The sequence below is a fragment of the Humulus lupulus genome, chromosome X, assembly GCF_963169125.1.
Source record: "Humulus lupulus chromosome X, drHumLupu1.1, whole genome shotgun sequence".
Taxonomy (NCBI): Eukaryota; Viridiplantae; Streptophyta; class Magnoliopsida; order Rosales; family Cannabaceae; genus Humulus; species Humulus lupulus.
The window spans coordinates 261,335,575-261,407,663 of NC_084802.1; the positions used below are offsets into that span (position 1 = coordinate 261,335,575).

Below are 72,089 nucleotides of genomic sequence, written 5' to 3' on the forward strand. Positions count from 1 at the left end.
AAGATTTTGTTCATAAACAGGTCGTTTTCATTAAAATGAATGTTTAGTACATGGGATCCCAAATCAGGGTTTAAAAGACATATTTACAAAATCTCCAACAGTTATAAATAATCAAGGCCACTCTAATGGCAAAATTCACATTTTAGGTTTCCGTCCCTGTACAAATTCCCTTGGCCGTGGCGGCCGAGCAGCTAACAATGTACACCTCGCCCCTAGAGCTCTCCAACCCATGGTCGATTCATCTTACCCTTGCCTTTACCTGCATCACATAGCACCCGTGATCCGAGGCCCAGTAAGAAAACTATGACATCATAGCACAATCAATATCAATAACCAAATAATTCACAAAGCATAACTAGATATTCGACAGTCCACAGTATTCACATAATCAGCGATAGTAATTGACAAATCACCAGTCTTTTAACCAAGTATTTAACATGCCATAATCATCATATTAACACAGTAAACATATCATGCAATAACTAGGGTCGATGCCCTTAGGCCGCACCCTCTGTTTATCCCACTAAATCCGGCTCGCATAGGCCGAGCTCATTAATTATATATTTAACCTCAGCTACTAGTGGCCGAGCTGCGTCCTTGTGCGCCAATATTAACTTCGGCACTCTTAAGCTGTTTATTTCATGTCCACATGGCATAATACCACCATATGACATTACATACAAGTATAGGGAACTCTTACTCCCAACATAACCACTATTTATCCATAAATTAGCTGTTGAAGATGTGGCAAGGATTTTCGACACGTAGCAGAGATACAGCTCGCCTATCGACCAGCATTATTTCTACACGAAGAGATCAAGTTTTATATATGACCAAATTGGTCGTATATTTCGTTTATTTATGTAAAGATCTGTACAGCTGTGATGATATCTGAGAATATCTCTTCATTATGACCTGCAGATCTGATCATTAAGGATAGATATTATTTCCTAATTCATGTAACTCTTCCTGAACCTATAAATACACAAGAAATAGCTCAAGGAAGGGGATCGGTCTTTTTCTTTCAGAATTATACTACTATTATCCATCGTTGTATTACTTTCTTCTTCTAAGGTCTGTGAAACTCAGGAACCCTAGTTCTTTGATCACATCTTTGGAGCTCAATATTATTAATAGTATCAAGTGGATGTAGGTCATTCCCAATCACTGGGGCCGAACCACTATAAATCTCTGTGTTCTTTATCTTTCCATTAGATTATTTTCAAGCTCTATATCATTTTCCTGTCGTTTTCTAGACTCTATGTCGTTGACCAAAATCAGGGTCAACATTCTGGTGCTTTCATTGAGAGACTTGAATCAGAGAAAATCTAATGGCAAAGACTACCAAGAAAACTGGACAGGCTGCTGCCGCACCATCCCAGCCTCCTCCCCCAAATATGGCTGAAGATGAACCTCATTTGGAGTTCGATGAGGAGGAAGTGGACTTTGAGGCCCTGAAGACAACACTGGGGGTGTTGCAAGATGAGTTGGCCGCTCTAAGGGCCAATCAAAAGAGTGCCACTGAGATAATGGCGTCACAGCAGAGGGAGATAAAGCGCCAGCGCCAAGAACTGAGCGAGAGACATGTGGAGATGGACCGTCGTCAGAGGGATGCCATGGCAGCCCTGGAAGCAGCCCTCCAGTTGGCTAGGAATCAGGCTGCACCTGCCTCGTAGCTTGATCAACTCCCAAGTGGGCCACCTCAAAGAGGCCCCAATCCTAGCCCTCCGCTCCAGCCAACAAGCCCTCAAAGGTCGGAGCAGCCACCGATGCCTCAGGATTATGTCCCACCTAGGGACCCTGAGACGCAGCCTCTATCCCAGGCTGTTTGAGGCAATCAACCACGCCCAAGGCATAATAGGGTCGGGCAACAGCCCCACAGCCCTAGACACCCAGGGGGTGAAGAGCCGCACCCACCGAGCAGGGGGCTGCGTCCTTCTGCCAACAGAAGGAACTCAGAGACAGGCTCTGCGGTCAGGGGCCCTCCATGGCATGACAATGCACGGGGACCCACCGACCAGCGCAGGCCTCCCCCTAACGCTCAAGAAGTTCCCGCCCAAGGAGGCAACAGAGGAAACAGTCGGTCCCACCATAGCTAGTCAAGGTTCAGAGATGGCCACGGCTACAATGAGGCCGACTCGAGCAGAGGGAACGCTAGTCGAAGAAACGAGGAGAGAGGTGGAGGCAAAAGCCCCCCCACCTAGAGAAGACCGACAAGCAGGAAATAATGCTGGGGGGCAACCCAGACAAAATAACGTCTTTAGCCGGCTCGGAGCCAGCGAACAGCGACGAAGAGACGATGACTTGAGGGATGTACTCAACGACCGCCGAGAAAGGCACAATGAGTACATCCCCCCAGTGCCATAGGCCCCAGCAATTCCTAAAGCTATTCAGGCTCAAATCGATGCCCTGAACCAAGCTGTACAGCAGCTGGTCGAGAGGCAGACGCCGCATATCGAGTACGATCGGAGGAGAGGCACCCCTTTCGTACAAAGAATTACTATGGCAGAAACCCCCAGCAAGTTCAAGATGCCGACTCTGCCAAACTTCGACAGGTATGGAGACCTGGTATCTCATGTAAACAAATTTGAGATACAAATGGACATTCAGAAAGTCTCTGAAGACGCTCACTGCAGGATCTTCCCAGCGACCCTTTCTGATGCCGCTCAGGAGTGGTTCTTTAAGTTCCCTCCTGCAAGTATAGTATCCTGGGAAATGTTCGTGAAGGAGTTTTACAGACAGTTCTATGCGGGTCGAGTGCACCCCACCGAGGCAAACCAACTGGTCGAGATATGCCAGAAAGAAGGGGAGCCTTTGAAGAAGTATGTTCAGCGCTTCATGCGAGCTGCAGCAAGAGCCAAGACTATGGGCGATGAAGGCAAGATGATGGCCCTAACCGCTGGGGTTAGGCACCATTCTCCTCTCTGGAGTAGCCTCAGGAAGCATGGGGTTAACACTACCCAGGAGTTTTTAGATCGAGTTGATTGGTACATCAAGCTCAAAGATGCGATTGCCAACGAAGGCAAATCGCTAGCAAAGGACAAGGGGCCCAAAGAAGAACCCGCCAAAGCCGCCAACGGCTCTAAGCCCAATGGCAACGGCAAAGGCAACGGGAATGACAACGGTAAGAATGGTGGAAAGCGGGAGAATGGTGAACCCTCGACCTCCGAGAGTAAGCGCCCCAAAAATAATCGGTATGAACCGAAATTCACCAATTACACCGCCCTTGTCGAAAGCCGATCCGAGGTTTTCCAAGCGACCAGCTAGAGTGTGCCATACAGACGACCCGCGCCTATAAGAAAAGATATCTCCAAGAGAGATTCAACAAAGTTCTGTCGTTATCATAACGACTACGGGCACGACACCAATGAGTGTAACCATCTGAAGGACGAGATTGAGTTCATGATAAGACAGGCACACTTAAGATGATATGTACGAGCTGCGGGAGGATCTCAGCGAGAGGCTCAAGGTGGCAATGAGTCGGCGCCTACATGCCAGTGCTCGCCACCTTTACAGCCAGCTCCCGTGGCAGGTACCCTACTCACCATCTGCGGAGGCCCGCATCTTGCAGGGGATAGTGGAAAAGTGAGGGAACAATACGCTCGAACCCTACGCCATGACCAGGACATCGAGATGATGAGTGTCGAGGATCGTGCACCCAAAAAGGCTCAAACAGAGGAGGAACCGATCACCTTCTTTGACGACGACGCCCAGCATGTGCGATTCCCACACTCCGATCCGCTGGTCATGGATGTCCAAATCGCAAATATGATGGTGAAGAGGGTGTTGGTCGATACAGGAAGTTCGATCAACATCCTATATAAGTCCTCACTGGAAAGGATGAAACTGTCCATCAAGGACCTAGAGCCATGCAACCAAACCATTTATGGTCTTTCCGGAGAAGGGCTCACCCCAGTAGGGTCAATTAGACTCCCAGTCACAGCAGGTACTGCGCCTGCTAACAGGACATTACTCACTACTTTTATAATAGTTGACCTTCGGCGTATAATGCTGTGATAGGGAGACCAATTCTGGTTGACCTTCGAGCCGTCACTTCTGTATGGCACCTCGCCATGAAATTCCCAACAGACGCAGGAGTAGGATGTGTGCAGGGAAACCAGCGGGAGGCGAGAGAATGCTACAATGCCTCGATCACCAAGGCAAAAAAGGGTGTATCGAAGGATGCCTCCAAAAAAGAGTTACAAATGGCATCTGATGTTCAAGCCTGCTCAGGTGATAATCTCACCAAATAGGGCATTGCCCAAAGTGAGGATAGAGACTTAGATCCTTGCTTTGGGGATTTTGAAGAAGAAGTAGGCCCCATCGAGGAACTTGAAGAAGTCCAAATCGATGAGGGAAATCCGACCAAAGTTGTGAAAGTCGGTGAAAACTTAGAGACAACAACAAAACAAGCACTGGTGGAGTTCTTAAAGAGGAACCAGGACGTCTTTGCCTGGTCACATAAAGACATGGTTGGGATAGATCCTGCAATCATCAGCCATGTCCTGAACATTGACAAAAGCTTTCCACCTGTGCAGCAGAAAAGAAGGTTGCTCGAAAAAGATTGATCGAAAGCTTTGAAGGAAGAAGTCAAGAAGCTGAAGGAAAATGGGTTCATCAGGGTGGCGTTTTATCCATCGTGGGTCTCCAATCCCGTACTCGTGCCCAAGCCAAATGGCAAGTGGCGTACGTGCGTAAATTTTACAGACCTCAATAAAGCCTGCCCCAAAGACTGTTTCCCACTCCCGAGGATCGACCAGCTGGTCGATGCCACTGCAGGAAATGAGATCCTCTCATTCATGGATGCATACTCTGGGTATAATCAGATTAGTATGCATCCCCCTGATGAGGATCACACTAGCTTTTGAACCGATACTGGGCTCTACTGTTACAAGGTGATGCCCTTTGGTTTGAAAAACGTTGGTGCGACTTACCAGAGACTCGTCAACCACATGTTTAAGGAGCTAAACCACTATAAATCTCTGTGTTCTTTATCTTTCCATTAGATTATTTTCAAGCTCTATATCATTTTCCTGTCGTTTTCTAGACTCCGTGTCGTTGACCAAAATCAGGGTCAACAACCACATAACCGGGTGAAGTTTTCTTACCTTTGATTTCGACCCGAATTTGCTAATCGGGCTTAGGGCCTTTGTAACGCCTTACTTCCTTAGAGCCGTTACTAAGTGACTTTTAAAACGAAAAATGTGCAATGAACTCGCTAACCGAGGTTTTTAAAACAAAAGTGTGACTAAGCAAAAGTTAAGGCTGTAATCTTTAAAAATGCGTTGTTTCATTGAAAACTTCTAGTATTTAACATTTGGAATCCCAAAATAAGGTTTGAAAACTATTTACAATTTAAAATAAGTTTACAGTCGATTAATTATTAAAATCACAGATTATTACAGCCATTTCTCAAATAAACCCCCAACCAAAGCAGTCGGGCAAGCCAAACATGTACGCGTCGCTTCACGCTCTCCGTACTCATGGCTGGTTGACTCAATCTTTGCCCTTACCTGCAACACAGAGCACCCGTGAGCCGAAGCCCAGCAAGAAAACTCATACAGTATATAACATATGCGGATTATATGGTTAACATATTAGATTATCCACAGATAAATGAGTATTCCATCAAACTAAACAAACACGACCATGCCATCCCAGAGGCATTACCTAAGCCTGGGGTCTCGGTCCTCACCGTAAGGATATCCCCTGTATCCATTGGGGTCCCACCCTGTCTACAAGCACTTCGCGTGCTAAGTGTTACTTTCGGCCCCACTGCCGTTCTCGGCCTTTCGCCGTTCTTGGCTCCCTTGCTGTTCTCGGCTCCTTGCCGTTTCGGCTCTTTTGCCGTTCCCGGCTCCGTTGCCGTTCGCGGCTCCTTTGCCATTCATTCTTACTATAATCACAAATAGCATAACTCAAATAACATTCAAACATATATCAATTCAATTAAGTCTGCACCCTAACATGTAATGCAATATAGGGTCGTGCCCTGATATCAATTCAATTAAGTATGCACCCTAACATGTAATGCAATATAGGGTCGTGCCCTGCAATCACACTATGGGCCCATGCCCTGTCCTACGGGTGCTATAGTTTTCTTACCTGTCAATTTGATAGCTTTCACCACTTGACTCCTTGAGCACGATCCCACTCGAGCCCTAGTGCACACCTAAAAACAGCCATAGGTCAAAGTCATCACCGAATCTCAAGTCCGAAAACCTAGCCTCGGGACCAATCCCAAGCCCCCCGGGAAGTCCTAGATCCACAAAACAAGATGGTGGAATCGAACCCCGAACCCTAGGTCAAAATCCCTCAAAATAACCCAAAAACCCCTTTCTGGGAACAGGGTAGCGCTACAGCGCTCAAAAGAGGGCGCTATAGCGCTACAAGCAGAACCGCACCACCCAGAAACAGGGTCTAGCGCTACAGCGCCCAAAGACTAGCGTTGTAGCGCTAGTTGCAGGCAGGCAACTCCCAAACTCTTTTTCTGTGATTTCTTTGAGCCAATCTCAACCCAAACTTCCCCAAATCTTTACCAAACTCAAAATCAAGCTCATAAACACTCTCCACTCATCCCAAGCATCCCAAATCCTCAAAACCCAAGCACATTCATCCCAAATCTCAAAATTTACCATGATTAACCCTAAACCCAGAAATTCAGTCAAACATCAAAGTTAAAGGCTTAGAATTCATACCGTTGATGCAATTTCGACCTTGATTCAATTCCTAGACCTCCTTTGCTTGCTCTTCCTCAAAGCTTGCCCAGAAATTCCCCTAAAGTTCCCATCATTCAGCTTAATTACACAACTTAAACCAGCCAAACCCAAAAATTGAAAACTCTAAAAACTTACCTCAAAAGTTGATGTGTTCTTGCTAATCCCTTGCCAAATCTTCAAGTCTAACTTAGGATCCTTGATGCTCAGCCTATCCTAGCTCTCCACTGAGCTTTGCTCCAAGAAATTTGAAGAGAAATGGTGCTAGAATCCACAAACCACCCCTTTTGGAAAAACCCCTTTGTTTTCTCTCTTTTTCTTTTTCTTCCTTTTTCTTTCTTTTCCACAACCATCTTACTCTCTCTATCAATCCCACTAAGTATATAAAGCCTTAATAAACTTATCTCTAAGAAGCCAATTGATCAAAATGCCCTCCCTATTAATTCTAAACCCTTTTGTCCATGTAGGGCCATTTTAGTCATTTTACCCAATTCCCGCTAATTCCTCAAGTGTCTCTAATATTTTCCCATTGCTTCCCAATACCTGATAAATCACCAAATAATATTCCTCGATATCAAAATTAATCTCAATATATTCTCTAAATTCCTGTTTATACCCCCAGGCCCGCCCCAGGCCAGGTATAAATTCTCGCCTGGACTTTTCCGCTAATCTGCTCTCTCTCTCTGGGATCGTCTCGAGTCACAAATCACAGATACATCCACATCACAATGTGGTCTCAACAATCATCACATAACAATACAGTTATGCCCAAAATGGCCAAAATTACAATTATGCCCTTCTAACACAATCAGGGCCTACATGCATACTAATACACATAGTCATGCATCTCAAATATTCAAATAGTCGTATAACATGCTTTAAATCATAACCATGCATTTTACTCATTAAATTCACACATAAATCCCAATATGCCCTCCAGGCACACTAATCAAGGCCCTTAAGCCTTATTAGCGAATTTGGGTCGTTACAGCCTTGATTAGTGTGCCTGGAGGGCAATAAATGATTTTATATGCTTTAATATGTTAATGGGTGAATTAATGTGAATATATGATAGTGATGCATGTTTAGTGAGTTAAATGTGCATGTGGGCCCCGACTGGATATTAGGGGCATGAATGTGTTTTATGTTATATATATGTGATATGTCTGTGCAGCACGATCCGAGACAGTCCTAGGGGGCGGTTAGCCAGAGAGTCACAACAGGGTTGAGATTCCGACTCGGGGCAAGTCGAGGGGTAATTTGGGTACTAGGTGTGTTATGGGAATATCGGGACATGAAAATAAATATTTGGAGATATATTTGAGGATAGAATGTCTAGGCGGGAATATTGGGGAAATTTACCATTTTGCCTTCAGGGATGTTCTGGTACCCCAAGCCTTGAGGTAACCCTTTAGATTTAAGTCAATAAAACAAAAAGATGAATTATTTAGAAACCTAGGAACCGACTTTTACTTCTCTTCTCAGCCAAGGCTAGTTTTATTTCTTCCCTTCTCTTTCTCTCTCTAGGATAAATACAAGGAAAACTATGGGAATCAACTTGAAGGTCTAAGGAGTTCAGCTGGGTTTTAAGGAGCTAGGAGCTTGGGGGAATTAAGGTTCAACCTTAGGGGTTTAATTCAGCAAGAGGTAAGCTTTTTCATGGAAGTTATGCTTAAGTTTCAGCTGTGTTTTCAAGTTTTTCATGTGGGTAGAATCTAATTTGTTCTTGAGATTTTAGTTGGATTTTGGAACAGATTTTTGTTGAGGTTTTAGTGTTGATAATGAGCTGGTATGTATGTGTTAAATATATGGGTTTGATAGGTGAGTTTTGGGTGAATTAGCTTGAGGAAAGGTGTGGAAAAATGGTGGAAAATCAGGGTTCGGTGGGGAGCGCCGCGGCCCTAGGAGGGGTGCGCCGCGGCCCGTGTGCGCGCGCGGCCATGGAAGGGCGAGAAGGTTCATGCGCGCCGCGGCCCGTGTGGGGGTCAGTGAGGTGCTAGCCTTTGTTTCGAGGCTAGCCGCGACTCTTGTGGGTGGGGTCGCGGCCCTTTGTGCCAGTTTGAGTTTTAAGGGTATTTTAGGCTTGGGAACTCAAGGGGTAAGGCTCGGGATGGATTTTATCACCCGAATTAATAGAATTCAAGGACCCGGAGGTTAGGGTTATGGCTCTAAGTTATTTATTGGATTAGAATTTTATGGATGAACATTGTTAATGTGTTGTGACTAGGGTTTTGGCGAGGCTCACGTTAGAGGACTGTGCTCGGGGCATCGATGCTCAGAAAGCTCGGAACTCAGGTAAGAGAACCCTTGTTCCCATGGAGATTGTGTACAGGGCTGAGCCCAGTGTGTTTGAATGGATTGATATGTAGGGCTGAGCCCAATGTGTTTGCATGAATTGATATGCAGAGCTGAGCCCAGTGCGTTCGAATGGTTTGATATGCAGGGCCGAGCCCAATATGTTAGAACTGTGGGGCGTAGCCCTTTATCTAATTATGCTAGAATTCTGTACTTGCTTGTTATGCTATGTATGTTATGATGTGAATGGTCGGCTTGAGCCGGGAGCGGTGTGGACCGAGAACGGCAAGGGGCCGGGAGCAGCGTTGAGCACGTGGAGTGCGAGTTGCCAGGGCGAGTCCCTAGAAGGATACCTGGGATATTCTCACGGCGTGGGCCACGAACCCAGGGCTTGGTAAACGCCTGGGGCGGCTAGGCCGTATGTGTTTAGCCATTGGTGGCCTTTTTATATGCTTGTTATACGTGTTGCATATGTTATCTGTTTGTGGGTTCTCTTGCTGGGCTTCGGCTCACAGATGCTCTATGGTGCAGGTAAGGGTAAAGAGAGAGAAGATCAACCAACCATGAGTATAGAAGATGTGGGGCGGCGTGTACATGTTTGGCCAGCATGGCTGCCTCGGCCAGAGAATTTTGGGAGATGCTTGTAAATAAACTCTGATTTTGTCGTTTAGTCGACTTGGTTTAAGTAATATGTTGTAAACATTTCTAAACTATATTTTGGGATCCCAAGTGTAAACTTTTTTTGATTTTCTATGGAAATTATTATTTCTAAGGTTTTTCCTCTGTTTATATCTTAATTACACTGTTTGATCTAAAACCTCGATTAGCGAGATGAAAGCACGTTTTTAAACTCACTTAGTAACGGCTCTAAGGAAGTAGGGCGTTACATTTACGCCATTATAGAATCTGGGGGTGTCCTGCCCACATCCTGAGGAAAAAGGAGCTAGAACTGCGAATCGAATTTTGCATGTTTGTTTGCTATCTTAAAGGTACTCGGGGTAGAATTTTCTATAGTCATTCAGAAAAGAAAGTGTTTACTTCTACAAATGCTACTTTTCTGTAAATGACTATGTCCAAAACTTCAAACTGCGCAGAAAAGTAGTTTTGGAGGAGATGGTTGAATAATTGACTCCAACCAATGTTCCATCGTCATCAATGCGAGTTGATGATGAAATTCCTACTCTTCATGTCCAACCGACGCAAGTCGATTTAAATGAAGAAAGTACCATTGTTCCTGAACAAACAGTCACAGAGCCTCGTCGTAGTGGGAGAGTTTCTAGGAACCTAGTTCGCTATGGTTTGGATGGTGAAACCAATATGGTTGTTGGTGACACTAGTGACGATGATCCATTTCCTTTCAAATAGGCAATGGCTAGCCTTGAAAAGGAACTATGGCTCGAATCCATGAAACAGGAAATGGAGTCCATGTACTCAAATTCCGTCTAGGATCTTGTGGACATAGTGACTTTAGGGTCATTGGGTGGAAGTGCATCTACAAGAAGAAACGAGGTGTTGATGGAAATATCGAAACTTATAAAGCTGGATTAGTGGCAAAACGTTATACTCAAAGAAAAGGTGTGGATTATGAGGAAACTTTTAGTTTGTTAGCCATGCTCAAGTCCATTCACATCCTCATATCCATAGCAGCCGCTCTCGACTACGAGATCTGGCAAATGGATGTCAAGACAACTTTTCTTAATGGGAAGTTTGACGAAGTCATTTATATGGATCAGCTAGAAGGATTTAAAGTTGTTGGACAAGAAGGAAAAATTTGCAAGTTAAATAGGTCAATTTATGGACTTAACCAAACTTCTCGTTCCTGGAATCTTAGGTGTGATGAAATAATCAAAACGTATGGCTTTGAACAAAATATTGATGAGCCTTGTGCTTACCAACTGAAGGCAAATCAAATATTGGTATTCCTGCTACTTTATGTAGATGATATCTTACCCATTGGAAACAATGTTAAGAAATTATCAGATGTGAAGAATTAGCTAAGCACTCAATTCCAGATGAAGGATTTGGGTGAAGCAAGTTATGTTTTAGGTATCCAGATCATTAGGGATAGAAAGAACAAACTCTTAGCTCTATCTCAAGTAGCTTACATAGATAAAGTGCTTGAACGTTTCTCAATGACAAATTCCAAGAGAGGACATCTACTGTCTCGCCATGGAATTCATCTTTCAAAGAATCACTCTCCCCAGACTTCTGAAGAGGAAGATGCAATGAGAAAATTTCCTTACGCATCTGTAGTTGGAAGTCTGATGTATGCTATGTTGTGTACTAGACCAGATATCTACTATGCAGTAGGAGTAGTGAGCAGCTATCAGTCAAACCTAGGACCAGAACATTGGATAGCAGTTAAGCATATCCTGAAGTACTTAAGGCGAACTAGGGATTATATGTTAGTCTACAAGGGTGGTGTTCTGAACCTTGTAGGCTACACTGATTCAGATTTTCAGACTGATGTCGATGACAGGAAGTCTACTTCTGGAATTGTGTTTACTCTTTGGGGTAGAGCTGTGATATGGAGAAGCGTAAAGTAATCTACGATCTTAGATTCCACCATGGATGTTGAATACATAGTAGCTTCAGAAGCAGCTAAGGAAATAGTCTGGCTAAAGAAGTTCTATTCAGATCTTGGAGTTATTCCATAAATGGATAAACCGCTTGTGTTGTTTTGTGACAACACAGGAGCAATAACCAACTCGAAAGAACCTCGAAGTCACAAGAGGAGTAAGCATATAGAAATGAAGTATCACATAATTCGAGAATATGTGGCTAGAGGAGATGTGAAGGTTATGAAGATTGCATCTGAAGACAATCTTGCAGATCTGTTTACGAAGACATTGCCAGAAGCAACATTTGATAAGCATATCAATGAAATGGGATTAGTAGAATTAAGGCATTAGTTTCAATTAGTGCAAGTGGGAGTTTGTTAGGATTTTATGCCCTAATTAAAACTCAATTTCTTTGTAATCTCATTTATTATCAATAAAAGAATAGTAATCATTTTTTGACTTGGTCAATCACTTTGTTCACATGTTTTATTTTCATGATTATTTGTATAATATAAACTTCTATTAATCCCAAGCATATAGCTAATCGTATTTATAGTGACATAATCAAAGTGGAATATACATATGATTATATGTTCAAATATAAGTTAGTCATAAGATTAGTCAGTGCACAAGATCTACGCTAACTTGTCAATCTATGATATGATCTACTTACACATTGTAGTGTTGTGTTCTTTCCAGAACATTAGCTAAGTAGATAAGATCAGATGTATTTGTACATCGGACTGGATTGATATTAACAATAGATAAGATAAGTAAACATACAGTTATTATCTATACTAGTCATATCATATAGTTGACTATAGGTCAATTCAATCTCAATTCTGAGTGGTTAGTTTTCTAACTGATTATATTATTTGAGTTCTTTGACTTGTTCGTTACCAGCCTACCCTACGGACTAGCCCATACTTACATCTTGGGAACTCGGTAGTATAATTGAGTTGGAGTGTTAACCATGGATAAGAACATCTATAGCTTCTGATGAATAAGTGAAACGATGATTTCCTTTTAGTTTGGTTCAAGGTGCTAAATGATAGAGATCTCAATTCAGTAATTAATATTAGTTTACTGAAATATCATTTACAAGGATTTAAGTATTTTAAGGATAAAATACAATGAGGGGTGAAACGATATTTTAGTCTCATCTCATTGTAGACCGTCTATAGAGGATTGAGTGACAATTATGGTTGTAACAATGGACAATTAATAACGCATTTATATTGTTTATAGAGCATTCTATGAATTCAAGAGTGCAATTCTGAGTCTTTAGTGGAGTCACAAGAAATTAATAAGTTAATAAATTTATTTGTTAAATTTATGATAATTTATTGGAGCTTGATTTCATAGGCCCATGGTCCCCACTGTACCTTGGATAAAATCATCTAGATAGTCTCAATTAATTGATTTAATTATCAAAGTTGACCAGGTCAATTTTGGATAGTTTCAGAGAGTTACACAATTTAGAAAAAAAAGAGAAATTATGGCAGTTTTATTAATTAAGATAAATTGGTATCTAAATTAATAAATAAGTTTAAATCAATGTTCAAATTATAAATAATTAATTTGATATATGATTTAATTAATTAAATCAATAAAAAATAATACAAGCATTTATTTTAAGTCCAATTGGCTTATAATTAAATGGAAAATTTTACCGGCTTAAAGCCTATGATAATTTCAACCATTAGGCTGATATTATCTATTATTTTATTGATTTTTTTAATTAAAATAAAGGACCTAATTGAGCCTATAAAATGAATGCCGAGTGAGAGTTGAAATCAGATTTTTGAGAGACAAGTTTTTGAGAAGATCTAGTCTTGATGCTCTAGGTTTTAGATTCTCTCTACAGCACAGGTCCTTTTCTAAGCCTCAATTTTTCTCTTCTATTCTTCTTCTCTTTGTATCTATCTCATGTGTTAAGAATTGTCCACTCTAGTCTAGGTGATTCTAAGGATACTTTAGAAGACTGTGAAGAAAATTGAAGAACGGTTCTAGGCTGAAATTTGATGAAAGTTTTTGTGATGCATAACTTTTCACTCGGATGTTAATTTGAAGTGTTTTTTTTTTCTCAATTTTGGTATTTTTTTCGAGATCTACATGCTTGGAATGTTTAAAAATCCAACTTTGGGATGTATAGAACACAAAAGTTTAATTATTATAGAACACAATAATTAAACTTTGGTCAACCGTAATAATTAAACTTTTGTGTTCCATACATTCAAAATTTGGATTTTTAAATATTCCAATCATGTAGATCTCGAAAAAAAAAATACCTCAAACTGACATACGAGTGAAAAGTTATGCATCACCAGAGTTTTTATCAAATTTCAGCCCAAATTAATGTAGTGTTAATGCATCGTTAGGCATCGTTTTTTGACCTAAAACTATGTTTTTAAGCCACCATCGTTAATGCATCGTTTTTTGGCCTAAAACCATGTTTTCAAGCCACCATCGCATATGCATCGTTAAATATTATTTTTCTATAATTTTTTAAGTTTTAGATCTAAAAAAAATGCAAACAAAACCAAAAAATCCTATACACACGTGTTCAAAATCCATAAATTAATGTCTTGGGTCAATCTTTCATTCGATTTAAGTTTTGGAATTTATTTTTCATCATTAAAATAAAAAAAAAATAGCTTCAATGGTGGTAGAAGATGACGGCTTCAATGATGGTGGGAGGTGGGGGCATCAATGGCGTTGGTAGCATGGAAAGGCGGTGGTGGTAGTGCCGTAGTGATAGAGAACGAGAGAGGGATTGAGAGAGAAAAATGGATTGTTAATGAAATTGATATTTTTGTCAAAAAAATGACTGATGACATATAAATGTAATAATTATTAAAGTTGACATACTAAAAATTATCACCCATGTTAATAAGCATAATTAGTAAGTTCAAAAAAAGTTCGCCAAGATTGCAGTAAGCACGTCTTTTTAAATTTTCTTGTGAAACAGATATGCAACGAAGTCCTACTTAATCCACATCTTATTTTTAATTAACCCTAAAAAAATTTTATATTTTAAAATCAATTAAAATTAAGTTTAAAATATTTACACCTGGACCAATGAAAGTGACACATGGCAGCCCAATAATCATATCCTTTAACCTCTGTACCCGCAGAGACTTCAGCCTCTTAAATTTTATTTTTTTATAAGCATTTCTTATCAATTTTGTGAATTAAAAATTTTCTTAAAATTAAACAAAATAACATCCAAACCTCAGACCCCTTCTAAAGAGTTAAGACCTCTGTAATCATGAAGTCAGAAAAGGACCTTTAAAAATTTTGAATTTTGGTTTATTTTTCAAATGCTACTCTGATTATTTAACCGACTGTTAAAAGAAAAATCTGATTATTTAACCCTCCTCTGAACCTCTGACGCAAGGGAAGGGAACTATATGAATTTAGAAATGTATCCTCCTGCAGGTGCTAGATACTTAAAATTTCATTTTGTTATGCCAAACAAGAAGAAAGTGTAGCTTAAAATTAAGCAGCATACATATAATAAATCACAATACAATAGTTCTTTCAGAGCTGAGATGAAATTTATGTTCTAGTTCGAAGGATACAAAGTCTCGCACAAGACGCAAACAGTAATTGATAGCTAGATCATCATTGTATGTTCATTGGGTCTGGACTGGATGTGTTCAATATGTCTAGTAATGAATTATGGGGCTCCAGCTCCTCGTGCCAGAGTGGAAGTTTGTCTCCAGGGTAGAAGTTCCTTGTCACTCCCTCAGAATTAATCTGCAAAAGCACTAAATTTGTAAGCTTACAAGAATAACTTTCCTTGGTCACAATCAGTGTTTTGAGGAAACTCTTACAATGACAGTACGAACAACACCTCCACTTGCACCGTCACGAGCAATGGCAAGGGAAACTGCCTTCACCACCAGTTCCTGTAGCAGATCATCAAATAAATATTAGTAAAAAAAAAACGGTTCTATTGATTACCATTTGGCAATCAAGATCTCTATGCTATCATGCTTGTTATTGAATGCATTAATTCTAGCATGGACAAGTGTCGTGAAAATCAGGAGACAAATTAACACCAAAATCCATTCAAAGGAGTTGTTGCTTCTAGCACTTGCATACTGATAGAAATACATACCTCAGCCTCCTCTTTGGTCATTCCTTCTTTCCACGCTTGGTCAAAGAATCCATACAAATAACTAGAGCCAGATCCTGCAACAACACAATTGTCAAACAGGTAATCTTTGGAGACACAATCAGACAGTAGAGCTACGCATTTATGCAAAAAGGTTTCTATTTTAAATAACTCTTAACAGAAGTGTGGTGAACAACCCTCACAAAGAAGAGTTTGACGGGTCCTAAATCAGACCACAAGATGCTAAATCCTGCTATTTTTGAACTCAAGAATGAAATGATCCAAACATAGTTGAGGTACATTCAGTCTCAACCAATTAAGAATGAAAGCCAAACGCAATGCAAAGATACCAGTAGAGTAGAGGTTCAAATGATTTGTAGCTAAGAAAGAAATGCAAAATACTGTAAAGCTTGACAACCAAAATTGAGAGGGAAATTATACAAGAAGATAACATACCACCAATAGAGAATGGCTGCTCTACTATGGTTCCACCGAGAGGAACTCCATAGATTTTACCACCTTCGTACTTGTCCCATCCACCAACAATCATACCAGTTTGCAACATATCCTGCGATCTCCAAAAGATTATGGTAAACTATATACACATAAACACGAAAAACTTTGTTCTAAACAATAAAAATTAAACCATTGAACATAATAACTACCTACCCATTATTTAAAGAACAGGGGGAAGCACTAACAACTCTTTTATTACATTTGTAAGTCGAAGAATGTTTAATGAAGTACAAAAAATTGAAGCAATCTCCAAATGAAATAAAAGTGTTGCAATGCATGAATGAACTAACTGATCCCCCTGATACATTATGACTAAACAATTAATGCCAATATATGTGAGACAGTGCAAAAAGGAATAACAAAACTAAGACATGAAATATAAAAGAATCCTGCCAAGTAGGAAATTCTAAAAAGGTAAACATGCTTAATCGGTTACTCTCCACAATCTCTATCAACAAAACATTTGGCTAAGCAAAAGCATTGATCAATGATTCTTTATTCAGTCAGTGAGAATAATAAAAACTGTTTTACCAACCAAAAGAATAGATAGATAAATAATTTGGCATCAATCAGTGATCTCTATCTATTCAATCAGTGAGAATAATAAAAACTGTTTTACCAACCAAAAGAAAAGATAAAGAATTCAGCAGCTGAGAATACTAATAACATCAGTGGCGTTTAAACTGGTATCTCCTACATTCATTTAAAAATTAGAAATAATATAAGCTCCACAACGATAAATATTGAATACCCCTCTCAAAATACGAAAAAAAATGTTTGCACTTCATGTTTGTATATATCTTAGTACTTGGGAAATGAAATTCTTCAGAAGCGCATACAATTAGAGAAGACTATTGAACATTCTTTTGACCTTTTGATGACTATTTACGCTAGAAAATTCAATACCCTCATATAGGACGAACGAAAAATAATAAAACCAAGAAAGAAAAAAAGCACCAGTGAACTGGCCATGCAACATGAAAAATGTAATACAGAGAATACAAAAATAATGAAGGGGCAATTTCATTTTAGTTAAGCAAAAGAAGGTTATTTGGACAAGGAAAAGGTTAAAAATCCTAACCTTGTTATTATAAGACAAAAGCCTGATGAGATTCGCAGCAACTTTGACGGTTGCAGGTTGCCCTAGCTGTATCCTGTTGATCATAAACATTACATAATGATAAAAGCATCAACATATATACTTGTAAGTTGTAACCATGGGTAACACGGCTTCATATCAACAAGGTTTAAACAACTAAGGCCGTGTATCATCAATCTGTACGTGTAAATGATCTAAAGACAAAACAAGTATATAATTAACTCACGTGTGCTGATGAAGAAAATAACGCACATAGTCCGAAACAATCTGAGAATCAGCAGCCTGCATAATGCAGATAGCCTCGAAGGTGTAAGCCGAAAAATATTATATCTCTACAAGACTACAACAGTATCTTCAGGACTAATATGGCTATGTATGTATAAGAAAAGCTGGTAAAGAACAAAGATTTTAGGATAAAGAAAAAATTTTAAATCATAAAAATTGGAATTTGAGTCTGTATTGGAATAAATCAAGCTAAATCGGTTTCAGGGTATGATTACTTCAATAAACACACTAATAAAAGAAAAGAAAGAAAAAAAATTATTACCGATCCGGAGCGACAAACGTAGACATTATCAGTGAGCTGAGTAATCTTGTCCGATGCACGGTTAGCAACATAAACACCTATACATATAAATAAAACAGCATATAATGCATTAATTAGACACACACACACACCCAAAAAAGGACAATTACTTAAAACACAATTTAATATCATCCTGGTAAAGTACCACCAAATAAACCCCTTTAGGTGCAAGAACCATACAAACCCCCAACACAATACGATGAATCACAAAAAAATTTCGCTCGCACTGTGTTTTGATTCGAATAAACAAGAACAAAAATGTAGAAAAAAGATCATGATTAGGGTTAGGGTTAGGGTTAGGGTTAGGGTTCGGAAAGGGCGAGTACCAGTGCTAGTTCGTGAATCGGCTCCGAGAACAACGCCGCCGTTATAAGTAACACCGATGATGGTGGTACCCATGGAGTGTGGAGAATCGAGATCCACCTTCAAATCCATTTTCGATTCTATTTTGGGGGCAAAAGAGAAAAACTCAAGCTCAGAGTAACTGTGAGACGAACTGATATACGAATGAAAGAAAAATTTGCAGTATTTGAGCCGATTGAAAACGAAATGGGGTTTTCTTTTCGTTTAGGCCCTGACTTGAGCAACAAGTTCTTTTCTCTTTTTCTTTTTCTTTTTCTTTTATGAATTTGGGCTCCTCATTATAATCTGAAGCCGGCCAACCTTATGTTGTATATGGACCTAAGCTACACATAAAGCCCATAGTTGACTCTTGGCCTTTTTCAAAGGGATTTTTTCATGCGGAAATTATGTGGGATATGGAATTCTTTCCTTTCTTTTCATAAATATGGTCATTTTAAAATTATTCTTAATCTGTGCTTTTTTCTAACTTAAACTTAAGTTAATTATGTCCATATTTTTAAGTTTTTTTTAAATAAAGCCATATTTTCTTCATTAGTTTAGTTTATAGAAATTTGTATTATTATTATTTTTTTACATATTTTTATACTTACCTTATATTTTTTTAAGTTTTTTTTTGTGATTGTGTAATTATATTTTTAAGTATCATGCTTGTTTTTTCTTTTTATTATTATAAGAAAATATTGCTTTCATTGTAAAAAAAACTTGACGCAAAAGTCATACAACCAATAACTCTATCCAAAAAGAAAAGATCTCCAACAACTATTATCAAGCTGAGAGTCCAAATATGGGCAACTTTATTATTGTAATTCATAAATATCATCTCTAATAATAAATAAATATTATATATATGTATACATTTTCTTGTGGTTAGATTTTATTTGCACTTTTCACGAATTGTTATATAATTATATTTAATTACTTGATAATACTTTGACAAAAGTGAATATCATTTTTGTTACTTATTTGGTGATAAGTCCTGATTTTCCCACTAGTCAACAACACTTGGATCATTATATATTTATATATAGAGAGAGAGACAAAAGAGTCTAAACCAAAATGGTTAATTATATGTGTATAAGCATAATGAGAAAAAGGGTTTTGAGTTATGAATTTATAGAATTAAGTGCATATGCCTAATAAGAATAAGGGCTAACATGGTTATGACTTGTTTAAGGGTTATTTTTATAGTGTCCAAAAGTATCACGTTATTTTTTCTTCTTATCTTTACTATTCTTATAGATTGTCAAGATCAGGTTATTTTTTATTATTGTCATTGTTGCATTTCTAATTGTTTCATATTACTCTTTTTTTTTATAGGGTTAAAAAAATATTATGTTGTTGTCATTCTTATACTTATAATTATTCTAAGTTATTTTTATGGTATCCAAAAAGTATCGGATTATTTTTTGTTGTTATGTTCGTTACTTTTATAGATTGCAAAGTACCAAGTTAATTTTTGTTTTAATATTTTATGCTTGTAATTATTCCATATTAGTTTTATGGTGTTGAAAAAGCATCAGGTTATTTTTTTATTGTTGCCTTTATTATGTTTGTAGTTGTTATATGTCATTTTTACGATGTCAAAAAGTACGATGTTATATTTTGTTGTTGTGTTTATTACTTTTATAAATTGTAAAGTATCATATTATATTTTATTGTTGTCTTTGTTACTGTTGACGCGGTTCTTCGCCAACAGGAAATTTAGAAAAGAAGAGAAAGGGATTAGTGCTAAAGGTGAACCGAAACAGATATATGATCTTAGGAAAAGAAATAGCTACTCGAGACACGTTTTTTAAGTGGTTCGAAGGTTAAAATCCTTCTACTCCACTAGTCGATATTATTGCTATATTAAGGGGATACAATTATAGGGTGTTTGTTACAAGAGAGAATCCAACCCTTATCAACTCCCAAGGTCTCCATATTTATAGGAGAAGGCACCTGGGAGTTGGTAAGAAGGTCATCCCGTGACCTTCTTACCCATCATGTTGACTCTGTGATATTCATGATTAATTCCTAAACCTGACACATAAGTGTGGTCAAATCCATAGGTAAGGGGATAATGGGCCGCACGGCCCAACCTAGTTGAGGATGTCTGAATACGCACGTTCCTGCTGCGTGTCCGAGAAGTCAGGGATATATCAGACACGTGATATCTGATATATGCACGTTTACCTTACGTGGCTGACTTTATAAAGGGTCACAGCCTTCAACCCCAGCTCGTACTCCGGGCTGGATGCTTGACCCGACCTTCAGTCGTCGTAGCCCGGACTCTGTCTTTAAGTTATCAGAGGCAAACCCCCAACCATCCTCGAGCTAAGGAGGTATGACCTTATGACGCAACTCTGGTTGCGAGGGATGTCCACAAGATAATCAAGGTTAGGCCGCAGCTCAGCTTGCTAATCAGCCCGTGGGAAAATCAGGTCGTACATCTGCCCCCCAAGCCCCTGCTCGTGGCACACGATGTCGGATAAGGCCACAGTAGGGGCTTTTAGGCTTCCCCGCGAACTCTTCGCCTTCCGCTCTTCACGCAGGCATTTGACACGTGGAACATCGTGGTTGGCGACGGTACGTCTTCCGAGAACCGCATTTAATGGCCTAGCCTACGCCCAGCCGTCGTTTCATATTTTGAGTGGAGGGCCTTGGATCCCACATCAGGGCCATCCAACGGCCCTTCTAACGTGGCCCTTCGCGTATATATAAAAGGGGTGGCCACCCTATGCATGGGCCACCCTTTTACTCGAAATTTCTCAGAAACTCTCTCCTTCTTCTCTCTTCATCTCAGAAGAAAAACCCTCTTCTCTGTGGCCGCCATTTTCTGCATCCAAGAAGCTCAGGCGTGAGGACTCCTCCAAAGCTTTGGACAAGTATTCCGGTGAAGCCCCCACCTAGGCGACACCTTCATCCATCTTCCAATCAAATATCCTGTAAGTTCCCTGACCATGCGTGTTTTGAAAATATTTTTCACTGTAGCTTAGGTAAATATTTACTATAGTCACATGCATGAGTTTACTGGTTTTCGTGGGAATGAAGGGTGAAAGCCTTTTAGGTTAGGGTATTTTGGCCGTAGGAAATTACTTAAGAGTATGGTTTGCAGGATGCCTTTTCTGGGGACAATTTCTGGGTAGGAATTTTGACATATTTTGGGGGCAAAACCGGGTAGCTTAAGGGATACGCTTCACAGGCAGTTTTGCCTTTCATCCCTACTGGAACTTTCCCTCCAAGGCAAAATTTTAATCTGACCCTCCTGACACACGAATTCCGAGTAATCAGGGATCTGTTGGGGGCACAGGCGCGTGTTCATTGAACCGCGTGGTCACACTCTCCACGGGCTGGGCTTATCTCAGCTCATGTAAAGAATGACTTGATCTTCCATATGCTTAGGGCGCCTTTTCTGAAACATTTTCCTTTGTTCATTAGGCGACCTGATGGCACCGAAGAGGAACGCTCCAAAGAAGACAGTTGGCAGCTCGGCATCTCAGCAAGACAAAGGAAAGGCGGTGATACCGGACTCTCCGATCCCCAGCTTTGGGCCGGCAGTGGAGCAGGAGCTCGAGGTGGCTCCTGACGCGTTCTTTGAGGCAGAGAGGATTGTCTCAAAGATCACCGACCAGGTGAAGATCAATAAAATCTTCCTCTCCCAAAACATCGCTTTGGGGAAGGCATCTGTGGTGGCACGACCTCCCGCAGAGGGCGAGCGGAGTTGCGCGCCGCTAGACGAATCGTTCGCGGCCTGGAGCGACGAGCATTTTAAGGCGAGGGCCTTCCTACCACTAGACCAGTACTTCGCTGACTTCCTGAATTATGTGAAGTTGGCCCCCTTCCAGCTCCCCCCCAACTCTTATCGGTTGTTGGCGGGGTTAAGATACTTATTTTTGAAGCACGAGTGGGAGGTTCCCACTCCTGCGGATATTTTGTATTTCTTCTGCCTCAAGGCCAGCTCGGATCAGCGGGGGCGAGGCGATGGGTTTTACTATCTAACCCGATTCCCCAATACGGCTGCGGTCATCGAGCTCCCCAGCCACCCCAATGACTTTAAAGATCAATTCTTTATGTCGACGGGGTTCAGGAACTGCGAGCTCCATTACTTCAATCGTCCTCGTAAGTGCTTTTTATCTCTAGCTCGTAAGTTAGGCTTCGTACAATTCCTGTGTCCCTTTCTGACTTGGACTAATCCTGCAGCTATCTTCGCGAGGACAGAGAAATCTGCGACCCTCGGGGGTCAATACGAGACACTGGCGGGCTTGCCCCCCAGTGAGAAGGACTACCGGGTGCTCGTGACGGACGAGACGATGGTGGCTTGTAAGCTGATTTTCCCAAATCAGACTTTGAATCTAAGGAGGCCTCGGGGGCCTCCCCCAGCTCGCACCTCTATGCCCATCATCGTGGAGGAGGTCGCGATGGACGAGGACGAGGAGGACGAGACTCCACTTGTGAGGAACAGGAAGCGGGCGCTGGAGGTCGCCCAGATAACAGATGAAGAGAGGATCCAGTCCGGAGCAGCCGCGGGTCCCTCGGGCCAAGGTAACCTTTACATGTTTAGGGACTTAGATAGGGCCATTGCCGACCCCCGGCTAGTTAGATTCAACCCCAGACAGCTCGTCCATCATCACCGAAGTGATCCGGACCTGGACACAACCCTGCTCCACTGCGTCGATCGGCTCGTGCTGGACTACCAAGATAGCCGACCTAGGGGTACCGTAGTTGTAGATAGCACCTCATCCTTTAGGTCGATCCTATTCGAGGAGTACGAGACCAACCTTAGGTCCTGGCCATCCCTCAAGGGAGGTGCCGTGGCTCCGGGACTTAGGCAATATGTAGAAGAATCCAGCCCGGAACCAGAGTCGGATCCAGAACTTGCCCCAGCTCGGGAAATAATTGACTTAGACTCTCCCGCAGAAACTCCAGAACCAATGGTCGTAACCATTGGTTCTTCTTCTAGCTCGGGGGGTAGGGCTTACTCCAGCATGCACATACTTTAATTATTCTTTTTCCCCCTTTGTTTTTGGTTTCTATATGATTGCTAAATTTCGTACTAACCATATTTTTGCTTTGGCAGAAGAGATGTCTCAGCCCGAAGAGAGCCTGCGAGGTGCGTTCGCCGGGGCCTCTGGGCCAAAGATGAAGAAGCTCTGGACCTTGAAGAAACCTGCTGGAACTCCCACTAAATCTCCTGCAAAGGAGAAGGAGCAGCTCCCCCCACTCAGGTTGTAGGAAGTAATCCTCCTGCTGCTGGTGGGAACAACATACCCCCACCTCCTCCGCGAGCTCCTATCACCATCTGGGACTCAGAAACGGAGGCCGGGGCTTCGGCGATTGTCTCCCCCGAGGTCCGCATCCCAGTCAATCCCCAGGACTTGGAGAAGATCCCAGAGGCCTTCCGGGGAACTGTGTATGAGTCGGCGAACTACGCCGTCAGCCATATATACAAGTTCACCGAGAAGGAGCTCCAGGCCATTGAGCAATGAGCCCGGTTGGCGTAATGGAGTCTTCAATGGGCATGACCCTAATGGTAAGCTGCCCTATTCTTTTAAAGCTTTTACCATTACACTTTGCCCTATTTTTCCTCTAAGGCAATTTATCTTTCATTTCTCGCAGGGCGTCGTTGCTCTTCACTGGAGCATCGTCAGGGCCAAAACTCAGCTCGAGGATATGAGGACCGAGCACCAGACCTCTCTTCAGGCGGCTAAGACGACTAAGGATGCCTTGGAGACCTCGAAGGCCGAGTTGGAGAAGACCCGCTTGAAGGTCCAGGAGCTCGAGACCTCCCTCGCCACCTCGCGGGTAGACCTAGATACCGCGAAGGTTGAGGCCAAGGCCGCCCTGGAGGCCGAGCAGGCAACTTGGGAAAAGGCCTTGGAAGACCTGTTCTATCATTGCTGGGCCTACAACCCGGATGCTGACTACTCTTTTTTGTCAGCGAGTCTTTGGGAGCGCCTGCTGGCGAAGTTCCAGGCTCGCCTCGACAAGGAGGCGCCCTCCGAGGCCGGGGAGGGCTCTGGTGCAGCTGAGCAAGGCGAGACGGCGACCTCCAAGGGGCCACCTGGCGGAGCTTAGGGCTTTTCCTCTCTTGTGCCCTTCACTATTTTTTATGATTTTTTTGTGTAACCTTTGCATGAGGTGCTTCCACCTCGAGACAATTTGGTTTTATGTTTTTAATTGATCTTCTTGTCTTTTCGCACTTTGGTTACAATAATATTTTTTTTTTGAGAAACTTAGTTCGCGTTAACTTTTATCCATATCTCGAGCTCTTTAGGAAGAACATCAATCAATAGATTTAAATTAACTTCTAAGTTCTATGACCCGGTTATATCCAGGAACTTAATTTGAAAACTTAGTCTGTGTTAACTTTTATCCATATCTCGAGCTCTTTAGGAAGAACAGCGATCAACAAATTTAAATTAACTTCTAAGTTTTATGACCCGGTTATATCCAGGAACTTAATTTGAAAACTTAGTCTGTGTTAACTTTTATCCATATCTCGAGCTCTTTAGGAAGAACAGCGATCAACAAATTTAAATTAACTTCTAAGTTTTATGACCCGGTTATATCCAGGAACTTAATTTGAAAACTTAGTTCGTGTTAACTTTTATCCATATCTCGAGCTCTTTAGGAAGAACAACGATCAACAAATTTAAGTTAACTTCTAAGTTTTATGACCCGGTTATATCTAGGAACTTAATTTGAAAACTTAGTTCGTGTTAACTTTTATCCATGTCTCGAGCTCTTTAGGAAGAACAACAATCAACAGATTTAAATTAACTTCTAAGTTTTATGACCTGGTTATATCCAGGATAGGACTTAGTTAGCGTTAACTCCTATCAATATCTCACGTTTTTTTTTTTTTAAGAAAAACAACGGTCAATCGATATGAGTCAACTTCTAAGTCATTAAGGAGACCTGGTTATATCCAGGTACCATATGCCCCCCCAAGTAACTGGGAAAGGGTCTTTCGTGGTTACTTTAGATTACACTTGAAAACATGTACCAATATAAACAAAAAGCTGATTCTCATTGCTTAATACATAAAAAATGGCCTTCCAGGCCTTACAAGTGAATCATTGATAATATTTCTTTAAATGGATGGCGTTCCAAGTCCGTGGGACTGCCCCTCCATCAAGTCGAGCTAATTTATATGTTCCCTCCTTAATGACCTTGATGACTTGATATGGTCCTTCCCAGTTTGGTCCCAAGACTCCATCTTTGGGATCTTTACCGGCTAGGAAGACTCTCCTTAGGACCAGGTCGCCAACGCTGAAGGCGCGCTTTTTAACTTTGGAGTTGAAATAGCGAATGATTTTCTGCTGATAATGGGCGAGCTGGAGTTGCGAATCTTCTCGCCTTTCATCAACTAGGTCAAGGGAATTGCATAGTAGCTCATAGTTGCGGTCCTAGTCGTAAGACTGGACCCTATGCGAAAGCACTTTAACCTCCACGGGGAGGACTGCCTCACTCCCAAAGGTTAGGGAAAAAGGAGTATGACCCGTAGGAGTCCGATGCGAGGTCCGGTACGCCCATAGGACCTGGGGGAGTTGTTCTGGCCAGACTCCCTTTGTCTCATCTAATATCTTCTTGAGGCTCGCCTTTAGAGTCTTGTTGACAGCTTCGACCTGGCCATTCACCTGAGGATACGCCACGGAGGAGAAACTTTTGACGATTCCGTATCTTTCACAGAACTCGGTGAACAAGTCACTGTCGAACTCAGTACCGTTATCGGAGACAATCTTCTTGGGCAGACCGAATCGACAGATAATGCTTTTAACCACGAAGTCAAGCACCTTTTTGGACGTTATCGTTGCCAGAGGTTCTGCCTCAGCCCACTTCGTGAAATAGTCGATGGCTACCACGGCGTAGCGGACCCCGCCTTTTCCAGTAAGGAGGGCGCCCACCAGATCGATTCCCCAAACAGCGAACAACCATGGGGACGAGATCATCTTCAGCTCGACTGGAGGAGCTCGAGAAACTGCAGAGAATCCCTGGCACTTGTCGCATTTCTTCACGTATGAGATCAAGTCCTTGGACAGAGTTGGCCAATAATATCCCTGCCTAAGGATTTTTAAGGCCAAGCTTTGCCCCCCAGCGTGGTCTCCACAGAAACCCTCGTGCACCTCCTGCAGGATGGTTTTTGCCTCATCTGGAAGAACACACCGGAGGAGAGGTAGGGAGTGCCCGCATTGGTACAACACACCATCGACTATTGTATATCTCGAAGCTTGATACAGGACTCGCCGTGCGTCGTTACGTCCTTCGGGCAGCTTGCCCTCGACGAGATATTCAAGGATGGGGGTTATCCAGGACAGCCTGGCATCGATCATCTCGACCTCTATCCCGTCTCCTTCTATACTTGGTTTTTCCAAGAATTCTATTGGTACCAACCCCAAGGTCTCCGTCTCTCCGGAGGTGGCGAGCTTGGCAAGAGCATCTGCATTAGCGTTCTGTTCCCAAGGTATCTGTTCGATCGAGCCTTGCTCAAACGCAGACAGCTCAGCCTTTACCTTTGCCAGGTAAGCGGCCATCTTGGGTCCCCGTGCTTGATATTCGCCCAGAACCTGGTTTACCACGAGCTGGGAGTCACTGAAGCACTGGACGGAGCCCGCCTTCAACTCTCGGGCTACCCTCAGTCCAGCCAGTAACGCTTCATATTTGGCCTCATTGTTGGAGGCCTTGAACCCGAATCTCAGTGCGGAGTGGAATCTATGTCCCTCGGGGGATATCAAGATGATTCCAGCTCCGGAGCCGTTCTCGTTGGATGAACCATCCACAAAGATCCTCCACGGCGTCCGTGACGACGTGACCTGGGGTGAGTCTGCGGGATCCTCCTGGAATCCCGTGCATTCGGCTACAAAATCGGCCAGGGCCTGACTCGTTATGGAAGTTCGCGGAGTATACATAATCTCGAACTGACTGAGTTCGATGGCCCACTTTAGCAATCGTCCCGATGCTTCAGTTTTTTGCAATACCTGCCTTAAAGGCTGATCGGTCATGACGTGTATCGAGTGGGACTGGAAGTACGATCTGAGCTTTCAAGAGGCCGTGATGAGACAGAACGCCAATTTCTCCATCAACGGGTATCGGGACTCAGCTCCAAGAAGTCTTTTGCTAATGTAATAGACTGGCTTCCTAACTTGGTCTTCTTCTCGTACCAGAACGGCACTTGCTGCGTCCTCGGTAACTGCCATGTAGAGAAAAATAGGCTCTCCTGCTTTGGGCTTGGACAGTACGGGCGACTCGGCAAGATGTGCCTTCAGGTCGAGGAATGCGCTTTCGCATTCTACTGTCCATTCAAACTTCTTGTTTCCTCGGAGCAGGTTGTAGAAGGGCAAACACTTATCGGTGGACTTGGAAATAAACCGGTTGAGGGCTGCTACCCTTCCGGTCAGACCTTGGACATCTTTTCGTGACCTGGGTGAAGGAAGTTCGGGCAGTGATCTGATCTTGTCGGGGTTTGCCTCGATTCCTCGGGTATTGACTATGAACCCCAGGAATTTCCCCGACGCTACCCCGAAAGTGCATTTCTGGGGATTGAGCCTCATACCATATTCCCGTAATATCTTAAAACATTCTTTTAGGTCGGAAACATGGTTATCTGCAGTCTTTGACTTGACTAGCATGTCATCAACGTACACTTCCATGTTTTTTCCGATCTGATCTGCGAACATTCTATTTACTAGCCTTTGGTAGGTAGCTCCGACGTTCTTCAGACCAAAAGGCATGACCTTGTAACAGTAGACATTTTTTGGGGTCATGAAGCTAGTGTGTTCCTGGTCCGCCGGGTTCATCGCGATCTGATTATAGCCCGAGTACGCGTCCATAAAGGACATGACCTCGTGCCCTGCCGTGGCATCTACCAACTGATCAATCCTAGGCAATGGAAAGCAATCCTTAGGGCAAGCTTTATTCAGGTCGGAGAAGTCGATGCAGGTCCGCCATTTCCCGTTAGGCTTCGGGACCAGCACGGGGTTGGCAACCCATATTGGAAACTTGGCTTCACGGATAAAGCCGCATTTCTTGAGCCGGGCCACCTCTTCCTCTAGGGCTTCAGCTCGAGCCGTTCCTAAACGCCTTTGCTTCTGGGACTTGGCGAGAACGCTTTTATCTAGATGAAGCGTATGCATGATGACGCTAGGGATGATCCCCACCATGTCTTCATGGGACCAAGCAAACACGTCCAGGCTATCCCGCAGAAACTTGGTCAGCTCCGTCTTCCTCTGGCTACAGAGGTTTTTCCCAAGCCTGACCGTACGTGACGGATTCTGCAGATCAATGTTCACCTCCTCGATTGCTTGGAGCTCGGACCTGTCCTCGCCTATTCGAGGGTCAATATCTTCCTTGGCGCTTTGAGGTTTTTCAATCTCAGGATCCACTGAGGGTCCCTGAGATTCCTCTTCACCCTGAATGGCCATTGCCAGCTGCCCGGGTTTAGACTTTCCCTTCATGGAAATGTTGTAGCGTTCCCTTGCAGTGAGCTGATCGCCATGGATAGTGCATATTCCCGTCGAAGTAGGGAACTTCATCGCGAGGTGGCGAATGGACGTGACGGCCTCGAAAGCTATGAGTGTAGGTCGTCCTAAAATTGCGTTGTAGGCAGCGGAGCAGTCAACGACCACGAACTCGAGGAGCTTGGAGACCGTCCGAGATCCTTTCCCCAGGGTGATCACTAGCCCGATCGTCCCTATTGCTGCGGATCCTTCTCCCGAAAAACCATACAGCATCATGGAGGTCGCCTTCAGCTTAGTGACGGTCAAACCCATTTTTTCTAAAGTAGACCGGAATAGGAGGTTCACCGAACTTCCATTGTCGATCAATACCCTCCTAACCCTCCGATTAGCAAGCTAAACCGCCACGACCAGGGGGTCATTGTGCGGGAACTAGACACGGTCCGCATCATCTTCTGTAAAAATGATCGGCTGGCTCTCCAATCGCTGCTACTTCGGTAGGCGCTGCTCCATAATGAACTCTTCTCCATTGTGTGCCTTAAGTTCGTTCACGTACCTCTTCTGGGCACCCCTGCTCGTACCAGCCACATGCGGCCCTCCAGATATGGTGGATATCTCCCCTCCATCCAAGGGAGGGGGGACGTCTATATCAATCCGAGACCCGGGCTAACTAGCCGGTACTTCTGGAGCAGGTCGAGCGGCTGGAACCCTGTTTCGCGCATACTGAGCCAAAGGACCGGCTCGGATGAGAGTCTCGATCTCATCCTTTAAGTGCCTACAATCGTCGGTGTTATGGCCAACATCGTTGTGAAAGCAGCAAAACTTGGGCCCTGTTAAGGAATTCGTTAACCGAGCTGACTCCCTTCCTTTGTATATCCTTCCAGAGATCTCCTCCGACGAGGATTCCAGTTCTCATGGCCATGAGCTTGGAGCTATCATCCGCGTCTCTGGCACGAGCAGCGACGTTCACAAATCTGCTCAAGTAGGCCTTTAGAGTCTCACTGAGCTGCTACCTTACGTTAGCCAGGGAGTCGGCCTGACACGGGCGGCCTAAGACGCACGGAATGCCCTCTTGAAATCTGCTGAGAAAGTCTTCCAGGAGCTGATTGACTGTCTTTTACTTTGCTTGAACCACTGCCTGGCAGGTCCAATCAGGGTGGAAGGGAAGATGAGACATCTCAGCTCGGGGCCAATGTTGTGGGCCATCATCAAGGTGTTGAACATCCCCAGGTGGTCCGAGGGGTCTCCGTCCCCGTTGAATTTTGACAAGTGCAGCATACGGAAACCAGATGGGTACGCCGTTGCTGCTATGCTGGGGGCGAAGAGTTCCATTTCGTCCCCTGAATCATATTCATCTTTCTCTTTTTCTAACAGGAGCTTCCTCATCAACTCCTCCATCTGAGTCAGGCGCTCGAGGGTTTGGTCCTGATGTCCATGGTTATTCCGGGGCTGATCAACAGCTCCGGTTCCATTGTACATATTTGGTGGGTTATTGTAACGGCCCAAATTCAGTGTTTAGGCTTAAGGGCCTGGGGAAGTGTGCCTGGAGGGCATGATGGGATTTTGTGTGTGACTTTAATGAGCTTAATGCATGATTACGATTTATTGCACGTTATGTGATTAGTTGATTAATTGAGATGCACGACTATGTGAATTAGTATGCATGTAGACCTGATTGTCTTAGAATGAGCATGATTGTAATCTGGCCATGTTTGGGCATATCTGTGATAATTGTACTATGTGAATTGTGCCATGTGAGTGTGATGTTTTATCAGGATGCACGCATCGAGACGGTCCTAGTGAGCCAGTTAGTCTAAAAGTCACAACGGGATGTTGTACCCGGCTCGGGAGGAGCCTAGGGGTACTTCGGGAATCTTATAAGTTGAGTTGAGAACGAGCGATTAGTTATTGGGTAACTTGGGTAACCATTTGTAACTGTGGTGGGTAACAAGTTTTAAGATAGAAAGTGATAGAATTGAAATAGAAGTGTAAAGACTTAAGTGCCCTTGAAGGTTTAGTTAGGAAGGATTATTAAGAAGGGGTAAAATGGTCTTTTGGCAAGGGTAATAGACAAAAGGCAGCTGGGATATAGGGGGGCACGGTTTGGGGTATTGGGCATTTGAGTGTCTTGATAAAATTTGAAGAGAAGGAAAAGAAGAGTTGAGAAAAGCTAGGGCAAGCAAGAAGAAGAAGAAGAAGAGAAGGAGAAGTGGGAGTCTAGGAGGGGATCAAGGACTTGTGTGGATTCTTCATTTGAGGTAAAGGTTTTATACATATCTAAGTATGGATTTTGTTTTGATTTAAGGAATTTAAATGCCTAAGCTAAACATTGTTGGGTTTTGGGGTTAGTTGCTGAAATTTGAAATCATAGGAGTGGATCTTGGGTGTGTTGATGTTTTGAATTGATTCTAGTGTTTATAGGGTGTTAGATTGTTCATATAAAGTTTGGAATTGAGTTTTGTGGTTGAGATATGTGTTTGGGATGGTTTAAGGTGAGGATTAGAGAGTAAAATGGTGGGTTTTTCTGGGTTCGAAGGGTCGAGCCGCGACATGGTTCTTGGTGAGCCGCGGCCCTTCGAAGAAGTTGTATGCTGATGGAGAAGGGCGGGCCGCGGCATGGCCCAAGCAATGCCGCGGCCCTTACCTGTTTTTGGGCCTTTGAGGGTTCTGTTTGGGGGCTATGCCGCGGCATGGGTGGCCTATGCCGGTGCGCTTAAGGGATTTTGGGATTTTAGGATTTTAGGCTTGGGAATTTAACCTAGGGTGCTCGGGGTTGAGTCTTTTACCATGTTTGGTGAATTTCAACGTTCCGAGTACTAGAACTTGGCCTGGAAGCTCATTTAAGGTTGTTAAAAGTGTCTTTTGTGTGTTGTGACTAGGATTTTGGGAGAGGCTCTTGCTTGTGGACCGTGCTCGTGACCGTGGTACTTTGGAAAGCACGGGATACAGGTAAGAAAACCGTAACACCCGAGTTTAGGGCATGGCCCCACTGTGTGATTGTAGGGCATGGCCCCGGATTGTATTACGTGCAAATGCTTAACCTTAAATGAACCGTGATGTGTGTGAATGTTTATTTTGGATGTACTATATGTGTGATTATGATGAAACGAACGGCAAAGGCCGGGTACGGCGTAGGCCGAGGCGGCCGTGGGGCCGAAAGTAACACACAGCACATGGGATGCTTATATTCAGGGTGGGACCCAAGGGATACATGAGTTATCCTCGCGGTGAGAACCGAAACTCCAGGCTTTGGTAAGGCCTTGGGAGCGGCATGGCCGTACTTGTTTATTATGATGGTTTTCCTTTGTGTCAGTGAATTATTGCCAGCTATTTGTTTTGCATATGTTATGTGTTATTTGGGTTTTCTTGCTGGGCTTCGGCTCACGGGTGCTCCGTGTGGCAGGTAAAAGCAAGGAGTCAGTCAACCGGCCATGAGTATGGAGAGCGTGGGGGCGGCGCGTACATGTTCGGCCTGCCCGACTGCTTTGGTTGGGGGCATTTTGTATATGGCTGTATTTAACCATTCTTTTGATAGCTGATCAAGTGTAAATCTATTTTTTGTGTTGTAAACATTTTGTAAACCTTATTTTGGGATCCCAGATGTTTTATATTTAACGTTTTCAATGAAGTTGACCATTTTAAAAGAATACAGCCTTAAACTCTGGTTTAATCACACTTTTGGTTTTAGAAACCACTTTGAGTCAATTAAATGCACAATTTCTGTTTTAAACTCACTTAGTAACGGCTCTAAGGTAGTAGGGCGTTACAACTTGGTATCAGAGCGAGCCAAGGTTTATTGGTTCTGGAGATCGACCGAACATGTACGCACGCTGCCATTGAAAAGCTCGACTCAGGGTAGTTTGGTATGATCGGTTGATATATTCATGAATATGTGTTTAATGCTTTGTGTGCCTGCCTATATTATTATGAGCATGATCATTGAAATAACATATGCATGATGCCAGGGCAAGGCCCGTTGTATGCTGCATGATATTTGTATGTCACTTTGGTCGATTGATCTTGGTTGTTGTTGAGATTGAGAGGTGGAAATTGGACCTTGTTATCATGCCTAATGAGCAGTGTCATTGATTGCAGGCATTTAGTTGCAATGCCTCGCCAATCATCGAGACTCCGCGGCATTCAGGCCGAGAATGATAACCAGGGGCAGGACCCTCCACCTGCTCCTCAGAACTGGCAACAGATTTTAGCAGAGATGGAGGCTAGGTTGAAGAAAACAGAGGATGAGCTTAGTCAGTACAGGCAACCAGCTCCTCCACCGGCCACTGTGATACCACCACCGCCTAGTGTGGTACCGGCTCCGGTTCAACCTGTGACTGGAAACAGGTTGGAACCTCTATATGAAAGATTCAGAAAACAACAACCTCCTACCTTTGAGGGGGGAGCAGACCCACTGCAGGCTGAGCAGTGGATGAGTACAATGTCGGTAATCCTGGACTTCATGAGGGTTGAAGGAAGGGATAGGGTTGATTGTGCCAGTTATATGCTTAGACATGATGCACGAATATGGTGGGAGGTAGTAGGGCAGCGAAGGGATACTGCTATTATGACCTGGGGGGAATTCAAGAGCATTTTCAACGAGAAATACTACAGCGTAGCCGTTCGAGCGGCGAAGGCGGATGAGTTCAACAGTCTGACTCAGGGCAGGTTATCTGTCACTGAGTACTCCTTGGTATTTGATAGATTGGCGAAGTTTGCGCCAGAGCTTGTGCCGACTGATACGGCCAGAAGGGACAGATTTGTATGGGGATTAGGTGCAATGATCGCCCGTGACGTGAGTATTACAATGGCTCCAGAGACTACCTATGCGTAAGTGGTAGACAAGGCCCTCACTGCTGAGAGGGTTGAGGATCAGATCTGGAAGGATAACGCTGCTAGGCGTGATACCAGGAGGGTAGTGCCTTCTTCTTCTGGGCCTAGTCGGGGCAGCAGCCCCAGTGAGCAGAAGAGGAGAGTCCCAGACTCATTTACTCCCTATGGTTCTGACAGGAGGGTTCGCGGTTCTGTGGGTGGCCGCCAGGGCGGTAATGACAACTGGAGGAGTTATCCATGGTGTCCTCGATGCAGGCGACGGCATCAGGGCGAGTGCCGGTCCGTCTCTGGAGCGGGTGCCGGCATCAGGGCATGTTTTGTTTGTGGAAGCACCAGTCACTTGAAGAAAGATTGCCCGCAGGCTAAGAAGGAGGAGCCTAGGCAGGGAGACAGCCTCGCACCTGCTAGGGTCTTCACCTTGACTCAGACTGAGGCAGAGGCCAGTCCATCAGTGGTCACAGGTCAGATTTTTAGCGCTGGATCCTTGTTTACTGCATTGATTGATTCTGGTGCTACGCACTCATTTGTTTCTGCTAGGGTGATTGATCAGCTGTGTAGACCTAGTATTTTGTATGCTAGGGGTTTTCAGACTATATTGCCTACAGGAGAGCTGGTAGTCTCTAGGAGGTGGGTTAGAGCCTTACCAGTAGTGGTAGACGGTAGAGAATTGTTTGTTGACCTGATTGAACTAGATATGGACGATTTTGACATAATACTAGGGATGGATTGGTTGACGCGGTATGGAGCAACAATTGATTGTAGGCGACGAATGGTGACCTTTGAACCGGAGGGCGAGGCACCCTTTGTGTTCGTGGGAACGGTGGATGGACCGCGGGTACCTGTGATCTCGGCACTAAAGGCTAGAGACCTGATGCAAGAGGGTTGCATAGGATTCCTAGCAAGTATATTGGATTCCTCTAAGGTGGCGGCAGTGGGACCGAATGAAACCAGTGTCGTCTGCGAGTTTTCAGACTTGTTTCTAGCGGATCTACCGGGGTTGCCGCCACAGCGGGAGATTGAGTTCGTCATAGAGTTGGCTCCGGGAGCAGAGCCAGTTTCCAAGGCACCTTACAGAATGGCTCCAGCAGAATTAAAGGAATTGAAGATTAAGCTACAGGAACTACTTGATTTGGGGTTTGTCAGACCGAGTTTCTCGCCGTGGGGTGCTCCAGTTTTATTTGTTAAGAAAAAGGATGGATCGCTCAGGATGTGCATCGATTACATGGAGTTGAATAAGTTGACCATCAAGAACAAGTATCCATTGCCTAGGATCGACGATTTATTTGATCAGCTTCAAGGGAGTACACTGTTTTCGAAGATTGATCTCCGATCAGGCTACTATCAGATGAGGATTAGAGAAGAGGACATACCAAAGACTGCATTTCGGACACGGTATGGGCATTATGAATTTCTGGTTATGTCCTTTGGATTAACCAATGCCCCAGCGGCATTTATGGATTTGATGAACATAATTTTTAAGGATTACTTGGATAAGTTCGTGATTGTGTTTATTGATGATATCCTAGTATACTCCCAGTCAGAGTCAGAGCATGAGCATCATCTGCGCCTGGTGTTGCATCGGTTAAGAGAGCATAAGTTATATGCTAAGTTTAGCAAATGCGAGTTCTGGTTATCGCAAGTTTCATTTCTAGGCCACATTATCAGTAAGGATGGGTTACTAGTCGACCCAAGCAAGACGGAAGCAGTAAGAGATTGGCCTAGACCCAGCAATGTTCCTGAAGTTAGAAGTTTCCTTGGACTAGCAGGTTACTACCGGCGGTTTGTAGAGGGGTTCTCCAGAATTGCCACTCCGTTGACAGAATTGACAAGGAAGAAGACCAAGTTTGTGTGGACAGATCGATGCGAGAATAGCTTCAAAGAGCTGAAGCGGCGGTTGATTACTGCACCAGTGCTGAGCCTGCCAACAGATAATGAGAAGTTTGTGGTCTACTGTGACGCTTCCAGACAGGGTCTGGGATGCGTGTTGATGCAGGCTGGGAAAGTGATAGCGTACGCATCAAGGCAATTAAAGGAGTACGAGCAGAGGTATCCCATGCATGACCTGGAATTAGCTGCAGTGGTATTCGCACTTAAGGTTTGGAGACACTATCTGTATGGAGAGAGGTGCGTGATATACACTGATCACAAGAGTCTAAAGTATTTCTTTACCCAGAAGGACTTGAATATGCGCCAGAGACGGTGGCTAGAGCTGGTAAAGGATTACGATTGTGATATCCTATACCATCCTGGGAAGGCTAATGTGGTGGCTGATGCATTGAGCCGGAGGGGCCCAGAACAGTTGTATAGTTCGAGGCAGATATCTGACAGACTAGCAGGAGAGATGACCAGAGCAGGTATAGAGCTAGTGGTTGGTAGGTTAGCCAACATTACTCTTCAGTCAACGCTCCTCGAGAGGATTAAGGAAGCACAGGGAAAGGACCCCCAGTTAGTTGAATGTAGAGAGAATGTCCTATCGGGAGCAGCTAAGGACTTCTCTATTTCTGAGATGGGTTTGTTGAAGTACAAAGGACGGATTTGTGTTCCGATTGATCCAGACATTCGGCGAGAGATTCTGGACGAGTCTCATACCACTCCCTACTCTTTACACCCAGGTTCTACGAAGATGTACCATGACCTGAAGGTTTTGTATTGGTGGTCAGGCATGAAGAGGGACGTGGTGGATTATGTGGCTAGATGCCTAACCTATCAGCAGATTAAGGCAGAACACCAGAGGCCAGCAGGATTATTACAGCCTCTTGGGATTCCCGAGTGGAAATGGGAAGATATTGCCATGGACTTTGTGGTAGGATTGCCAAAGACCGTGGGTCAGCATGACTCGGTATGGGTGATTGTGGACAGGTATACGAAGTTCGCCCACTTCTTACCTGTGAAGACGACTTATACTGTGGAGCAGTATGCAGAGCTTTATGTTAAGGAGATTGTTCGACTTCATGGGGCTTCGAGGTCGATAGTATCCGACAGAGACCCCACTTTCACTTCCAAGTTTTAGAAGAGCCTGCAGAAGGCTATGGGCACGCAGCTTCGGTTTAGTACCGCTTATCATCCTCAGATGGATGGACAGTCTGAGAGGACAATTCAGATACTGGAGGACATGTTACGAGCTTGTGTGTTGGATTTTGAGGGATCTTGGAGTAGGTATCTCCCTCTGATTGAGTTCTCGTGCAACAATAGTTATCAGGCGACAATCGGTGTGGCTCCGTATGAGATGCTGTATGGAAGAAAGTGCAGATCGCCGATTCACTGGGATGAGGCAGGTGAGAGAAGGTATTTAGGTCTTGAAATGGTTCAGAGGACCAATGAGGCACTTGAGAAGATTAGAGCTCGTATGCTCGCCTCCCAGAGTCGCCAGAAGAGTTATTCAGATCAGAAACGCAGAAGCGTGGAATTCCAGGTTAGGGATCATGTTTTCCTCAGGGTTTCACCCCTGAGAGGAGTAAAACGATTTGGCGTTCGGGGCAAGCTGAGTCCCAGGTTTGTTGGTCCATTTGAGGTTCTAGAACGAATTGGGGAGGTGGCTTACAGGTTAGCAATGCCTCCAGCTTTATCAGGAGTTCATGACGTGTTTCATGTATCCATGCTCTGGAAGTATGTTTCGGACACTACTCATGTGTTGAGCTATGAGAACTTGGAGTTGGATCGGGACTTATCATATGAAGAAAAGCCTGCTCAGATCCTTGATAGGAAGGACAAGGTCTTGAGGAGCAAGACCATCGCCTTGGTCAAAGTATTGTGGAGGAACAGCAAGGTCGAAGAGGCGACGTGGGAATTGGAATCAGATATGCGGGAGCGGTATCCCGAGTTGTTCAGGTAAATTTCGAGGACGAAATTCTCATGAGAAGGGGATAGTTGTAACGACCCAAATTCAGTGTTTAGGCTTAAGGGCTTGGGGAAGTGTGCCTGGAGGGCATGATGGGATTTTGTGTGTGACTTTAATGAGCTTAATGCATGATTAGGATTTATTGCACGTTATGTGATTAGTTGATTAATTGAGATGCACGACTATGTGAATTAGTATGCATGTAGACCTGATTGTCTTAGAATGATCATGATTGTAATCTGGCCATGTTTGGGTATATCTGTGATAATTGTACTATGTGAATTGTGCCATGTGAGTGTGATGTTTTATCAGGATGCACGCATCGAGACGGTCCTAGTGAGCCAGTTAGTCTAAAAGTCACAATGGGATGTTGTACCCGGCTCGGGAGGAGCCTAGGGGTACTTCGGGAATCTTATAAGTTGAGTTGAGAACGAGCGATTAGTTATTGGGTAACTTGGGTAACCATTTGTAACTGTGGTGGGTAACAAGTTTTAAGATAGAAAGTGATAGAATTGAAATAGAAGTGTAAAGACTTAAGTGCCCTTGAAGGTTTAGTTAGGAAGGATTATTAAGAAGGGGTAAAATGGTCTTTTGGCAAGGGTAATAGACAAAAGGCAGCTGGGATATAGGGGGGCACGGTTTGGGGTATTGGGCATTTGAGTGTCTTGATAAAATTTGAAGAGAAGGAAAAAAAGAGGAGAGAAAAGCTAGGGCAAGCAAGAAGAAGAAGAAGAAGAGAAGTAGAAGTGGGAGTCTAGGAGGGTGTTTACCGAGTTTTTCGGAAACGAATACAAACAGAATAATAAAAAGATAAGGACTGTAGAAGTACTAAATTGTAACTAAACAAACAGTGTTTTTACGTGGTTCAGGCGTTAACGAGCCCTAGTCCACGAGTCGATGTTATTATACTTGGAAAGGATTACAGTAAGATGGCTGGTGTACAAGAACTTCACACACTCACAATGTTTCTCTCGGGTTCTCTTGAAGAAGAAGAAGCTAGAGAGATTTTAGCAGAGTTCTTGCTATGTGATTTGTTGGCCGTCCCCCTTCTTGTAAAATGAAGGGGTCTTTATAGCTAGGGTTTTGGATTAGGGTTTTTCTCTACGTACATGAGTCTTAATTACACCGGCCATAAATAGGGGATACAATTACTGTAGTAGCATGGCTACAAGACTCTATGTGGGTATATTTACGTGAAAGTATGGGGAACACACAAAGTCATCCGTCTTTTCCAAGTTGTCAGCGGAACAGTAGGCGAAAAGGTACCCTTAGGCGTGCTGGGATGTGTGCGACTTTGACCTGTCGGGCGTGTCAGGCGGGATCCTGTGTCAGGTGGATATCATTCCAAATATGCCTCCTCCATGACTCGACCGTTTGGTTTTGTTCCGTGCGAGGCACGGAACTGTTTTCGCGAAGACTACTTGAAGAGCTTCTCCTGGAAGGAGCTTCCCCGAAGAATACCCCTTCGGGAGTCCGTGAGGGTTGATGAGCCTCCGTGTCGCGTTTGCTTGGAAGAGTAATCCGGACACTAAACGGGAGAGGCGAAGCCTTTCTGTCCATCCGCGAGCTCTGGTCACCTACCGTGAACGACATTGGTAATTCTGCTTCCTCGAGGGTATCAATCTAAACGCTATCCGGAAATCTGGATAACATTTACCCCCCAAGGTCACGGAGCTTTGAGAGGTCCGGGAGCTTGTACAGTCCTCCGGGTACTTCGGTTTTTTAGATTAGGTGAGGGGCCACCTTCTGTGTTCCCGTAAGAGTTCCTTTTTCCTGCCTGAACGTTAGTATGAAAAAGAAAGGGAATTTCTTCTGTTTGAACTCAAGTACTCAAGTGCGGCAAGGACCATGCGTCATGTTGGGGATGGTTCTGCGACCAAGACGTGTGCGTGAGGCGACTGGTTGAGTATGCGTGCGTCAGTCATCCGAGTAATGATTTGACGGTTTTTAATGGTACTCCGGGCCCGAGGTGGTATAATGATGGGAAATAAATACTTTATTCCCATCCGAGGAGTCATAAATAGGATCGTCGCTTCATCTCCAGCCGTTGGATCCGATGCACACGGAATGGGAAGATCGGGACCGTCCGTTTGAGGAATTCGAAATGACTTCTTCCCTGCTATAAAAACGAGGGAAAGGACCTTTCTTCCTCTTTACGCTTTCAAATTCTCTATCTTTCGGATTTTCAGATTTCCAAACCTTCGAACTCTCAGGCTTCCCAGCTTCCGCTCCTTCGAACTTGCCACTTCTTTTGGTAAGGATCTGGAAACTTTTCTTTTGATTTGGCAGTGGGTTTATTCGCCGAAGTTCCTGGTTTGAATCGCCGTTCGTCTTTGCAGCTTTTACTTCTCGCGATCGTGCTGTGCAGTGATCCAGTTACTCCTTCAACCTCCAACTACCCGAATATCAGTAAGTATTTCTACTTTGCTCTTTTCCTCCCAAACCTTAGGTTGTTGGTAGTTGTTAGAGTAGAGGTTTCTGCCATTATCGCCTATGTGCATGCGTGAATAGGGCTTTGGTAGGCATGTGATTGATGTGAGTCGATAAGTAGCCTTTTTTGCATGCTTTGACGATTTGCGTTTGGAAAGTCGTTCCTTGTTTTGCTGTTTTAGGGCATAAGCATGAACGCCTTTAGGGTGTCTTTCCCTGGAAAAACACTTCTTTTGGTGGGCTTAGGCTCGGAGTCTGAGTCTGGTTCCTTGCTGCCCTTTGGGTGGCATGGTGCCAACCCCTCGGCAAGCTCGGTGGGAGCCTCTCCAAGCAGTTTTCGGGGAGGGTCTCCCCGACGCCTTTGATACCACTAGGGTATGACAAGGGTGCTGACTGCTTAGAGTGTTCTCTTCTTTGTTTCTTTTGTTCAGTGACGAACATCTCAAAGGAACAACTCCTCGCTGTGGTGGAGGCTGATTCTGCCCAGGAGAAGGGTTCCCCTGTCGCTGGTGCAAAGGGGAAAGGAAAGGCAAAAGTGGTCGCGGCTAGCCCACCGACTTCCAATAGTTCAATCTGGGAGATGGACCAGAAGCCGAACCTTTTCAGGAATTATGGCATGCTGGAGTTGTATTCCTCCGAGGCAGGCCTGAAGAACATCCCAGGTCTGATGTGGCACCGTCTGTCGGTGCTGGGCGAGTCGGCTAGCCAGAGTCACGAGGGCTTTGGTGCCTGGAGCTGGGCACACATAGTGTGTGGGGCGCACTTGCCCCTAAGAAGTTACTTTGCCAACTTCTGTGTGAAGGCGGGGATTCCAGTTGATTCCTCCCAGATACAAGCTCCTAGCGGGGTGGTTCATCTTTTGCAAGTCTCGGAAACTGGAAGCTCCTACCCCGGAGGAGGTGCTGTACTTCTACGGGTTGAAGTCTCAGCCTATGAGGGGTCATTCAGACAAGGTGGGGTTTTACAGGCTGGAAAGGCACCCGGACGTGATGTGCCCCACCTGTCATACCGCGAGGGTTCCAGACCTCCGGGAGTACTGGTTCCTGACGACTGGCTTCCCGCTGAAGAGGGTGCCAGCCCTATCTTTGGACATCAAAATCCCTGGTAAGTGCTCCTTCCTCTCCTTTTCAACTTTGTTTCTTTGCGTTTGATTTGCCTTTTGGGAGGATCTCTAATGCTCGTATTTGAATTTTGCAGAAGTCGTTCCGCGGACACCTCGCTGCGCGGAGATGATAAGGAGGTCCAAGTTCTACGAAGGGCTTTCTGAGGAAGAGTTGAAAGTGGAGGGACTTGTGACCTCCGAATTGTTGAGGGAGTATGGGCTACTCGCCTCTTTCCAAAACATCGAGCCAGTGAGTGGCAGGGGGCAAAGTCAGGTGTCAGCTGACATCCGGGAGCAGATTGCCCTGGAGTTGTCCAAGGTGATCACCCAAGCAGCCCGGGACGAAAATACTTTATCTCCTAGTTGGGCGGAGAGGTTCCCCGACCCCCAGCTGGAGGAAGAGGAGATCGAGGCTCGCCACGCCGCGGTTTACCCTAATGAAGGGGCTCCGGGGGCTAGTACCTTCGGGAGAGGTAAGACTAGTTTTCGATTGATCCACACCCCTAGCCTGTCTGAGGTTTCCCGGACCTCTCAGATGGGGTTTGATCCTCGTTTCCTTAGGCTAGATCCGCGTAGGATACCGTTCGACAGATATTGCGATAGGGTAGATGAACTTCTCGGGTGTCTGAGTGACGGTAGTCTGCCAGAAGGTGTCATCATGGTTGACCCTTCTTCCCTCAGCATGTCATTCCCGGACTTCAAGGAGTACGGGAGCTTCCTGGAGCAGGAAGCGGTGTTTTGTTTTGCTCGGGGAAGGCCATCCACGTTTCTCGTGCATGGTCGTCCCTTTCAAACTTTTCTTTTTCTTGTTTCTTGTTCTCTGCTGGCCGACTTGCTTGTGCTTTTATGTTGTTGATTGTCTTGTCTTCCGCTTATCTTTTTTCTCATTGCTTGTTGGTTCGTTAACCTTGCTTTGTGTGTTTCTTGCAGAGTATCCAGAAGCCAAGATGTTGGGGAGAGTTACTTTGCTCATTAAGAAGGCTGCCACTAGCCAAGACCCGTCCACGGGGAAAGGACGGAAGACCAAGGCTAGTAGGGGGGGTAAAGCTGCCACCCCCAAGAAGACAAGTGGCGAGGCGCAAGCGTCTCCGGAGGTAGAGAAATCTCCTGTTGACGGGCCTTCTGAGACTATGATGGTCTCGAGTAGCAGCAGCGACGGGGAAGGGCTTGTGTTCCCCGTGAAGACAACTGGGGTGAGCAAGCGTCCCGGAGAAGATGCTGAGGGTGCTAACAAGAAACGCCTTAGACACTCTTCTCCTGGTCGAAGGCAACAACAACAGCAACGACAGCAACCACAACTACAACAACAGCAGCAACAAGAACAACAGAGACGATCACCAACGCCACAGCGGCAGCAACAACAACATCCAAACCAGCAGCAGCAACAAGGGAAATTACTTCCGCTGCCGCAGCAGCAAAAGCAACAGACCGGGGCCTTAATACCCCGTCTGCCTCCTCCTCCAGCCCAAAAGGGGTCCACCCTTTCGGGGTCTCCTTCTTCTCAGCCAACAAACCTTCCTCTGCCTGGCCTGAAGTTCCACTTCCCGCAGAAACCAACCCGTTTCCCCGCTGCCCTCCTGGAGGGTGTAAGACGGGCCGATAATTTTTTGAAGAGACGGTTGGAGGCTGAGAAGGCCATTACCCAGGGAAGGGCAGACAACTTGTCTGCCGTGAAGAGAGCTGAGTTGGCCGAGGGGGTGAGGTCTCTTCACCCGGCTGGAGCGGTTTTGGATGGCCCAGCCTTGGAGAAGAGGCTGGTGCCTAGGCTTGGACGTGCATTGGCACCGTTCGGAGCTGAGATGATGGAGGACATGGCCCTGAGCTTGTGCGAGCTCAATTCTGAGAAATGGGCCATCAGTAGCAGTAAGGATCCGCTGTTGCTGACACATGCCGTGAAGCAGCAATTGTCCGGGGTAAGCCGTCAGTTGTTGTGTTTTGGGATCATCTGTCTCTTGGTCCGGCTTAACTCATTCTGTTGTCTTTCCTTGCAGGCCTCTATGATCGCGGAACGCTCGTTCCGGGAGGTTGGTGCAGTTCTGGTTCAGCTGGAGGAGAGCCAGCTGGCTCGCCAGGCCTTGGAGGCGGAGAAGCAGAATCTGACCCAACAGGCCTTGGAGGCTTCGGAGAAGATTGATCAGGTCCGGCGCACGGCTGAGGGAGAGGCGGACAAGAAATATCTTGCCAAATATCAAGAGTACCGGGCCAAGGCAGAGAATGAGTTCAGACAGCGGTCGGATGAGATGAAGGCCGAAAACTCCAAGCTCCGGGAAGAGCTGTCCCAAGCCAGGGTGAAGAAGGACACCTTGGAAGCCCGCTTGCAATAAAAAAATGTTCTCCTCCTTAAGCAGCAAGAGGAATATTCCATTCTTCAGAGTAAGCTGCACGAGGATGAGCAATTTCATAAGAGGAGCAAGGATCTCGTGTCTATGCTGGAGTTGGGGCTCGCCGAGAAGGATAAGGAGATCGGGGCCTTGCAATTCACTGCTAGGGGGCATGTGACCGAGAAGCAATCCGTGCTGAGCCAAAATAGGGAGCAGCGCAAGGAGATTGATTCTCTTAAGGGAGAGCGAGATGCCTCCAAGGTCGAGATGGACCAACTAAGGGCTCAATTAGCTGTCGCGGAGGCACAGCTGGCAGCCTCCGAGGCGGAGCGCTTGAAGGAGAAGGAGGATGCCGAGGTGATACTGAACAGGACGATAAATATATCGCATGTGGTCCTCATGCATCAACTCTGGAAGGTGAACCCGGAGGTACTAGGCTATCTGGGAGAGGATGCCGAAGCCATGAGGGAGAAGCTACTCGTATGGGATCAAGGCCCAGAGGCGTACGTCCAAACTTACAATATTGACGAACGTGCTGGAGCCCCTGAGGCGGGAGATCCCGGAGAGGCGGGGACCTCTGAACCTTCCCGTGACAAAGTTCCGCCTTCCAATGAGCCGACTCCGCCAGCCTCAGTTGAAGCCGATGCCCCCGAGGCCGCGGTCGTGGAAGCTGCAGCTACCCCCAATGCTTGAAGGGGTTTTATCTTTAATTATTTTTCATTTGAGTTTTTCATTGCGGACATATTTGCCATAATTATAGCATTCTCCTTTCTTTTCTGCCGAGTTCTTTATTTATCTTTGCGCTTAGGGTAGATTTTTATACGGTAGAAACTGTTGTAGGGGCGCATGAGGTTTTGGTTCCAACGGCCAAAACCTATGCACTTCCCACTTGAAGCTCTAACGGCTGATGTCTTTTCCCACGTAGTTTCTAGGTTACGAAGGTTTCCTGGTTCCAACGGCCAGGCTCCTTTCACCGTATTTTAGCTTTCCTAAGGCAAATAGCCAATCCCGGGACTTGTAGTTATACTGTTCGCTGGGATTGCTAAGGTGAGCCGTTCCATGGTTTGGAACGGGAGTTCTTTTGGTGAGCGTCGCTAGACTTAAGGTTAGATCTTTGCGAAGCAAAACTAACTGTTGTTGCGAACCTCATGGTGGCTGACTTCAGGGACCTGGCATGGAGCCCTGCGAGGCAAGGCTCGTTGCTGTCGGGGAAATCGCCACGCCCATTAGGTGTGATCCCGGAGCAGGGGCTTTGCGAAGCAAGGCCTGCTGTGAGTGGGGGATCGACCATGTCTGCTCCTGGAGCTGAAACTTGCAATGGTCGAGGAGCTCGCCATGTATTATTTTGTGAGATCCGGAGCTGGAGCCTGCGAAGCAGAGCTCTACAGCGATCACGGATCTTGCCATCTTTTGCCTTGCGGGACCCGGAGCTGGAGCTTGCGAAGCAAAGCTCTACAGCGATCGCGGATCCTGCCATCTTTCGCCTTGCGGGACCCGGAGCAGGAGCTTGCGAAGCAAAGCTCTACAGCGATCGCGGAGTATTCTGCAAAGGACTTGTCAGGGAGTTGGGGGTGTTTCGGCGTAGCTCTATGAACGTGCCTCAACCCCCAGTCCTGTCCATCGCTGGGTTACACAGGAGATAATTTTCATGATACATAATGGCAGGCATTTCCATGGCAATTTTCACATAAGCACATAATGCACATATGACACGTAATGCAAGCATGTTCATGGCAACAAATAAACCTAAGCTTAACAATTTAAACATTTCAAACAATTTAAAATTTTCAAACACAACGCTAGCACATAAGTGGTGTTCTGTGTACGTTTTGTTCAAGGGGCGTATGGCTATGCCTTAGCCATGTATACCCCCCCAAGTGAGCGTGGGGTCCGGACGTCTCCGGACCGCGTGGTCACTTGTTAAAGCGCGGCTTTGAACACAGGGATAAAAAGTGCAGTAAAAGCGGAGTGAATCTCTCCGTGTTTCATTAAATTAGCCTGCTAGGCGTGAGTTTTTACAACAGGGAGGATTATTTCCACATTTTTCACTTTTGCTAATTTCACCAAGGACTTCCGACTAGATGGTCCGGGGCCTACTGGTAGTAACGGCGGAGGTGCTCCGCGTTCCAGGCGCGCGGGACTTTAGATCCATCGAGTCTCTTTAAGTGATACGTCCCATGGCCCACTTTTTCTTGGACTTCATAGGGGCCTTCCCAGTTGGGTTTGAGGACTCCCACTCCCGGATCCTGCGTAGCAGGAAATACTCTCCGTAGGACAAGATCCCCAACTTCGAATGTATGGCTCTTGACTCTCGTGTTAAAGTGTCGGGCTATCTTGCCTTGGTACATTTTTAGTTGGACCTGCGACTGCTCCCGGAGCTCTTCGATCATGTCCAGGGACTCCTGGAGAAGGGCGTGGTTTCGGGTAGGGTCGTAGGTGTCCTGCCTGTGAGAGGGGATCACAGTTTCTACTGGGATGACGGCCTCGCAACCGAAGGTCATGGAATAAGGCGTGTGCCCCGTTGAAGTTCTTTCTGTGGTGCGATAGGCCCAAAGTACTCGCGGAAGTTCTTCCGGCCAGTGAGCCTTGCAGGCTTGGAGTTTTTTCTTCAACGTGGTCTTTAATATTTTGTTTACAGCCTCCACTTGCCCATTAGCCTGGGGTCTGGCGACTGCAGAAAAGCTTTTGATAATTCCATGCGAAGCACAGAATTTCGTGAAGTGTTCATTGTCAAATTGCTTCCCGTTGTCGGACACAATTTTTTGTGGAAGCCCAAAACGACACACTATATTCCTGATGACAAAGTCCAGTGCTTTTTTTGATGTGACCATGTTCATAGGTTCAGCTTCAGCCCATTTGGTGAAGTAGTCTACCGCGACTATGGCATACTTCACTCCACCTTTTCCAGTTGGAAGGGAACCTACTAGGTCAATGCCCCAAACGGCGAACGGCCAGGGGTTGGTCATTAAGGTAATTTCTGTAGGCGGCGCTCGCGGAACCTTGGCGTACCTCTGGCACTGCTCACATTTTCTGACATAATCCACACAATCCTTCTTCATGGTGGGCCAGAAGTATCCTTGTCGAAGGATCTTTTTGGAGAGGCTCAGCCCGGAGGTATGATCGCCACAGAAGCCTCCGTGAACCTCATGGATGATGGCGCTGACTTCGGTTCCGGCAACACACCTAAGGAAGGGTATGGACAACCCCCTGCGGTAAAGCTTTCCATCCATAACCACGTATCGGGGAGCTTGATATTGGAGCTTCCTTGCGTCAGCTTTATCAGTGGGGAGCTCTCCGGTGGTGAGAAACCTGAGGATGGGTCCTATCCAGGAATGGGAATGGTCGATGATGGCATTTACCCTCTGTGTCTCGGTAGTGGGTGCTTCTAAGTGCCCGATGGGCACCAGGCCATACTGTTTGATCTCCGGGTCTGTTGCAAGCTTGGCCAGCGTGTCCGCGAGTGAGTTCTGGTCCCGGGGGACCTGGCGGATTTGGTATCCTTTGAAATGCTGCAGTAGGCCGCGGGAGAGAGACACATAGGCAGCCATTTTTTCGCCTTTTGTCTGGTATTCCCCGGATATTTGGTTTACCACAAGTAGGGAGTCGCTGTATACTTCGATTTTTTGGGCTCCGACTTCTCTGGTCAGTCGTAATCCAGCTAACATGGCTTCGTGTTCTGCCTCGTTGTTGGATGCTGGGAACGCGAAACGGATGGCGCTCTGGAGCTGATGCCCTTGGGGGGATATTAGGATGACCCCTGCTCCAGCTCCTTTTTCATTTGAGGCTCCGTCTACGTAGACCTTCCAGGTGGGAAGTTCCGGGACAGGGTCTTCCGGGAGGTCATTCATTCCTGAGCATTCCACAATAAAGTCCGCGAGAGCTTGACCTTTTATGGAAACACATGGTTGGTAGTGGACGTCGAACTGGCTCAGTTCCATGGCCCACTTAAGCAATCTGCCAGAAGACTCGGGTTTTTGCAAGACTTGTCGGAGAGGGTGATTGGTGAGTACTTTGATGGTGTGCGCCTGGAAATATGGCCTTAGCTTCCGCGAAGCAATTAGCAAGCAGAGGGAGAGTTTTTCGATCATTGAATATCTGGACTCGGCGTCCAATAACCTCTTGCTTACGTAATACACAGGGAGCTCGATACGGCCATCTTCCCGGACGAGAGCGGCACTCACTGCGTGCTCAGTCACAGCTAAGTATAAGAACAACGCCTCTCCTTCAACAGGTTTGGACGGAATGGGAGCTCGGGTTAAATGTTCCTTTAGGTGTTGGAAGGCTGCTTCGCATTCGGGGGTCCACTCGAACTTCTTGTTTCCTCGCAACACATTGAAGAAGGGGATACACTTGTCAGTGGCCTTGGATACGAAGTGGCTGAGAGCAGCTATCCTTCCGGTAACGCTCTGGACATCCTTATGCTTCCGGGGGGAAGGCATATCTATGAACGCCTTAATTTTCTCAGGGTTGGCTTCCACTCCGCGGGAGCTGACAATGAAACCGAGGAACTTCCCAGACGAGACCCCGAAAGTACATTTCTTTGGATTCAGTTTCATCCCGTACTTTCGGATCACGGCGAAAGCTTCCTCAAGGTCGTCACTGTGGTCCCCGGAGGTCTTGGACTTTACCAACATGTCATCCACGTACACCTCCATGTTCCTCCCCAGTTGGTCCTTGAACATCCTGTTTACTAGACGCTGGTACGTCGCCCCAGCATTCTTCAAACCGAAAGGCATGACCACGTAACAGTAGACACCCTTGTCCGTGAGGAAGCTGGTGTGTTCCTGGTCCGCGACATGCATCTTGATCTGGTTGTATCCGGAGTACGCATCCATGAAGGATAAGAGTTCGTACCCGGAAGTAGTGTCTACCATCTGATCGATTCGCGGAAGAGGGAAACAATCTTTCGGGCAGGCTTTGTTTAGGTCTGTGAAGTCAATGCACATTCTCCAGGACCCATCGGGTTTCGGGACCAGAACTGGGTGGGTCAACCACACGGGATAGTGTGACTCCTGGAGAAAGCCTATGGACATCAACTTGTCCACTTCAGCTTTGACGACTTCGGCCCTCACTGGGTCTAACGGCCTCCTCTTTTGGCGAATCGGAGTTGCAGATGGGTCTATGTTGAGTGCGTGGCACGCAACATTAGGATTAATCCCCGTCATATCAGCGTGGCACCACGCTAGGATATCCTGATTATTCTTCACAGTGGCCACGATCTTATCTCGAATGGCCGACGGCAGGTTTTTCCCCACCTGAATGACTTTGGTGGGATCTCCCGGGTTGAGGATCACCTCTTCGACTTCCTCCATCGGCTCTATCGCTTTCTAGATTCCCACTCTTGGGTCGAGTTCGTCAAAGTATGTCTCTTGAGCACCCCCAGTTTCTGGTAATTCTTCCGCCAAAGGAATGGTAGCAACCGTCTCTTGGACCGTGTAGACGGATCGGACGGAGACGTTATAATAGTTCCGTGCACTTCGCTGGTCTCCTCGGAGGGTGCCGATACGCCCATCGTCGCATGGAAACTTCAAGCATAAGTGGCGTATCGAGGTTATGGCCCCACAATCTATTAGGACCGGTCGGCCTAGGATGGCATTATACGCCGTGGGGCAGTCGACCACCACGAATGTGCTGTGCTTGAAGGCACAAGCGTCGCTTTCTCCCCTGAGAGTGACTGGAAGTTGAATTTTGCCTAATGGCATGAGTGCATCCCCATTGAACCCTTGAAGCTGGATGGGGCATGGGGTCAAGTCTGTCTCGGTTAATCCGATCGCGTGGAAGGCCGCTTTGAAGAGGATGTTTACGGAGCTTCCGTTGTCGACCAGGATCCGTGAGACCTTCTTATTGGCAATTTGGGCTTCCACCACGAGGGGATCGTTGTGGGGGAAGTGCACATGTCGAGCATCGTCCTCCGTGAAGGTGATGGGAAGGTCCATCATTCGGGGACGTTGAGCGGGTGATTGAACCAAGGCGCACATCTCCCCAGTGTGTTCTAACTCCCTCAAGTACCTCTTCTGGGAGTTGCGGGTGCTTCCGGCAAGGTGCGGTCCTCCGGAAATGGTGGCTACGTGTCCGTCAACAGGTGGCGGAGCAAGGCCGGGTGGATATGGGTTGCCCGGTCCTGGAGCTAACAAGGCAATGGGTGCCGGAGCGGGTGGAGCAGGAAGCGCTGGGAACTGAGACCTGAGAGCTTGGGGGTGACCGGGATAGATAATGGGTATCCTCACCCACTAAACGTGGGGCACACCATGAACGAGTGCCTTCAGCTGAAGGATGAGATCGAGTCCCTGGCAAGAGCGGCTCCAGGAGCGCTAGCGGTCCCCCTCTGTCTCGGGGAATATGCAGCTCCGTGAACTACCCCCTGTCCGGGATAGATAATGGGTATCCTCACCCACTAACCGAGGTGTCCCGCTCTTGCCAGGGACTCGATCTCATCCTTCAGCTGAAGGCACTCGTTCGTGGTGTGCCCCACGTCTCCGTGGAACTCACACCTCTTATTGGAGTCTCGCGGACGCCTTCCTCCGTGAGACACTTTTGGGGGCTTCCTGTAGTTGACCATATTACAGGTCGCCCGATAGACATTCTCTCGCGAGTCTATCAAACTGGTATATTCCGTGAACTTGGGCTCATAGTCCTTCCGGGGTTTCTTTGAATGGTCTCCCCGGTTGGAGTTTCTTCCGCTTCGTTTGCTTCGCGATTGGCTCAAATTTCGTTCTGGGCCTTCCGCTTGCGGCTGCGGCATGCCAGGAGCGATACTACATCCGGTTTGTACAGCTCCGTACCCAGAGAAATGGGTTTGACTCGGCGTCTGAGCAGACGCAGAAGGCCCATACACACTTGGAGTGAATTGGGCTCCTGGAAGCGTGAGGGCTGGTGCGGGAGCTTGCGAAGCAAAGCTCGGCGCAGTCACGGAAGGCGTTGGAGCTGGGGGAACTCCAAAGGCCTACTGGTAGGCATCCTCAAGGTTGATGATTCCCTGAGCTTTTGACATGAATTCGGACAGCATTTCTGCCCGTCTCCTCTGCATTTCCCCCCATAGCAGGGAGCCGACAGTAAGGCCCGATTGAAGGGCGATCAACTTCATGTCATCGCTGACCTTGGTCTTTGCAGCAGCTTCCATCATTCTCTGAATGAAAGCTTTGAGGTTCTCATTGGGTTGCTGCTTGATGTTGGTTAAGGAACCAACCTCCATGTCGTGGTCGCGGGCAGCAATGAACTGCCTCCTGAATGCGGACTGTAGCTCCTTCCAACTGTGGATTGATCCGGGAGCTAATCTTTTCCACCAGTCCTCCGCGGACTTGGTAAGGGTGAGTGAGAAGCAAATGCATTTGGCGTCCTCACTGACACGCGCCACTTGCATCATTTTGTTGTATTTAGCTAGGTGGGTACGCGGGTCTGTCCTCCCATCATATAATTCTATGTGAGGCATTTTGAAGTTATCCGGGAGGGACGTTTCCGCGATTCTCCGAATACATGGTTCCGGGTCTTCCTCCTCAGAGTCTGACAGGGCCCCACTTTGCTTCCGGACCAGCTTGGTCAAGGCAGCAATTTGTTCCTCGAGCCTCTTCGTATCACTCTCCGGGAGGTCACGTCCCCAGAGCTTGTCATTAATATGATTTCGGAGGTCATCTCCGCGAGGCTGGGCCTTTTCTCCTTTGGCCTTTTCATACTTGGCCTCCAACCTTCTTCTTAGGTCCACCGTGGACCAACTATCTTCGGAATGCGAGTTCGCAGCCCGACCGTCCTAGTTGACGGAATCACTGGGGCGGTTGTTCCTTCCCCTAGGCCTGGGTGCTTTAGCACCGGGCCCTTTAGGCACGGAGTGCCCCCTTGGGGCTGAAGGACGTCTGGGCTTAGGAGCGCCAGAGACCTTCTGCGCGCGGGGGGGGGGGGGGGCAGTCGGCCTGGTGATTCACGCCTTTAGGAGGTGCAGGGGCGTCAGCGCGTACAGGCTCTCCAACTTTTTCTTTGCCCTTGTTAGGGGCGGCTTTGGATGGTCCAGCAGCGGCTGGATCCGGCATAGCGGCATCAGCACCACCTAAAACAGAGGCGTCCTCGTCCGAGTCGCCTAGGTCTCCGAACTTGCATTGGAGGCGCTCCATCATGCGCTGCATTTTTTCGGAGAGGCGCTCCTGCTCAGGAAGCTTGGCTTTGGTGACCTCCAGTTCTTCGGCTACTTGGACCAGTTCTGGGTCTTTCTCATAGTAGCAGCCGTCCTTGTAATAACCGTCTTGGACATACTCTTCTTCGTCTTCTAAGTATGTCGTATCTTCGGTACTGACCCGATCCTGGCGGGATGTCGGGTCTTCACCTTGGTAGTCCAAGGGTTCGGTTTGCACCGCATCTTCCATCACAGTATCGGGGTTAACCCTAGCATTTTTGTCAACCGCGGATTTTCTCGTAGTCACCATCTCTTTAGCACGAAGTGAATACAAAAAACGTACACAGAAAAAGAGCTGACTAACAACTTCCTACAGCTCTCAATGAAAGCACCAAAATGTTTACCGAGTTTTTCGGAAACGAATACAATCAGAATAATAAAAAGATAAGGACTGTAGAAGTACTAAAATGTAACTAAACAAACAGTGTTTTTACGTGGTTCAGGCGTTAACGAGCCCTAGTCCACGAGTCGATGTTATTATACTTGGAAAGGATTACAGTAAGATGGCTGGTGTACAAGAACTTCACACACTCACAATGTTTCTCTCGGGTTCTCTTGAAGAAGAAGAAGCTAGAGAGATTTTAGCAGAGTTCTTGCTATGTGATTTGTTGGCCGTCCCCCTTCTTGTAAAATGAAGGGGTCTTTATAGCTAGGGTTTTGGATTAGGGTTTTTCTCTACGTACATGAGTCTTAATTACATCGGCCATAAATAGGGGATACAATTACTGTAGTAGCATGGCTACAAGACTCTATGTGGGTATATTTACGTGAAAGTATGGGGAACACACAAAGTCATCCGTCTTTTCCAAGTTGTCAGCGGAACAGTAGGCGAAAAGGTACCCTTAGGCGTGCTGGGATGTGTGCGGCTTTCACCTGTCGGGCGTGTCAGGCGGGATCCTGTGTCAGGTGGATATCATTCCAAATATGCCTCCTCCATGACTCGACCGTTTGGTTTTGTTCCGTGCGAGGCACGGAACTGTTTCCGCGAAGACTACTTGAAGAGCTTCTCCTGGAAGGAGCTTCCCCGAAGAATACCCCTTCGGGAGTCCGTGAGGGTTGAAGAGCCTCCGTGTCGCGTTTGCTTGGAAGAGTAATCCGGACACTAAACGGGAGAGGCGAAGCCTTTCTGTCCATCCGCGAGCTCTGGTCACCTACCGTGAACGACATTGGTAATTCTGCTTCCCCGAGGGTATCAATCTAAACGCTATCCGGAAATCTGGATAACAGAGGGGATCAAGGACTTGTGTGGATTCTTCATTTGAGGTAAAGGTTTTATACATATCTAAGTATGGATTTTGTTTTGATTTAAGGAATTTAAATGCCTAAGCTAAACATTGTTGGGTTTTGGGGTTAGTTGCTGAAATTTGAAATCATAGGAGTGGATCTTGGGTGTGTTGATGTTTTGAATTGATTCTAGTGTTTATAGGGTGTTAGATTGTTCATATAAAGTTTGGAATTGAGTTTTGTGGTTGAGATATGTGTTTGGGATGGTTTAAGGTGAGGATTAGAGAGTAAAATGGTGGGTTTTTCTGGGTTCGAAGGGTCGAGCCGCGACATGGTTCTTGGTGAGCCGCGGCCCTTCGAAGAAGTTGTATGCTGATGGAGAAGGGCGGGCCGCGGCATGGCCCAAGCAATGCCGCGGCCCTTACCTGTTTTTGGGCCTTTGAGGGTTCTGTTTGGGGGCTATGCCGCGGCATGGGTGGCCTATGCCGGTGCGCTTAAGGGATTTTGGGATTTTAGGATTTTAGGCTTGGGAATTTAACCTAGGGTGCTCGGGGTTGAGTCTTTTACCATGTTTGGTGAATTTCAACGTTCCGAGTACTAGAACTTGGCCTGGAAGCTCATTTAAGGTTGTTAAAAGTGTCTTTTGTGTGTTGTGACTAGGATTTTGGGAGAGGCTCGTGCTTGTGGACCGTGCTCGTGACCGTGGTACTTTGGAAAGCACGGGATACAGGTAAGAAAACCGTAACACCCGAGTTTAGGGCATGGCCCCACTGTGTGATTGTAGGGCATGGCCCCGGATTGTATTACGTGCAAATGCTTAACCTTAAATGAACCGTGATGTGTGTGAATGTTTATTTTGGATGTACTATATGTGTGATTATGATGAAACGAACGGCAAAGGCCGGGTACGGCGTAGGCCGGGGCGGCCGTGGGGCCGAAAGTAACACACAGCACATGGGATGCTTATATTCAGGGTGGGACCCAAGGGATACATGAGTTATCCTCGCGGTGAGAACCGAAACTCCAGGCTTTGGTAAGGCCTTGGGAGCGGCATGGCCGTACTTGTTTATTATGATGGTTTTCCTTTGTGTCAGTGAATTATTGCCAGCTATTTGTTTTGCATATGTTATGTGTTATTTGGGTTTTCTTGCTGGGCTTCGGCTCACGGGTGCTCCGTGTGGCAGGTAAAAGCAAGGAGTCAGTCAACCGGCCATGAGTATGGAGAGCGTGGGGGCGGCGCGTACATGTTCGGCCTGCCCGACTGCTTTGGTTGGGGGCATTTTGTATATGGCTGTATTTAACCATTCTTTTGATAGCTGATCAAGTGTAAATCTATTTTTTGTGTTGTAAACATTTTGTAAACCTTATTTTGGGATCCCAGATGTTTTATATTTAACGTTTTCAATGAAGTTGACCATTTTAAAAGAATACAGCCTTAAACTCTGGTTTAATCACACTTTTGGTTTTAGAAACCACTTTGAGTCAATAAAATGCACAATTTCTGTTTTAAACTCACTTAGTAACGGCTCTAAGGTAGTAGGGCGTTACAGTTATTGCCCCTCCTATCTTGAGATAGGTTATTTGGGACATTCCCACCGTTACGTACATCGGACAGGGCCCCCCTTGAGCGAGCGTGGCTCTCTCCTCCTGCCTGTGCTCCCCTATGAGAGTTAAGGCGATCTCGAAGGTCGCCTCCCTGGGTGGTTTGCTGACTTTGTGCCGAACTCAAACGCTGACGCAGGTCTCCTCCTGAAAGATTACTCTGGCGACTGTTGGTCCCGTGGCTCCTGCTAGACAGGCCTGGAGTCCGCCCTCGGTGGTGATGATCTGGGCTTTCCCTTGGCGCCCTGCTACGCCGGGAAGGTTCAGCTGATGGCGGGTTTCTCCTATTATTCCCATAGGCTAGGATATCTCGGACCGGCCGAGGAGGAGACGGATATCTGATCGGAGATGGAGGATGTCTGATTGGAGAGGCGATCCTGGTTCCGTCAAGTCGGATTAAATTCGGTGGGGGCCTTTCGGCCCTGCCAGCCCACCGGTCCCGCGCCTGGCGATCTGGATGGGGCGCAGGACGGTCATTGGGAACGGGCTAATGCTGTGAGCCCTCCCCGGATCTCCTTCGGGAATTTCCTCGAGCTCTCCTGGGTGCTCTCGAGGATGGTTGGGAGCTACGAGTCGACGTTCTGACCGAACAGCTGTATTGCTGTTGTTCGGCTCTAGGCCTTCCTCTGAAGTCTGCCTCCTGATGGTTTGATGAAGGGGTGGAGTTGGCTGCTGGAAGTCCATCCGAATGGCTATGTAATGACCCAAATTCGCTATTAAGGCTTAAGGGCCTAAATTAGCGTGCCAGAAGGGCATGATGGGATTTATGTGTGACTTTAATGAGTGAAATGCATGATTATGATTTAAAGCATGTTATATGACTATTTGACTATTTGAGATGCATGACTATGTGTATTAGTATGCATGTAGGCCCTGATTGTGCTAGAAGGGCATAATTGTAATTTTGGCCATTTTGGGCATAACTGTATTGTTATGTGATGATTGTTGAGACCACAGTGGTACGTGGATGTATCTGTGATTTGTGACTCGAGACGATCCCAGAGAGCAGATTAGCGGAAAGTCATGGCGGAAATTTATACCTGGCTCGGGGCGAGCCTGGGGGTATAAACAGGAAGTTTAGAGAATATATTGAGGTTAATTTTGATAATGAGGAATACATATTTGGTGGTTTATCAGGTATTGGGAAGCAAGCGGGAAAATATTAGAGACACTTGAGGATTAGCGGGAATCGGGTAAAATGACTAAAATGGCCCTACTTGGACAAAAGGGTTTAGAATTAATAGGGAGGGCATTTTGGTCAATTGGCTTTTTAGAGATAGATTAAATGAGGCTTTTTATGGTGAGTGGGATTGTTAGAGAGTGTGAGAAATCTGAAGGAAAAGAAAGAAAAAGGAAGAAAAAGAAAAGAGAGAAAAACAGAGGGGTTTTGTTTCAAAGGATCGGTTTGTGGTTCTCCCACCATTTCTCTTCATTTTTCTTGGGGAAAAGCTCAGTGGAGAGCTAGGATAGGCTGAGCATCAAGGATCTTAAAGTTAGACTTGAAGATTTGGCAAGGATTAACAAGAACACATCAACTTTTGAGGTAAGTTTTTAGAAATTTCAGTTTTAAGGGTTTGGCTGGTTTGAGCTGTGTTTTGAGCTGAGTTGATGGGAACTTTAGGGAATTTCTGGGCAAGCTTTGAGGAGGAGCAAGCTAAGGAGGTCTAGGAAATGAATCAAGGTCAAAATTTCATCAACGGTATGAATTCTAAGCCTTTAACTTGATGTTTAACTGAATTTCTGGGTTTAGGATTCATCATGGTAAATTTTGAGATTTGGGATGTATGTGCTTGGGTTTTGAAGATTTGGGATGCTTGGGATGAGTGGAGAGTGTTTATAAGCTTGATTTTGAGTTTGGTAAAGATTTGGGGAAGTTTGGGTTGAGAATGGCTCAAAGAAATCGCAGAAAAAGAAAACTGGTGTTGCTTGCCTGCAATGCAACTAGCGCTACATCGCTAGTCTTTGGGCGCTGTAGCGCTAGGCCCTGTTTCTGGGGTGGTGCTGATTCAGCTTGTAGTGCTATAGCGCTCTCTTTTGAGCGCTGTAGCGCTACCCTGTGCCCAGAAAGGGGTTTTTGGGCTATTTGTGAGGGATTTTGACCTAGGGTTTGGGTTCGATTCCACCACCTTGTTTTGTGGATCTAGGACTTCCCGGGGGGCTCAGGATTGGTCCCGAGGCGAGGTTTTGGACTCGAGGTTTGGTGTTGACTTTGACCTATGTTTGTGCTTAGGTGTGCGCTAAGGCTCGAGTGGGATCGTGCTCAAGGAGTCAATTGTTGAAAGCTATCAAATTGACAGGTAAGAAAACTATAGCACCCATAGGACAGGGCATGGGCCCATAGTGTGATTGCAGGGCACGGCCCTATATTGCATTACATGTTAGGGTGCAGACTTGATTGTATTGATATATGTTCAAATGTTATTTGAGTTAGACTATCTGTGATTATAGTTGAATGAAACGACGAGGAGCCGAGAACGGCGAAAGGCCGAGAACGGCAGTGGGGCCGGAAGTACCACTTAGCACGTGAAGTGCTTGTAGTCAGGGTGGGACCCCATGGATACATGTGATATCCTTACGGTGAGGACCGAGACCCCAGGCTTTGGTAAGGCTTCTGGGGCAGCATGGCCGGGTCGCTTAAGTCTATTGGTTGACCCGTTTATCTGTGGACTATCTGATATGACTAACTGTATAATTTGCATATGTTATGTACTGTATGAGTTTTCTTGCTGGGCTTCGGCTCACGGGTGCTCTGTGTTGCAGGTAAGGGCAAAGATTGAGTCAACCAGCCATGAGTACGGAGAGCATGATGCGACGTGTACATGTTTGGCCTGCCCGACTGCTTTGGTTGGGGATATTTTCGAGAAATGGCTGTAATAACTTGTGATTTTAATAGCGGACCAACTGTAATCTTATTTTAAGTTGTAAATAGTTTTCAACCCTTATTTTTGGGATCCCAAATGTTAAATACTAGAAGTTTTCAACGAAACAACGCATTTTTAAAGATTACAACCTTAACTTTTGCTTAGTCACACTTTTTTTTTAAAAACCTCGGTTAGCGAGTTCATTGCACATTGTTTTGTCTTAAAACTCACTTGGTAATGGCTCTAAGGAAGTAGGGCGTTACAGGCTATGCCTGGACCAGTTACCCCGGCGAGACTTAGGAGCCTCGCCTTGCCTCTCTCCGACGTTAACGCCGGTTGTGAGAGGGGGTAGTCGGGCCAGCATATCCTGGATTTGCTGACTAGCTGTCGCTAACTGGCTCCTCAGCTGAGCGTTCTCCATCTCCACCGCAGTATAATAACATGGGTTCGGATTAGGCGGCTGGGGCGCCAAACTACCAGTATCATCTTGGCCCGCCGGCTGCTTTCCTGGTCGCTGCTGGGTTTCAGGAACTTGTTCGCCAGGGATGGTAGTATGATGAGCCTCCTGCCCATCATGTTGTTCTGTCTCGTTACCATGTCTGGACCGAGTAGTCACCATAGTTGGATGTTTGTAACAGCACTAATCGGACTCAAACTCTCAATGAAAGCACCAAACTGTTGACGCGGTTCTTTGCCAACAGGAAATTTAGAAAAGAAGAGAAAGAGATTAGTGCTAAAGGTGAACCGAAACAGATATATGATCTTAGGAAAAAGAAATGGCTACTCGAGACACGTTTTTTAAGTGGTTCGAAGGTTAAAATCATTCTACTCCACTAGTCGATATTATTGCTATATTCAGAGGATACAATTATAGGGTGTTTGTTACAAGAGAGAATCCAACCCTTATCAACTCCCAAGGTCTCCATATTTATAGGAGAAGGCACCTGGGAGTTGGTAAGAATGCCATCCCGTGACCTTCTTACCCATCATGTCGACTCTGTGACATTCATGATTAATTCCTAAACCTGACACATAAGTGTGGTCAAATCCATAGGTAAGGGAATAATGGGCCGCACTGCCCAACCTAGTTGAGGATGTCTGAATACGCACGTTCCTGCTGCGTGTCCGAGAAGTCAGAGATATATCAGACACGTGATGTCTAATATATGCACGTTTACCTTGCGTGGCTGACTTTATAAAGGGTCACAGCCTTCAACCCCAGCTCGTACTGCAGGCTGGATGCTTGACCCGACCTTTGGTCGTCGTAGCCCAGACTCTGTCTTTAAGTTATCAGAGGCGAACCCCCAACCATCCTCGAGCTAAGGAGGTATGACCTTACGGCGCAGCTCCGGTTGCGAGGGATGTCCACGAGATAATCAAGGTTAGGCCACAGCTCAGCTTGCTAATCAGCCCGTGGGAAAATCAGGGCATACAGTTACACTTATAATGTTATTTTTATGATGCTCAATTAGTAATAGTTACTTTATGCTACTATTGTGTTTGTTAGTTTTATAGATTGTAAATATTTGGATACTTGTTTTGGTATTAGGTTACTTTCAATAATTTAATTACTAAATAAATATAGAACTCAATGCATAAAAATAAGACTAACATATATATATTTTGTCAATATAATATATATGATGTAGTATCAAAAAAGAGAGAGTCATATAAGTAAATATTTTAGAGAACACTAATAGCTGACCTCCACGCCCACTTATAAGTGTTTAATTTTTTTTTTAAATTTCAATTTCTTTTGCTGATTTTCCTAAGTTTAACCTTATCTACTTAGAGAATCTCTACTGTGTGAAGTTGATAAATAATTTTTTTTAGTTCAACAATATACTCTCAATAAAATTCACGTTGAGTACGTGTCATTCAAAGCACCTTTAATTAATGGAGTTGCTTTTTAGAAGTTGATTTTTTTTTCTTGGTGATTAACTAAGTTCACAGAGGTTGGCAGCAAACCTTTCTGGTGTAGATCGTCAATGGTTGTATGATGATAACCACCAGAATCAGCTTCTAACTATGGCAGAGGCAAACTGAACTAATTACGAGACCCCATCTTTGCCATAAAGGATTTCACCACAGAACCAAGCTGTTTAGAATGTCAGTGTATTCTCTAGTATCAACCTCTCCCCAATGAAGATTGTAGTGCTGGAGGAGATTTAGGATGATGGAGACGAGCGAGAAAAAACATAAGATCAAGAATATGCTCTGATTTGACCTCGAATGCCTTCGTGAGTCGAAACGAAGAAGAGAAAGATCAGAACAATGGGTATATGGAACTGTCGAATAAATATAATCTCACATAATTTCCATATTTTAAAGAAAAAGTTATTTTCTCCATATTTATGAAAACAATTTTAAAATTTCCCATATTTATGAAAAAATCTCTTTTCATATACTGCATTTTTGAGGAAATTATGTACAACATAGACTTTTTTTTTCTAAAGTTTCATAAATATTTGGAAATTAGGATTTTATTTTCATAACTTATGTTTTTTTTTTCTAATCTAAGTTAATTTTGTGGAAATTATTTTCATATTTTTATATATTTTTTAAATAGTTCTATTTTTTAATTATTACTTTAGTGTTAGTGATATTTTATTTTTTATTTGATTATTTTTATTATTTCATTTTTTATATAAATGATTTTTGTGTGATTGAATAATTTTTTAACAAATAAAAAAGTTGTTCACTTTTTTAAAAAACAAAACGACAACACGTCAATAGGACTTTTTACGTTTTCCCTCCATTTCCTTCTTTTCTCATTTTTTTTCTTTTTTCTACAATTGAATTCACTCCTCTAATACTCAAAATCACCCTTAATAATTGATTTTTCTTAGTTGATTTTTTTAGGTTTAAAATGATACAATGAGATATCTAAACTTACCCTAAAAATTTGAAATCATTTGGAGGTGCTTGAGAATGATTTTGGTCATATTAGGCAGTGGGGAGACAATATGTCGCAACCTAGGTGGCGACATATCGCCATCAAAGCCATAACCAATACAGTGGACAGACGAGATGTTGTCTGGGGCTTTCCAAGAAAGTCCAATTTTGGCTCCAAAATAATGTGTTTAAAAGGTTGTTTACTATTAGTTAATCCCAATGACGGTAACTATACTATAAATAAAGATTATTAGACGTAAAACATTGATCACACTTTTCAACTCTCTCTCTAACTCCTCCCTCTAGCTTTCTAAGATCACTCATTTTCTCTAAGAAACTCACCAAGAATTGTTTGACTTATATGAGTTTCAAAAGCTTGTTAAATCTCACATCTCATTCCATCTTGGTGAAGCTCCAAGCAACTTTGAGAATGCTTGTAATAGATATTTTGGACAACGATACTCCTGGTGTATAAGCCTTTGAAAGTTCCCCAAATTTGAAGAATCAATTATTCAATTTCAAATATTGTATCTCTCTAAAATCCTAACAATCTTTGATAGACCATTTTGATTTCATTTTTGAGTTTCCCAATATACTTTTTGCTTTCTCCTTTGATAGTTCTACTATATTTCAAGTGTGGATTCCATTTATCTAGGAGGTGTAATTTCACTATCTATTTTACATCATTGTTTTATATCTTTATTTATTCTTTGAATTTTCAAAAATTGCATTCATATTATGCATGTGATTCTTGATTAATCTCTCGAGTTTGTATTATTGAATTTATTCTTATTATTTATAGTTGATTTAGAAAGTGTAAGTCACAAATTCTCGATAAGTAATACTCCAGAAAAAATGGAGGATCTTAGCATGAGCAAAGCACTATATTGAAAAAGTGGAGGAACTCGGCTGGAGCATCACTACACTAGAAAAAATGGAGGTTTTCACTATTGGAGCAAAGCATTATACTGAAAAAAAAAATGGAAGTTCTCGACATCTACAAGATCATCAATATCAAAGAGAGAGAAATTGTGGATCATGATTTTGGTTTTCCAATTTGTTTGGGTGCTTGGAATTCATAAACTAGAAATTTTATTTACATACCAATTTAATTATTTCTATATTTATTAAGTTTTTATTCTTTTTTCCAATTTTTTTTAAAGATTTCTTTATACTTCAGATTTTTCTAAACAGCTTTTACAAAAGCCATATTTATATATAAAAAGTGTATATCTAACAATTCTTGGTTTAATAGTTTTTTTTCTTTCAATTTTGACTTAATCTTACAAATATTTAATGTAACATACCTTTAAAACTAATTAAAAAAATATGGTAGAGTAGATAATTAATAGATATTTTCTTTTTTAAAACTAAACTTTATTTTTATTATTTGTACTATAAAACTTAAAATTTAGGTATTTAAGTGCAACAATTACATAAACTTAAGTATTTCTGCCGCCAATATCTATATTTAAAAATTTTGGTATTTGACTCTGTACGCCTTGAAAATCAGCACGTATCCTGTTGAGGCAGCTCGGGTACAATAGGCTAGCAAAAAGCTATAATCGACGTGCCACGTGTTCACCTTTCATCCGAGGAAATTCGGTACGATTCTCTAGACAAATAGCTCGAACTGGTGAGTTCAAAGCAGCATACTTCTTGGACCCATTTGTGTAATATAGCATCCAAAGGCATGAGCTGACATTACGCTAAGCTCGTGGTATGCCAGGAGTCTGACGTACCCCAGGATCTTTATAAAGTTGACCACGCAATATAGACATCACGGTCTGTTTACTCCCGAATTCCCGGATACGCAATATAAACGTGCATGATCAGACGGCACACGCCTGATTTAGCCCATGTGATCCATGATCTATTTTACCTAATGATTAGATCACACTTCAATATAAAATGTAAATGTTAATCATCAGCGTCACAGGGATGATGTGAGGGATCAAGTGATCATTAGATGACCCCAACACCTACCCATGTATCATTCTCCTATAAATACCAAGATCTAGAATAGAAAAGGGGTTGGATTCTTTCTGTAGTGTAAATACTCTGTAAAAATAGAATGAGATATACAACAATAATATTGACTCGTGGACTAGGGGGATTTTAACCTCCGAACCACGTAAAAAGGAACGAGTATTCTTATTATATCATTCTAAGTACCTTAAAGAGTGATTATTCTCATTACGGTTTATCCTAAAGCACTAGTTCATTCCAGTTAATTTTCGTAATACATTGTTGGCGAAAAATCGTGTCAACATTTTGGTGCTTTCATTGAGAGCTGCGAATTAGTGCTATTGAAAAAGATTCAAGAAAAAGTTCATCACGGTGGTCACTCGTTCGAGGCACGGTAACGATACGGATCAACATGGTGGGCAGGAGTCTCACCATACCACTGCTTCTGACGAACAAGGCCCGGAGATCCAGCAGCGATCGGGAAAACAACCGATGGGGCATGGCGACACCGGAAGTTCAACACCTCTACCGCCGAATCTGAACCCGGATTACTTGACTGCGGTAGAGATGGAGAACATGCAGTTGAGAGCCATCTAGCCAAGGCCAATAAGCAAATCGAGGAAGTCTTGGCTCGGCTACCCCCTCTTGCAACCGACGTTAACGTCAGAAAGAGGCAAGGCGAGACTCATAAGTCTCCCCGGGATAGTCGACCCAGGCCAAGTTGATCGGTTAGAACCTCAACTCCAAGTTCTACTCCCGTGTCGCCCAATCACTAGGAAACCCCGTTTGGTGGCTTTCTCAGGGATCACCAACGAGTCAGCCAGTCGGTCAGAACCTTGACTCCGAGTTCAACGCCACTGTCGAATGTTCATGGAAACCCACGCAGACGGTCAAGAACAAACTTGCAAAGACGGCGTGTCCCGACCGACTTCCTTGTACCGCGGTCAGATCGCCATGCATAGGGAACCAGAAATGGTGGAGCAGATCAACCTCGGGCTAGTTTGATCCGACCTGATGGGACAAGAATTGCTTCACCAATCAGACACCCTCCGTCGCCGGTCAGGCATCCGTCCCCACCTCATTCTGCTTGAGACGTCCCTGCCTACAGAAACAGTAGGAGGAATCCTCCTCCCGCTGCCCCTGCTCATGCCCCACGAGCACGCAAGAATGCTCCAAATCCTCATCCTCGGCCGCAAGCTCTGAGCTTCTCTAATGGAAGTTATAGGATGGAGGATCGTCAAAGTGGTAGAACCAGCACAGATTTGAGGAATCAGCTGAGCTCAGCTCAAAACCCTCGGGTTGATCCACATACCGATCTGCGAGATCGCCTAAACTCACAAAGGACCAATCCGACTCGCGATGGAGTCAACGACACTCACCACGAGGGAAGTCCTTCTGAGGTACATGACAACGGGAATGCCCCACCAAACTAAGCTCGAGCTTGGAGGGACAATAACCCATCAAATGCGTACGGTCAAATGGGAGCTATTGAACAGCCCCAAAGAACTAAGGACCCAACCCTTGAGAGGCTGGCTCAGATGGAGGAACTGATGAAAAGACTCCTATCAGAAAAGGAAAAAGACGAGTACGACTCAGGGGACGAGCTCAAGCTTTTCGCCCCCAACATCGCAGCAACACCATACCCACCAGGTTTCAGGATGCCCCATTTATCAAAGTTCGATGGAGATGGAGATCCGTCCGACCACTTGGGGATGTTCAATACCCTAATGATGGCCCATAACATCGGACCCAAATTAAGATGCTTAGTATTCCCTTCGACCCTGGTCGGACCAGCCAGGCAATGGTTCAAGCAATACAAGAAGCATTTTATCAGCTCGTGGAAGAGAATCTCTACTGACTTCAAGAGGGCATTCTGAGCTTCTCAAGCAACTCGAATAAAGGCAGACTCCCTGGCAAACATAAAGCAGCAGCCTGGGGAGCCTATGAAAGCTTACTTGAGTAGGTTTACCAACATCGTTGCGCGAGCTAGAGACGCGAATGAAAGCTTCAGGCTTATGGCGATGAGAACAGAAATCCTTGTCGAAGGCGACCCGTGGAAAGAGATCTAGAGCAAAGGCGTCAACACAGCGGACGAGTTCCTGAACAAGGCTCAGAGATGGATCAACCTGGAAGAGGCGCGAACTTCGGTCGCAGGAACCAGCCAAGTCCCTGCCCAGCCCGCTGGAGAGGTAACGGACGTGGCAGCTACGGTTCAAACCATTACCCAGAATAACCACGGGGGAGGAAGCAAGAGGAAGGGAAATGGCAAAGGCAGCCAGAATGGTTCAAAGAAAAATAAGCCCGTGGAGAAATTCAAGCCGATCTATGTGACTTACGCCAATCTCACGGATACTAGGGAGCGCATCTTCTTAGCGAACTCTGCCCGCCTTCCGTGGAAGAAGCCCGGGCCTCTAAAACATCAAAGGGCAAAGAGAGACCCTTCAAAAAAATTTCGATTCCACAATTACATCGGTCACAACACCGATGACTGCAGGCATTTGAAAGATGAGATCTAGACGCTCATCAGGGTCAGGCCCCTAGCTCAGTATGCCTGGAATCGAGCCATCCCTAATCAGCTCACTGGGCAAAATGTTCAATCAGCTCCGGAAGCCCCTGGAAATCAGACTGGAGCCCAGGTGAGTCAGGACACCCCTCCTCTGATAATAGAAGGAGAAATAACCACCATATTTGAAGGCCCTCCTCTGGCAAGCACGAGCAGAAATGTCCAGAAGAGGTATGTCAATGAGCTGAGGTCTCACAATGGAGTAGAGTTCGTTCCGGAGTAGCATTTGTCTAAACATCAACGATTGGAGAAACAACCGATCAGTTTTACTGAAGAAGACGCTAGTCATGTCTAGTTCACGCATAACGACCCTCTAGTCATAACCGTCCAGCTCGCCAATTGGAGAGTTAGGCAGACCTTGGTCGACAATGGGAGCTCTGTGAACCTGCTATTTAGGTCCACGTTGGAGAAAATGGGATTGTCTGTGGCCGAACTAAAGGCAACCTCCATGATGTTGTACAGGTTTTCCGGAGAAGGTTCGATAGCTATCAGATCGATCGAGTTGGTGATAACCTTGGGCGAAGGACCACGAACTGTTTCTAAGCTGCTCGTGGATTGTCCGACCGCGTACAACGCAATCGTGGGTAGGCCCACGTTGATGGCATTCGAAGCTATAACTTCCGTCTGCCACCTCATGATGAAATTCCCTTCATCCACGAGAATATGTACTGTCTGAGGCAATCAGCTCGCTGCTAGGGAATGCTATAGCATTTCCATGAAGGGAAAATCACAACCTGGGCAACAGACTATGGCCGTGCAAGATCAAGGAGAGGAATCCCAGGAAGTTAGAGATAATCTTGGGATGGAAAAACCTCAACAGGTCAGTTGCAGGGGAATCAGCCCGAGTGAGGATATTGATCCCCGGATAGGTGAAGATAGATCTGAGCTCCAGGCTATCGAAGACTTCGAAGAAGCAAACATTGATCCCAAAGATGCTTCGAGGGTCGTTAAGCTCGGGAAAAATCTTGACGCCGACAGAAAGGCGGAATTGATTACTTTTTTTACAAGAAAACCTAGACGTTTTCGCTTGGTCCCATGAAGACATGATAGGAATTAGCCCGAGTGTCATCATGCATACGCTAAATTTGGACAAAAGCATGCCTGCAAAATCCCAGAAATAGAGGCCTCTAGGTATGACCCGAGCTGAAGCATTGGAGGAGGAAGTAGCTAGGCTTTTGAAGTGCGGCTTCTTCCGCGAGGCTAAGTATCTGATCGGGGTCGCCAATCCTGTCCTAGTCCCAAAACCAAATGGAAAATGGCGGACCTGCATCGATTTCTCTGATCTAAATAAAGCCTGTCCAAAGGATTGGTTCCCCTTGCCAAGGATTGACCAGTTGGTGGACGCCACCGCAAGGCACGAGCTCATGTCCTTCATGGATGCGTACTCTGGATATAACCAGATCTCCATGAACCCTGCGGACCAGGAACACACTAGCTTCATGACTCCAACCAATGTGTACTGCTATAAAGTCATGCTCTTCGGGCTGAAAAACATTGGGGCGACCTACCAGAGGTTGGTTAACAGAATGTTCGCAGATCAGATCGGAAAAACACATGGAAGTGTATGTTGATGATATGCTAGTCAAGTCAAAGACTGCCAATAACCATGTCTCCGATCTAAAGGAATGTTTTGGAATTCTAAGGAAGTATAATATGAGGCTAAACCCCCAGAAATGTACTTTCGGAGTGGCGTCGGGAAAATTCCTAGGATTCATAGTCAACACCAGGGAGATAGAGACGAACCCGGACAAAATCAGATCGCTGCTAGAGATGCCTTCACCCAAGTCGCATAAAGATGTCCAGAGTCTGACAGGAAGGGTGGCGGCCCTCAATCAGTTTATTTCTAAATCCATCGATAAGTATTTGCCATTCTACAACCTGCTTCAACCGAACAAAAAGTTCGAGTGGACTGAGGAATGCGAGCAGGCTTTCATCGATCTGAAGACACATTTGGCTGAGCCACCAGTGTTATCTAAACCAACGGCAGGGGAGCACTTTTTCCTCTATTTAGCCGTGACCGAAAATGCGGCCAGCGCCGTGTTGGTCCGGGGGAGGACCGAGTTCAAAAGCCAGTATATTACATAAGTAAGAGACTTCTCAGAGCAGAATCTCAATATCCTCTAATGGAAAAGATGGTGTTCTGCCTTATTACGGCTTCCCAGAAACTTAGGCCATATTTCCAATCCCATTCAATCCACGTCATGACCGATCAGCCTTTAAGGCAGGTGCTGCAGAAACCTGAGACATTGGGACTGTACGCCCTGATTTTCCCACGGGCTGATTAGCAAGCTGAGCTGCGGCCTAATCATGATTATCTCGTGGACATCCCCAAAACCAGAGCTTCCGTCAAAAGGTCGTACCTCCTTAGATCGAGATAACCCAAAGGTTCGCAAAGATTGCTTAAGACTTGAGTCCAGACTCTGGAGGCCGAAGGTCGAGTTAGGCATCCAACTCGTGGTACGAGCTGGATTTGGAGGCTATGACTCTTTGTAAAGTCAACACATGCAAGGTAAACGTGCACATATCAGACATCACGTGTCTGATATGCCCCTGACTTCTCGGACACGCAGCAGGAATGTGCATATTCAGACACCCACGACTGGGTTGGGTCGTGCGACCCATTATCTCCTTACCTATTGATTTGACCACACTTACGTGTCAGGTTTAGGAATTAATCATGAATGTCACCGAGTTGATACGATAGGTAAGAAGGTCACGGGATGACCTTCTTACCAACTCCCAGGTGCGATCTCCTATAAATATGCAGACCCTGGGAGTTGATAAGGGTTGGGTTATCTCTTGTAAGAAATATCCTGTAATCATATACCCATAATAGAGCAATAATATTGACTAGTGGAGTAGAAGGATTTTAACCTTTGAACCACTTAAAAACCGTGTCTTGAGTCACCATTTCATTTTCCAAGATCACATATCTGTTTCGGTTCATTATTTGCACTAATCCCTTTCTCTTCCTTTCTAAAATTACCTGTTGGCGAAGAACTGCGTCAACAGTTTGGTGCTTTCATTGAGAGCAAAGTTCGATTAGTGCAGTTGTAAACATCCAACTATGGTGACTACTCGATCCAGGCATGGTAACGAGACAGAACAACATGATGGGCAGGAGGCTCATCATATTGCCACCCCTGGTGAACAAGTTCCTGAGGCCCAGCAGCGGCCAGGAAAGCAGCCGGTGGGCCAAGATGACACCGGAAGTTCGGTCCCTCGGCCACCTAATCCAAACCCGTGTTATTACACGGCGGTGGAGATGGAGAACGCTCAGTTGAGCAGCCAGCTAGCAATAGCTAACCAGCAGATCAAGGATGTGCTGGCCCGACTACCCCCTCTCACAACCGACGTTAACGTCGAAGAGAGGCAAGGCGAGGCTCCTAAGTCTCGCCGGGGTAACCGGTCGAGGCCTAGCCGGTCGGATAGACTTCCGACAGCCAATTCCACTCCTTCATCACATCACCGAGAGGCAAGCTTCGAAGAAATGCCTGAAGCCAGGCAACAGCAATACAGCCGTTCGGTCAGATCGTCAACTCTTATCTCCCAGCCATCCTCGAGAGCGCCCAAGGGAGCTCGAGGAAATTCCCGAAGGAGATTCGGGGAGGGCTCGCAGCATCAGCCCGTCCCCAACAACCGACCTGCTCCTCGTCCAGATCGTCAAACGCGGGACCAGCAGGTTGGCAGGGCCGAAAGGCCGCCACCAAACTTGATCCATCCTGACGGAACTAGGATCGCCTCTCCAGTCAGGCATCCTCATTCCCCAATCAGGTATCCGTCTCCTCCTCGGCCCGTCCGAGATATCCCAGCCTATGGGAGTAGTAGGAGAAACCCACCATCAGCTGGACCTTCCCGGCGTAGCAGGGCGCCAAGGGAAAGCTCAGATCCTCACCACCAGAGACAGACTCCAATCCTATCCAGCAGGAGCCACTGGACCGGCAGTCACCGGAGTGATCTCTCTGGGGGAGACCTGCGTCAGCATTTGAGTTCGGCACAAAGTCATCAAACCACGCAGGGAGGCGACCTGCGAGATCGCCTCAACTCTCATAGAGGGGAATAAGCAGGAGGAGATGGCCATGCTCGCTCAGGGGGGGCTCTGTCCGAAGTACGTAACGGAGGGAATGTCCCAAATAACCTATCTCAAGATAGGAGGGGAAATAACCCACCAAATATGTACAATGGATCCGGAGCTGTTGAATAGACCCGGAATAACCAAGGACATCAGGACCAAACCCTCGAGCGCCTGACTCAGATGGAGGAGCTGATGAGGAAGCTCCTGTCAGAAAAAGAAAAAGACGAATATGATTCAGGGGACGAGATGGAACTCTTCGCCCCCAGTATAGCAGCAACGGCGTACCCATCTGGTTTCCGTATGCCGCACTTGTCAAAGTTCAATGGGGACGGAGACCCATCGGACCATCTAGGGATGTTCAACACCCTAATGATGGCCCACAACATTGGCCCCGAGCGGAGATGTTTAATCTTCCCTTCCACACTGACTGGACCTGCCAGGCAGTGGTTCAAGGAAAGTAAAAGACAGTCAATCAGCTCCTGGAAAACTTTCTCGGCAGACTTCAAAAGGGCATTCCGAGCCTCCCAGGCCGCCCGTGTTCAGGCCGACTCCCTGGCTAACGTGAGGCAGCAGCCCGGTGAGACTCTGAAGGCCTACCTGAGCAGATTTGCGAACGTCGTTGCTCGAGCCAGAGATGCAGATGATAGCTCCAAGCTCATGGCCATGAGAACTGGAATCCTCATTGGAGGAGATCTCTGGAAGGATATACAAAGGAAGGGAGTCAGCTCGGTTAACGAATTCCTTAACAGGGCCCAAGAATGGATTAACTTGGAGGAGGCCGAAGCCTCAGCTGCGGGAACCATCCAGGTCCCCGAACAGCTCGCTGGAGTAGGGACGGAGGTCGTGGCAACGACCCAAAACGTCACACAGAACAACCAGCCCGGTGGAGGCAAAAGAAAGGGAAATGGCGAAAACAGTCAGCACAGCCAAAAGAAGAATAAGTCCGTAGACAAAGTCAAGCCCATCTTCGTGACTTATACAGAGCTCACCCAGTCTAGGGAGAACATCTTCCTAGCCAACTCTACTCGAGTCCCCTGGAAGAGGCCGGAGCCACTAAAGCATCATAAGGGGAAGAGAGACACCTCCAAGTTTTGCCGTTTTCATAACGATGTTGGCCACAATACCGACGATTGTAGGCATCTAAAAGATGAGATCGAGACTCTCATCTGAGCCGGCCCCTTGGCTCAATATGCGCGGAACAGGGTTCCAGCAAGTCGACCTGCTCCAGAAGTCCCGACCAGTCAGCCCGGGCCTCGGGTAGATCAGGACGTCCCTCCTCTCGTGGTTGGAGGAGAGATATCCACCATATCTGGGGGTCCGCACATGGCCGACACGAGTAGGGGTGCCCAGAAGAGATACGTGAATGAACTAAAGGCTCATAACGAAGTAGAGTTCGTCCCGAAGCAGCGCCAGTCAAAACAGCAGCGGTTGGAGAGACAATCGATCATTTTTACGGAGGAAGATGCGGTCCATGTCCAATTCCCTCACAATGACCCTTTGGTCATGGCAGTTCAGCTAGACAATCGGAGAGTAAGGAGGGTGCTGATCGACAACGGGAGCTCGGTTAACCTCCTGTTCCGATCGACGTTAGAAAAGATGGGTTTAACCGTCGCTGAGTTGAAGGCGACCTCCATGATGCTGTATGGTTTTTCGAGAGAGGGATCAACAGCAATAGGGACGATCGAGCTGGTGATCACCCTAGGAGAAGGATCACGGACAGTCTCCAAGCTCCTCGAATTCGTGGTAATCGACTGCTCCACTGCATACAACACGATCTTGGGGCGACCTACGCTCATGACGTTTGAGGCCGTCACTTCCATTCGCCACCTCGCGATGAAATTCCCTACTTCCATGGGAATATGCACTGTTCATGGTGATCAGCTCGCTTCCAGGGAATGCTACAACATTTCTATGAAGGGAAAATCTAAACCCGAGTAGCTGGCAATGGCCATTCAAGGTGGTGGAGAGGAATCTCAGGAACCCTTAGCTAATCCTGATATTGAAAAACCTCAAAGCGCCGAAGGGGAAAATGTCGTCTTAAGTGAGGATATTGACCCCCGAATAGGTGAGGACAGATCCGAGCTCCAGGTGATTGAGGAGCTCGAGGAAGTGAACATTGATCCACAGAATCCATCACGGATGGTCAAACTCAGAAAAAACCTCTGTAGCAAGAGGAAGGCGGAGCTGACTAAGTTTTTGCGGGATAACCTGGATGTGTTTGCATGGTCCCATGAGGACATGGTGGGAATCAACCTGAGTATCATCATGCATACACTTCATCTGGATAAAAGCATTCTCGCCAAGTCCCAGAAGCAAAGACGCCTAGGAACAGCTCGAGCTGAAGCCTTGAAGGAAGAGGTGACTCGGCTCAAGAAATGCGGCTTTATCCATGAAGCCAAGTTTCCAATATGGGTCGCCAACCCCGTGCTAGTTCCAAAGCCTAACGGGAAATGGCGGACCTGCATCGACTTCTCCGACCTGAATAACGCCTGCCCCAAGGATTGCTTTCCATTGCCCAGGATTGATCAGTTGGTGGATGCCACGGCAGGACACGAGCTCATGTCCTTTATGGACGCGTACTCAGGCTACAATCAGATCGCGATGAATTCGGCGGACCAGGAACACACCAGCTTCATTGTAGCACCCACATTATTTTGATATATATAGCCAATAATCACATGATTGCATTGCATTACATATCATACAATATGTATAATTTGAGCATATGCATATTCTTATAAGTGTTTTCATGTATAAGTATAAAAGTTGTGTATGTGATGTCTATATGTATGCTCAATATTATTAACCTTGTGGCATTTGAGTTGTCTTTTATGGGTGTTTGATGTGCTCAAGATATAAGAAAGTATGAAAAATATGGACAAGGCATGGAATTAAGTGTTGAAAGTGAGATATAGAAGGCAAAATAGGTTAAGTAGTGGAAAATAGTACAATGTCGATTACTAGTATTTCGGTGTAAAATTGAGTATTTATGGATTTACCAAATGTAATCGAGGTAGGATTAAGGTCTCATTGATGATGTAAAAATGGTTTTAGAACCATTAGATCAATTCTTGATGGGAGGTATACATAATCAGTGGTATGGATGCAAAGTCAAAACGAGCTTAGCATAAGTGCGCTACGCTCGATCGGGTAAGCATAACTATTGGGTATGAAGTCATATGGACCTAAGGTTTGGTGTGAGTGTTTTACACATAAGGATAATAGGCCTAGCAGATGATTAAGTCGAAATTATTGAAGTGATAAGGTTTTCATAAGTCAAAAGGTGAAATGATGAGATGAAAGGTGTCAACTTTTGACAATAAGGCTAAATCATTGAAAATAAGGAATTTTTATCAAACCTTATCACTTTGCACGACCATTATTCTGAAAAACAGAGAGAAAAGAAAACCAAAAACCATTTCTTGGCTGGTTTGAAGAAATTCTAAGGAGATCCAAGTGAAAGCAAAGCCAAAGAAGTAGATTAAGCTTAGTTCTAGCCTTTTTATGGTAAGTTCTTGTACTTGGAA

At 45.5% G+C, this 72,089-nt stretch overlaps 1 protein-coding gene across 1 annotated transcript; it reads right to left on the reverse strand.

Annotated features, from left to right (window-relative positions):
- Positions 1-15,021: 15,021 nt before the first annotated feature.
- On the reverse strand, positions 15,022-18,501 carry LOC133807322 (proteasome subunit beta type-6). The gene is made up of 8 exons (XM_062245578.1): positions 18,223-18,501; positions 17,858-17,934; positions 17,537-17,592; positions 17,293-17,365; positions 16,152-16,263; positions 15,699-15,772; positions 15,412-15,486; positions 15,022-15,334 (listed from the first exon to the last, which is right to left on the reverse strand). Exons 1-8 carry the CDS (start codon positions 18,329-18,331, stop codon positions 15,200-15,202), a joined length of 711 nt encoding a protein of 236 aa, XP_062101562.1. The 5' UTR covers positions 18,332-18,501; the 3' UTR covers positions 15,022-15,199.
- Positions 18,502-72,089: the final 53,588 nt, after the last annotated feature.

What these genes read in the sequence shown, in the direction of transcription:
- LOC133807322 (XM_062245578.1), bottom strand. Translation starts at nt 18,331, where the DNA reads ATGGATTTGAAGGTGGATCTCGATTCTCCACACTCCATGGGTACCACC. An exon ending in TATTTTCTTCATCAGCACAC is followed by an intron (nt 17,366 to 17,536) that starts GTGAGTTAATTA and finishes TATGATCAACAG; the next exon opens with GATACAGCTAGGGCAACCTG. An exon ending in GCAGCCATTCTCTATTGGTG is followed by an intron (nt 15,773 to 16,151) that starts GTATGTTATCTT and finishes GTGTTGTTGCAG; the next exon opens with GATCTGGCTCTAGTTATTTG.